The sequence below is a fragment of the Vitis riparia genome, chromosome 13 (genome assembly GCF_004353265.1).
Source record: "Vitis riparia cultivar Riparia Gloire de Montpellier isolate 1030 chromosome 13, EGFV_Vit.rip_1.0, whole genome shotgun sequence".
NCBI classification, from domain to species: domain Eukaryota; kingdom Viridiplantae; phylum Streptophyta; class Magnoliopsida; order Vitales; family Vitaceae; genus Vitis; species Vitis riparia.
This window is the reverse complement of record NC_048443.1, coordinates 17,749,894-17,821,982: the sequence shown is the minus strand read 5'-3', so window position 1 is coordinate 17,821,982 and position 72,089 is coordinate 17,749,894. Positions and strand designations below refer to the sequence as shown.

At 35.6% G+C, this 72,089-nt stretch overlaps 2 protein-coding genes and 1 pseudogene across 2 annotated transcripts; 1 reads left to right on the top strand and 2 right to left on the bottom strand.

The window, feature by feature from the left end:
• Positions 1 to 21,206: 21,206 nt before the first annotated feature.
• On the bottom strand, positions 21,207 to 46,044 carry LOC117928376 (annotated as a pseudogene).
• A 979-nt stretch (positions 46,045 to 47,023) lies between these two features.
• Positions 47,024 to 56,072, top strand: LOC117929260 (pentatricopeptide repeat-containing protein At5g46100-like). Its single transcript, XM_034849530.1, is given in 5 exon segments — positions 47,024 to 47,151; positions 48,149 to 48,585; positions 48,588 to 49,747; positions 55,762 to 55,884; positions 55,984 to 56,072. Coding segments are annotated over 3 exon segments (1,518 nt in total). The 5' UTR covers positions 47,024 to 47,151; positions 48,149 to 48,350; the 3' UTR covers positions 55,984 to 56,072.
• On the bottom strand, positions 55,925 to 57,087 carry LOC117929264 (protein DMP6-like). Its single transcript, XM_034849536.1, has one exon. It carries the CDS (start codon positions 56,777 to 56,779, stop codon positions 56,144 to 56,146), a length of 636 nt encoding a protein of 211 aa, XP_034705427.1. The 5' UTR covers positions 56,780 to 57,087; the 3' UTR covers positions 55,925 to 56,143.
• Positions 57,088 to 72,089: the final 15,002 nt, after the last annotated feature.

The following is a 72,089-nucleotide window of genomic DNA, read 5'->3' as shown; positions in this document are numbered from 1 at the left end:
TCCATTCTTCAAGCCTTCCTACCTACATGTTAACACAAAAAACACAATTCAAACCATATTAGAATGAATTTAACATCAAAAATAGAAATCAAAACATGCATAAATACAAGAAAACACTAAGTTAAACTAAAATCAACTTAAAAGAAAACAAAAAGAGGATGAACTTTTTAGTCTTTGGAGAGACTAAGTTCACCATAAAATTTGATCCTGATTTAGCTTGCCCGGATCCCATATGAAGTTTGCATCCTTCTTTTGAGACTTGGTTTGTATGATTTTGCCATACAAAGCTTGGGGGAAAGGTGGAGGGATGTGATTCTTCATCATTTCTTCCTTGATGACTATCCTCTGTGGTTCTTCATGCTTGATTTGGATGCACTTTTCTTCCCACTCTTCTCTTCTTGGTTATTGCTCTCTTTAACCAAGGTCTTCTTTGACAAAGGTTCTTCATCTTGCCTCACCTTAGGCAAAGGTTGATCAACCTCCTTTCCACTCCTCAATGTGATCACGGCTTTGACCTCCCTCAACTTTGAAGAATCCCCTCTTGGGTTTCAACTTCATGAACACCCTTTGGATTTTGGCTTGGTTGAGAGGGGAACTTTCCTTTCTCATTCACTGTGTTGAGGTTGGTAAGCCTAGAGATGGAGTATTGAATGTTATCTATCCTGATATAGATCATTTTGCATCCCATCCATTCTCTTATTTAGAGAACTCTCAACATTCTCAATCTTTTGATGCAATTGGGAGTTGATTGTCCTTTGTTCAGCCACAAAGTCACTCATGACTTTGCTTAGGTTTGCCATGGCTTGCTCCACTGAAGAGGTTTGTTGAGGTGCTTGAATTTGGGCTTGTGGTTGGTATGGAGGTGGTCTTGGTCTCCAAGAAAAATTTGGATGGTTTCTCCAGCTTGAATTATAGGTGTTTCCATAAGGTGCATTGTTGTTAGGCCTAAATTGCCCCACAACATTGGCTTGATCACCTAACATCTCCCTTACAGCTGGCATGGTTGGACACTCATCTACCACATGATCACATGATTGGCAAATGGTGCATGGCATGGCATGGGCTTGAGTCTCGGAAATGGCTTGAACTTCATGCATCTTTTTCAACTCAAGTTCTTCCAACCTCCTTGCTATTGTTGCCACTTTAGCTTTCATGTCCATGTCTTCACTTAACATGTACATTCCACCCTTTGGATTGATAGGAGCTTTCATCCTTCCCAATTCCTTTGAGTTGGGCTCATCCCATCCTCTTGTTACCTCAGATACATAACTTAAAAAATCCATGGCTTCTTCCGGATTCTTACTCATAAAATCTCCCCCACACATGGTTTCAAGAATTTGCTTCATGGAGGAAGACATTCCATCATAGAAATGCTCACAAGAGCCATGTATCAAAGCCATGATGAGGACAAGCATTGATAGCCTCCATATACCTTTCCCAACATTCATGGAATTTCTCATTTTCTTTAGCAGAAAAGTTTGAGATTTGCCTCTTCAACCCATTGGTTCTATGGGTGGGGAAAAATTTCTTCAAAAACTCGGCCTGAAGATCAACCCAATTCCTTATGCTCCTTGGCCTTAAAGAGTTAAGCCATATTTTGCCTTGTCCTTCAAAGTGAAAGGGAATAGCTTGAGTCTCATCAAGTCTATTGAAGCTCCTCCCTCTTTAAAGGTATTGCACACCTCCTCAAACTCCTTGATGTGGGCATATGGATTCTCACTCTCCATTCCATGGAAATTTGGTAGAAGGGGCACAATATGGGGCCTTATAATCAGCTGCTCAAGAGGAGGTATTATGCATGAGGGGTGCACTCATCCTTGGTGGGTGCATCCTATCCCTCATGGATAGATATGCATTTGATTACCCCCCCCCCCCCTTGACCTTGTTGAGAATTCTGATCCTCTTGTGGAGGGTCCATGATGTTTACACAGATATTCAACTCTGTGTCTTGAGGATTCTCAATCCTTACTAATCTTCCCTCTTGGTCCCGAATCCAATAGGGCATGCACAAATCTCTACTTATCTGAAAACAAAACAAAAACAACTAAAACAAAAGAAAACTAGAAGAAAGTTAAGGTTAGAAAGAAAACAAAAGAAATTCTAAAATTAAAAGAAAAAAAATGAAGTTAGTGAAAAAGGAATTCACCAAACTTGTGATGAAAATCACAAGTAGCCTCTAAAAGGTTGTATCACTGTATTGTGGCACCATCCCTGGCAACGGCACCATTTTGATTCACGCATGGAATGCCCAGTCGGGTCATTTAATCAAAAACATTTATAAAACCTATGACCTCATACTAGTGTAGCAAAGCTACTATAGTATAGTGGCTCTAGGGTCGAACTCTGGGATGGGTTTTCATTCTACCAGTGATATACTCATGATTAGAAATTAAATTTAATGATTTCCTTTATCAAAAACTTAAAGCTTAAAAAGAAAATAAAATTTGTTTTGAAAGTATTTGAAACTAAATTAACATAAACTAATTAAAAATGGAAGAAAGAAAGTTTCTCGGAGCTAAGGATTGCTAGGATCAAGTTTAAAATGCAAAGTGGAAAATTCCGGATTTTTCTCCTCGCATTGGGGATTTAACCTATAGTTATTTCCCGAACCGGTGTAGGTTTAACAATGAAGATTTAATCCATAAAAATCAATAGAAATGGTAGTCAAGGTCCATTAATGGCTTTAGACACTATATAGGTCTTCACCTTGAACCACTTTCCAATGGCTCGTACATGATAACTAATGGACTAATATGGATCTAGCAATAAGCATCCATAAAGACCTGAAGCTTACCATGTATTGGCCATTCAAAGTGATTCTAAGGGATTTAAAGCAAAACTTTAGATTAAAAAGCCATTTATGAACTTCAACTACCTGAATTTAATGCACGAGCGTTTTCCACCTTTTCATCTGGACTTTTCACCTAGCTTCCTTCACTCCAAGAAACCAAGAGTTTAGCCTCTCATCCTCTGAGAAAACATCCTCAGAGGTTGTTTGGCTTCCAAGAAAGAGAAAATAGTAACGAGAAAATAGAAAATAAGAGTGCTCTGTATATTGCTAAGTGTTCAGCTCAACACCGTGTTACATGTCTTCAAGAGGTGATTTCCACCCCTTATATAGTTTTTACAAAAGCAAAGCTTTTCATTGGCTTGCTACAAGGAGAAGAAAGGAAATTACATCAAAAGAACTTAAGAAAAATATCTAAAGTGAAGTCGGAAAACAGGGAGGGGTGTGCGAATTTCGCACACCTCAGAAGGAATTTCGCACAGGTATGCGAATTTCGCATACCTTCAGAAGGTATGCGAAATTTTCGCATACCTGGAGCAGTTCTCTTCCGAAAGTCATAACTTCCTCGTTTCAGCTCCAAATCGTGCACGGTTTGAAGCGTTGGATTCTTGACTTCTTGAGCTTCGAAACGGTATATAGCATGTAAAAAATGGACTTCGGAAGTGCTCCAAAAGTGCCAAAGAACACTGCAGCTGCTCACTTCAGATTTCCTCCTTGCTTCTCTTTTGATTTCTTTGCTTCTCTTTGCTTTTCCTCTTTGGTTGGCTTGTCTTAATGATCCAAAAAGATGTCAAAACACTAAAACTAGCCACAAATATGATTAGAAAGTCATTGCTAGGTCCTTAACATGCCAATTGGAATAAAGGTGAAGAATTACTACACAAAAGTGCTTAAACATTATGACTTAAAGGTGTAAAATGGCACTTTTGGGTAGTAATCACCACTGTTCGCCCCTTGTTGATAGAGTCGAGATCTGCTCCTGCATACTGTTGTTTGATTGATGATATGGAGATAGACGATGGTCTGCCCTGGTACCATGACATATATCACTTTCTGAGACTTGGCGTATATCCTGAGGCTGCCACGGCCAAGGATAGGAGGCATTGAGACAGTTAGCCGCAGATTCGTGATTTGTGGTGAGACATTATATAGACGATCAGCTGATGGGATGCTATTATTGTGTTTGGACCGTGCCTCTGCCGATCGAGTGATGAGAGAGGTTCATGCGGGAGTTTGCGGACCACATATGGGAGGGCATATGTTGGCCCGTAAGATCATGAGGACTGGTTACTTCTGGTTGACCATGGAGACGGATTGCTGCCAGTTTGTTCAGAGATGTCCCGAGTGTCAGATACACGGAGATCTCATTCACGTGCCGCCCTCCGAGTTGCATGCACTTACTTCGCCATGGCCATTTTCCGTATGGGGTATTGACATCATCGGGAAGATTTCGCCGAAGTCTTCCAGTGGTCATGAGTTCATCCTGGTCGCCATCGATTACTTCACCAAGTGGGTGGAGGCTGCCTCATATGCGAGATTGACATCGGCTGGAGTCGCTGGTTTCATCAGATCACACATCATCTGTCGCTATGGGGTCCCTCATGAGTTGATTTCAGATAGAGGGGTACATTTCAGAGGAGAGGTTGACACCTTAGTACAGAGATACGGCATTCGGCATCATAGATCGTCTGCGTACAGGCCGCAGACGAACGGGGCAGTAGAGGCCGCGAACAAGAATATCAAGAGGATATTACGGAGGATGGTTGAGACTTCTCGGGATTGGTCAGAGAAGCTCCCATTTGCATTGTGGGCTTATCGGACCTCTTTTCGCACCTCTACAGGCGCCACACCATACTCATTGGTATATGGCATGGAGGCGGTGCTACCCGTTGAGATTGAGATGGGTTCGTTGAGGGTAGCACTAGAGCAGCAGATTCCCGAGACAGATTGGGCTCAGGCTCGATTTGACCAGCTCAATCTCCTAGATGAGAGGAGATTGAGGGCAGCAGACCATGTTCGTGCATATCAGAGGAAGATGGCCCGCGCTTTCAAAAAGCGGGTCAAGCCCAGGCCACTACATGTAGGTGACTTAGTCTTGAAAGTCATCAGGGGATTGATCAGAGATCCTAGAGGGAAGTTCAGACCCAACAGGAGCGGACCTTATTTCATTAGGGAGTTGACCCCAGAGGGCGCTGCATGGCTGATGGATTTAGACGGAAACCGATTCTCAGAACCAACCAATGTGGATCAGCTAAAGAGGTACTATGTTTGAGACCATGGTCGCAGGATGGGTGGCCATTATTTCGGTTAGCCATTACCTTGTTATTCCTTTATGATACATAGTCCGTTGCTAGCCCATTGAGCCTCACCTGCGTATTATAGCCTTTCTTTCTTATCACCTGGCTCACATTTTCACATCGGGACAGGGGCCCTTTAATGTATGCATGCATTGTTTGGGAGTTTCATGAGCCTTGGACCTAGGGGCATGTTTTTCTCATCATCTTTTTCCTATCACTGCGCTTCTGCATTTTCATCTCATCTTATTGGTTGTGTTATTCATCTTTTCTTCCTTATCCTATCTACTATCTGTTTGTCTCATATTCTCTCCACCCTGAGTGGTGAGCCTCCTCAGTTCATCACATGGAGGATAGTCACATCATTTCCACCATCTATCTCGCGGACACTGGTTTAGAGATCCTTAGTTTGAGAAGGTCATCTTGTCAGAGAGAGTTTGTTTGTTACCTTATCACTTGGGAGTGTGTCCATTTGTTATTGATATCATCTTTGGGGTTCATTTGTTCATGTGCAGGGTACGCGTGTTTGTATATATGTAAAAAAAAAAAACAAAAAAAAAAAAAAAAAAAAAAAAAAAAAACAAAAAACAAAAAACAAAAAATGATGAAAAGAAAAGAAAAAATATAATAAGCACATGTGTGTATGTGCATAGTGTTCTCGGTCATTGAGTATGTATATTGATGTCTGGGGGTCATTTTTATCGAGTATGTTCGTTATTGGGAGTTCGTATGTGAGCTCTCTGAGATCCCATGTTGTTTGTATTGCTTCGTCATATCTATTTGTGAGAGAGATGAGTGACCTTCTCCTAAGGACTCCGAGTCATTGTCCTTTCCATCATTACATTCATTATTGATGTGACTTCACTTCATGTTTGATCTGAGTTGATCACCACTTTTCTTCACATATTCATTGTTTCGCTGTCGTTTTTCTATCGTCGCTTGTGATTCATCTCATTCCCTTCACATCTTATTCCCTCCTTACAGCGACCCATCTCGGGTTCGATACTCATTTCGCATCATCATTACACATACCACTATCAGTTCATGTTGCTTCATTTGTCTCCTTATCGACATCATATTCACGCTAGGCATCCTCAGGACCATGGCTCATGGGGTTCACTATACATGTTGCATTTCATATATGAGGGCATGAGTTTTTATCATTGGGTATTTGAGCCTAGTTTCCTTTCGTTTCTATCACCCTATCACCTTGGCCTACGTTACGTCCCGTGTCTTAAGACCACCCTGAGGCCATGGGATCAGATGTCGTCTTCAGCAGCCTCTACTTGGACAGGTGATTGAGATTTGGTTGATATTTAGATATCGTCATGCTTCTTCTTCTGGGGATCGCCTCTTTGATGTGCAGGTCTGATTCAGTTGTGTTCGGATTACCGGGATCGCGAGTTTGACGATGATGGATTTGCTGTCACCTGATTTTTGACCTATCATACCTCTGGTGCCACACTGAGGCATATCCCATTTCATTTAGAGGTTCATGGATTCTCACGGACTTGCATGATCATCACTTACTGGATGCTCACTGAGACGTAGACATGATCGTCACCTTACAGAGCCCCTGAGATCCACCCAGCCAGGTCTGCACTTCTCGACACTTGGATGCCATCATGCCTCTCCATCCGGGAGGTACATCTTGGATATGTGTGCATGATTCAGTTATGGATTCGGACGTCCAGTGTTACATGTTCGATGATAGATGATTTCTTGTCGCTCGATTTTTGACCTGTCGAGCATCTGATGCCCATACTGGGGCATATTTTCTGTTTCGGATGAGATTTACGAGCTTTCACGGGGGTCACATGCGCAATGATAGATGATTTCATGTCGCTCGGTTTCTGACCTATCGAGCATCTGATGCCCATACTGGGGCATATTTTCCGTTTCGGATGAGATTTACGAGCTTTCATAGGGGTCACATGCGCAATGATAGATGATTTCATGTCACTCGGTTTCTGACCTGTCGAGCATCTGATGCCCATACTGGGGCATATTTTTCGTTTCGGATGAGATTTACGGATCTTCACGGAGGTCACATGTGCGATGATGGATGATTTCACGACATTTGTTCTTCGGACCTGTCGCGCACCTGATGCCATACTGGGGCATATTCCGTTTCGGAGGATCTTTATGGATCTTCGCAGAGGTCACATGTTCGAGGATAGATGATTCCATGTTATCTGATCTCCGACCTATCATACATTTCGATGCCGTACAGGGGCATATTTCGGTTCGGATGAGATTTACAGATCATGAGGGAGTTGCATGCTTATCCTTATTTGCGAGATGTATGCAGAGATGACGATTTGTTCGCTATCCTCACGATGAGTCCTTGGTGGAGCCTATCGAGAACCATCTAGCCAGGCCCGCGCTTTTAGATGTTCAGGTGTCGTCATGCTTCCTTCCGAGGGATACCTCTTCGATATGTGGGTTTGATTCAGTTGCAGGCAGAGATGGTCTGAGCTCATCTGATTTTTTCTGCATGTTACATTCTCGATGCCACACTGAGGCATATTCCCCATCTTGATCGAGATTTATAGATCCCCACTGGTTTACATGATCATCCACGGTTATGAGATACACGCCAGGTCGATGTTTGATTTCATTTTGTCCGGATACTCCGAGGAGCCTCTTTTGAGTCATTCAGCCAGGTTCGTACCCTTTGATATAGTCGTGATTTCTGGATGGAGTTGTCTCTGGTGCCTGGATTTCCCGCGTCATCATTTTAGTGGGGTACATATCAGATCTGTTACGCGTCCCATTGGTGTTATTCTCGGGTCATCAGGACAGATCGGGCACATCTGATGCCATACTGGGCATATTGCCCTCATTAGCCCTGGAGGCGATCGTTCTCTCACATATCCGTTACAGTTTCCATCACTCGGCCGAGATATGTTGTATTCGCCTCACTGATCATTATTCCTGAGCTCTTCATCGATATGAGCTTTTAGCGGAGCGTCGTTCGAGACTCGTAGAGTCCCTTTCAGCCGTTTCCGGCGGTTTGAGATTTGCAGCGGCATGCCACACTGGGGCATACCCCCGTCTTTGAGTTCATTAGCTGTTTTGCAGATCTTTCTCACTACTTGATCTATTTCTTGATCTTTGCGAGTCGTCACACTGGGGCATACCCCCTTTAGTGCTTTTCTACTGGGGCATACCCCCTCCCTTCGGGTTTACCGTGTCTCGTGTTGATTTCATGGTTATCGGACCCATTTGTTGATCTTTATGAGTTATTACCTAGGGCATCCCCCTACCATCAGCTTGTTTAGGGCATCCCCCTACTGTATTTTCGTTTGGGGCATCCCCCCACTGTCATTTACGTTTGGGGCAACCCCCCACTGTCATTTACGTTTGGGGCATCCCCCACTGTCCTTTACGTTTGGGCAACCCCCCACTGTCATTTACGTTTGGGGCATCCCCCACTGTCATTTACGTTTGGGGCATCCCCCCACTGTCATTTACGTTTGGGGCAACCCCCCACTGTCATTTACGTTTGGGGCATCCCCCCACTGTCATTTACGTTTGGGGCATCCCCCACTGTCATTTACGTTTGGGGCATCCCCCCACTGTCATTTACGTTTGGGGCATCCCCCCACTGTCATTTGCGTTTGGGGCATCCCCCCACTGTCATTTACGTTTGGGGCATCCCCCCACTGTCATTTACGTTTGGGGCATCCCCCCACTGTCATTTACGTTTGGGGCAACCCCCCACTGTCATTTACGTTTGGGGCATCCCCCCACTGTCATTTACGTTTGGGGCATCCCCCCACTGTCATTTACGTTTGGGGCATCCCCCCACTGTCATTTACGTTTGGGGCATCCCCCCACTGTCCTTTACGTTTGGGGCAACCCCCCACTGTCATTTCGTTTAGGCATTCCCCTACCGTCATCTTGTTTAGGGCATCCCCCTATTTTCAGTTTGTTTAGAGCATTCTCCTACCGTCAGTTTGCTTAGGGCATCTCCCTTTGTTTTAGATTTGTCACCACCGTAGGTCTTCACTTATGGGCCTTATAATTTAGTGTTTAGAGTTAGTTTTTTTTTTGTTTGGCTTCCAGAGCTATTATTTCCTTTCAGTTTAGCGTTTAGGGTCAGTCTTGTCACTCAGAGTCACATCTCCGGGCATGGATATTCACTAGCATTGCGCATGTTGCCTTCATGGATTGGCGTTTATCCTCGTTTTCCTCACCTTGTCACCCCATGCTTATCGCCTATTCGTCATTGTCCTTTCATATCTCCCTTCTCACCGCTTATGACGATGTCCTTTGAGTTCATGATACGTATTTCTGTCATGTTATTGAGCACCCTACATTTGTCATTTTTCATATAGTTCACTTAGGATAGTCTCCTTCTGGCACATTCTTTCCTGTACTTCCAGAGTGGTTCGACCATTACTCATCCTTGATATGGTCTTTCGAGTCACTTTTGGAGACGTCTTAGGGAAAGCCTGGGTCCTCAGTGTGGCTTCAGAGACATTTTGAGACATCGCTTTCTCTCAGGTTTAGGCTCGTGTTTGTCTGTTAGTTTGAGTGAGTTCGTGTTTCACTAGTGTTCCTATGGGGGTCTCCTTGGTTCTTCGATAGAGTTCACTTCATTCCACTCACTATTCACACTTTCCTTTCACTTCAGTGTTCATGTTCCTCACACTCGTGAACTCTACCGAAGAGGGGCATATTTGTAGACCCCCTTTGGTGGTGAAGACCCGGGGGTTTTGTTTTTGAATTTTCATTATATTATTAGAGGGGGTAGGGGACCCCCCAGTAGGGAGATGGGATGTGTAGCAGGTCAAGATAGCAGGGGCCATGCTGGTGATTAGAGGGCCATGCTGTTGAGGTGAGAAATAGTGGAGCTGGTAATGGCTTCCGGGGGAAGATAGAAACAGGAAAGAAAAAGGGGATAAGGAGAGAGGGGAGTTTTGGGGGGATGCTAGGGGGAGAGATATTTGGAAGGAGAGGGAAGCAGCAAACTGTGAGAGGGGTGACAGGCCAGCTGCAGGATTTTTTGAGAGGAGAGACATTTTCTGGAGGGAGTTTTTTTTTTTCTTCTAAGAGTAGGGCGTATTTTGAGGGCCATCTTTGGGAGGATATCTTGAGAGCAGAGTTTGAGAAAACCAGGGAGCAAACAAGGAAGTAAGTTTTCCTTTTCTTTCTCTTCATCCACTTTTATCAAGACCTGCTGCTACTGACCTCTGGATGATGCATTGTTTTTTTTTTATTCTTCATAGTTGTTATTCCCTCTATTGCTTCTGTTTGTGCTCAAAATTGATTTTAATCCCATTTTATCTGCTCTATGACATTTTAATGGAAATAAACTTTTTTAAGCCACCCATCTACAAGCCCACCAACTAGGAAATGAAGTATGGTCCTTAATACTTCATCCTATTTCTCTTCTCTCATTGCTCTGTTTTCTTGCTATTTTCTCTCTGTTCTTGGTATATGGGCTTTCTTGGGTACGAAGCTGTAATGGGAAGGCGTCATCAGGGTCAGGGTTATTTGCTAAAGGGGTGTTGTTATTATTGAGGTAATGTAGCCTATCATCTCAGAGAAGAGATCATTTCATCCCAGATTTAGCACAAGTTATCCCAGATTTAATGATCTTATTGTTGAAGCATTTCACTCTTCTGACAATCTGATACTATGGACCTTGGAGTTTTTGTGGAAATTATTCAGGAGTACATCCTAAGAACATCTGACTTTGCACTGGGAAGGCCAAATGAAGGGAATGTGAGAGTATCTTCAGGAGATCTTTGAGTCTCATCAATCTGTTACTATATGGCAATAAATCTTCCTGGAGGGTTGCCAAGTTATCTATGAGAGCTTCAACTGTTTTTAATGAGTCAATTCTGAGAGGGAGCATTTGAACGGAATTTCAACAATGGAGGGACTGTGGAAATGGGAAAGAGCTTTGCCAAAAATTACCGATCCCAATATCTTCCCAACTCGCTTGTAAACCTCTCTCATGTCATTGCCACTACTCCTTCCCACATTTGGCCACCACCTTTAACCCATTCTTTTCATCATATATATACCGTATATCCACCACTTTTAACCCATTCTTTTCATCATATATACCGTATATCCATCACTACACCAAACCCATTATATATCATCCTTGCATGACCATGCCTGGCCATGCGTGGCTGCATCACGTTCATCCCGTGCTCATGTTCATCTTGTGACCACATGATTCATCCCTATTCAAGCCCGTTGTCATGCCCATCATCTCCCATTCATCTTCCACCCTACCCCTATCACCACTTTTCATTACTCTCATATACCCGTCCACTACCTTCTCTTTACACACCATGCATATACCCATTCTCATCCCATCACCTTTCCTCTCTCTAGTTTCCTACACCCGTTTCTCACCAAACCTCACCACTTAATTCTCCAACTTCATATTTATATTCACCTATACAATCATACCCATTTTCTAACTCCATTATCTGCCATACCCACGTCACATGCTCCCCTATTTCCTTATCTTCCATGTCCACGGAACCCATTCCTCATAAACTTCCACCATAGATTCCATGGATCCCATGTCCACATCCTCCTACACCCTCCAACGGAAGTGGGTGAGTGTTGCCTTGCCGGGGATATCTTTTATGGTGTTGGGTGAAGCAAGTCGTATACTGGATACGGGATTTGAATCAGAGGTCCTTTTTATATCAAGTCGGATATGATTTGTTCGCCAAATGGCAACGTGTAATGCAGCACAAACCATATTGGTTCATCAACTAGCTTAAGAATCTGTGGATCCCCACCCATCTAAGGTGGTGATGAATTCGAATGATTTAGCTTCCGCCCATGATGTCATGTAGATATCTAAGGTCTATGATGATTGTTCAAGTGATGATTGTTTGCTCACTTTGCTGGGAAACTACCATGAGTCCCAAAGTGATGAATGTTTGCTAGCTGAGTAACACGTTGCATGGCCATTTTGGCATGCAAGCTGCCAACACCACTCACCATTTTGTCTACCTATTTATTTATTCCACCACTCATCATTTTATCTACCTATTTGTTTATTCTACCACTCACCATTTTATCTACCTATTTATTTATTCTTTCATGTCTTAATATTAAAGTTCAATTATCCGTAATTCCTATTTCCTAATTCAATTTATAATTTCCAAGATCCTTTTTTTTCATTCACTTAATCTTTGTCATTTCCAACATTACTATTATTTTTATTTATTTTCCAAATTCCGCTATTTTTTTTTTTTTAATTAAATATTTTTAAAAAAAAAATTCCGTTTTCCAAATTTAATTTTCATTCCATCCTTAAACTAATTTTTCGGGTTTCCGGTTTTCGAAATTTAACTTTCCGGCATTCCATCCTTAAAATAATTTTTCAAGTTTTCGGTTTTCAAGATTTAATTTTATAACATTCCATCCTCAAAATAATTTTTCGAGTTTCCAATTTTCATATTTATTTATTTAATCATTATTATTATTATTATCTTATTTATTTATTCTAAAAAAAATTCAATTTTAAGTAATTCTTTAAAATTTTCGGCTTTCAAATTTAATTTCTAAATTCCAATATTCACATTAATCTATTTAATTATTATTATTCTGATTATTTATTCTAAAACTCCATTTTAAATCAAAATTCTTTAAAACTTCTGATTTTTGAATTAAATTCCCAATCCCAAAAATTCCCATATTCCCATTAATTTATTTAATCATTAGAATTTTATTCATTTATTTTAAAACTCCATTTAAAATCAATTCTTTAAAACTTCTGATTTCCGAATTAAATTCCTAATCCCGAAAAATTCTCATATTCACATTAATTTATCACTAATAGTTTATTTATTCATTCTAAAATTCTATTTTAAACATTTCTTTAAAATTTCCGACTTCCGAATTTAATTTCCAATTTCAAAAAATTCCAATATTCTCATTTATTCAATCATTATTTTCGTCATTATATTATTATTCCATTTATTTATTTATTTATTTTAAAATTCCATTTTTAAATAGTTTTTTTCAAAGTTCCAATTTCTGAACTTAATTTCCGATTTCCAAAATTCTAATTTCTTTCAAATTTAATATCCAAAATTCCAATTCTTAAATCTAATTCTCAAGACTCCAATCTTCAAAATAATTTTCGAGACTCCAATTTTCAAATGAATTTCAAAAATCAAATTTTCCCATTGAACTGTTTTATTTCCACTCGGGTTCTCAAATAGACCTTCTATTCTTCTTGGTTTTTATATAAGCATTAATGTGATTCTCGCAATTCCAAGATAATGGAATTTGTGAGACTAATTCATGCAAAAATAAATCGGGCTTTGGTGGGCCCCCCACATATGTGATTTCATGACTAATTGATTGATTGATTTATTTATTTATTTACCATGCATGATATTGGTGCTTCTTTATCTGGTTGGGTGATATGAGTGATATACTTCACGTTCATTACTATGCACTAACCCCATTTTGTGATAGCGCGTTGTTGTTTGCTGATCAGGTACACATCCACTTCCACTTCGATTATCCTCTATTGCATATTCTGATACTCATATGTGCATGATTGATTCGAGTATTCATCGATTTTCACATTGATTGCCATGTCAGCTTCATTCTATTAGTAGAGACCCGACTTTAGGGACTTAGAGGGGTGCTACGGTCTCTGCCGTACCTTCCCAATAAGTAACCTGACCCCCGAACCCGATCCGATTTTTCGTAGACCAACCTTTTCCAAAACAAGGAGTCACACTTAGGGTTTTTCTTTCTTATTTTGTTTACCCTTTAAAAAAAATAAAACAAAAATAAGTGGCGACTCCAAGTCATTTTCAAATAATCAATAAAAATCAAATTTTCAAATAAAAAAAATCGAGCTCGCCATTTGAGTGGGGAACGCATTGAGCCGAAATGCGGGGTCCACAGGTACGAAAAATATGGGGAATGATACAAAAAATGTAAGGATTTCTACGTTCTTCGTACCCTCCCTCACTATGTACCCTTTCCAATTTTTTAATTTTTTACTTTTAAAATTCTTTTGGTCATGATTTTCATCAATTTTAAGTGTAATTAATATGAATAAATAATATTATTGATATTTGAAGTGGAGAAAAAAATTAAATTCAAATAAATTCAAATTTGGAGGGTATGAAAAATGTGAGGAATAGTACAAAGAATGTGATTTCTCACATTCTTTGTGTCTTTTCTCACATTATCACATTCTTCATACTTTCTTCAATTTTGAAGCTTTTCATTTTCAAAATTTATTTTGTTTATAATTTCCATCAATTCTAACTGTAATTAATATAAATAAACACTATAATTTCTATTTGGAGTGGATAAAAAATTCTTAAAATTAAAACAAATGAAAAATTTAGAGGTACGAAGAATGTGGGGAATGATACTAAGGAATAAACACTATTATTCCTCACATTACCCTCTCCAATTTTATAGTTTTTTACTTTTATATTTTTTTTGTTCATAATTCCAATCAATTTTAAGTGTAATTAGTATGAATAAGCACTATTATTGCTATCTGAAGCGGTGAAAAAAATTCTTCAAATTAAAACAACTGCAAATTTGGAGAATAGGAAGAATGTTGAGAAGGAATCCTCACATTCTTCGAAACCTCCAAATTTTCCATTTGTTTTAATCTTATGAATTTTTTTCTCCATTTCAAATAGCAATAATATTATTTATTCATACTAATTACATTTGGAATTGATAGGTACAAAGAATGTGAGGAAAAATAGATTATTCCTCATATTCTTCTTATCCTCCAAAATTTCCCATTGTTTTAATTTTAAGAATTTTTTTCTCCATTTTAAATGGCAATAATAATGTGTATTCATACTAATTACACTTATAATTGATGAAAATTATGAACAATAATTCTTCGTACCCTCCCAATTTTCAACAATTCTAATTGAAATTAGCATGAATAAACAATACAATTGGTATTTGAAGTTGAAAACAAATTCTTAAAATTAAGTGAGGAGGGTATGGATTTTACTATTTTTTATTTTTTATTTTTTTCCATCATATTTTTTTTCATAAATTCTAAGTGAAATAATTATGAATCAACAATCTCATTGTTATTTGAAGTGCTAAAAAAAATCCATAAATATTAAATAAATTTTGAAGGGTATTTGTATTTGCATTTTCCTATTATGTTGAAACATTATCCAATATGATTTGGATGTAAATAATTTAAATTAATAATAACCTTTATATAAATAAAACAATTAATTGAAATTTACTTTCAAAGATAATATTTGTTATAAATAGTTAAAACACATGTAGAATTATTAACTTAAAAAACTGAAATTTATGTTCAAATGCGTGACAAAAATTGAAAAATGGAGGATAGAAGGGACAGACCAACCAACAACCTGTTCCACCCCCAAATCCATTTTCCATTTAGATGGTCTTAATTGGAAGCTTTTTGATCCAATAACCAATTTTGGAGGTAGGATGAGAGCTTCCTAACGCAACTAGTCCACAAATCCCATGTGACATAATAAGAGTATCCTATCCCACGACCCCATCATGTAACACAACTCTAATAGGCTCATTATTTCATATGATATAACGAGTACATCTTATGTTACAATCCTACTATGTGACATGAAAAGGAAGATTAGTGTAAAATCAAGAAAAGTTTCTAACATTATATATATTTTATAAGCTCATTCTAGCTAATTGGACCACCATAATGAATAGGTATATAACCGAAAACAACTATTGAGAATAAAATCATAACTATAACTAGATCATTTCCACTTACAAAAGTTTTTTATATAATCTTGAAAATTTTGTTTAACCAATGGGGTGATAATATAGATTTTTTAGTTTAAAATAAAAACATAAATTATAGTTCTTAATATTGCATAATTATTATTAAAAAAATCAAGCATAATGTTCTAAGTGAATGAATTATCATAACACTCCACCTGAATTGTTAAGGTTTCACAATCTTAGATCCTAATTATTATAATATATTTAACACATAAATAAAAATGAAAATAAAATGTGAAGGAAGAAGATGAAGCATATCAGTTAATAAAAACTCAAATTCATTAATGAGAATGAATTTTTTATTGAAAAAATTATATCCAATGGACAAGATCTAGAGAGCATTATTAAAAGGGAGAATTGTGCTTTACACCCACATGGACTTGAAAATTGGCCCAAGATCCTCGTATCCCTTATATTTGAGCTCAAGACCTAATGGATGAGTGAAAATTGAGTTGAAGAACATTACCTTCTAAAATTTCTTGAAATCTCTTTGGCTGTCAAAAAAGGAGAAAAAAAAACTGACTTCCCACTTTTCTCTCATTCTTTCTTGCCCCTACTTTCTTCATTCACCTTACCTTTCTCTCATATAATTGGTGGGACCATGTAAATTAATTCCTAACTAGGGATCCACCAATTATTTTTCTCCCTAAAACCATGCCTAATAAATTGAATATTGGAAATCAATGGTTAAAAATTATTATTACTACATTTTTTAAACACCTTAAAAAATATTATTATTCTTTTTTTTTTTTAATCTAATATATATTTATATACAAGCTATTTTTTTATATAAACATCTTTAATGTTGTAGACAATTATTTGAATATTTTCTTTATTTTATGGACAATGTGAGTTACAAGGAAAATAAAGAAGTGACTCAAAATCGATTAAAATCTTTCACAAATGGTAGCCTTATACACATTTATACACTTAGTACATTTTTCTCGTACAGTTAGTGTAACACCATTGTACAATGACACTATATATCACTTTTAGTTATGTGCCTACATGGGTATGCTAACTATATTTCTAATGGTTTGACTGATAAAATAGTCAATGAATTAGGGTTAATTTTTTTTCCTCAAACATTATTACTAAGGAAAGTACTGGAATTTCCATATGGGAATTAAATAAAGTGCATGATATGAGTATACAATCTGTGTGTGACAAGGGAAATGAAGAAGTGATTAAAATTTTTCACAAATGGTAGCCTTGTACACCCTTGTGCACTTAGTACATTTCCTTTGTACAGTTAGTGTAACACCATTATACAATGACGCAATATATATCTTTTAAGTTATGTGTCCATATTGGTATGCTGACCATATTTTTAATGGTTTAGCTAAAAAAAAAAAAGGATGAATTAGGGTTAAATTTTTTTCCCAAACATCATTATTGGGGAAAGTATCGAAATTTCCACGTGAGAGTTAAATAAAGTACACGACATGAGTATGTAATCCGTGGGTGACAAGGAAAATAAAGTAATGGTTCAGAATCGATTGAAATCTTTTACAAATGGTAATTTTTTACACCCCTTATACACTTAGTACATTTACATTGTACAGTTGGTAAATACCTTTATACAGTAGTACAAATTTCATATCCCCATAGTGAATGTGTGCCCATATGTGCATTAAACATGATTTCAATAATTTGATTAAGAAAATGGAGAAAAACTTAAATCAGATTTTTTTGTAAACATATTATATTTTTTATTTTTTTTATTAAAATAATTAATAAATAAAATAAAAAAGAATAATCAATAAATAAAATTTAATTCTTTTTATTATTTTCATATAAAAAATAGTATTAAACAATGTATTCAATTTTCCTTTTTATAAATATTTTTTATTTTTTAATTAAAAGTATTTTAAAAAAGAGACAATATAGAAAATAAAAATTATTTTTTAAAAACAAAAAAAAAAAAAAACTAGAAAAATATTTTAAAACCAAATTCAAATATAATCTATATAATTTTTAACTACTTGTTTTCATTTTAAATGAGTAAATATATCATTTAACCCTTTTATATGATAAAAATCCAATCTATTGTACTATGTATCGATACAATCCATTTGTAAATATGAAAACATTTTAGTTGAATATTTAAAATAAAAACTTTCTATCCATCTTCTTTCTCTCTTTTTATTTTTTTTTATTTTAATAAATTTTTAATTAATTCAAATCATTAAAAAAAAATCTTAATAAACAAATTTGTAACATTTCATATAACTTATTACCAAAAGGCTATATTAAAAAATTATTAAAATAAGGAAGGAAGAAGATTAAAAAAAATTAAACTTTTTATTTTATAATAGTAAAAAAATAAACTTTAAAATACTTTTTAGTATAAAAGAAAAAAAAGTAAATATATTTATTTAAAATTGTGTTTTAATCATTAAATTATTTACTTCTAAAATGTAAAAGATAATTTTTATTTATTTAAATTAATTTTTTTGAAAGCATTTTCCAAAATAATTTTTGAATCATTAATTTAAAAATAGAAAATAATGCTGATTTTTTTAATTATTTTTAAAAGAGTTTTAAAAAACAATGAAAATTAAAAAAAAATATTAAAAAATTGGAGAATTTTATAAAAATGACATGTAAAGAGTCATAATATAAAGACAAAAAAAAAATGGGTATAAAGCACAATTCTCGTGTGTTAAAAGTTAAAACACATCCAGCTCTCATCTCTATAAAATACCCCTGTTTCTAAGAAAAAATAAAATAAAATAAAATAAAATTTAAATGTAAAAGACCAAATTACCCTCTTCTTCAACTTCCAGCCATCACTCCTCCCAAACCCTAATCTCATTCTTCTCCTCATTCCCTCCGTTTTTTTCTTTTTTGTTTTTTTTTTTCCTTCCCGTCCTTTCCATCTTCATCCTTCATTTTTTTCTTTTTTTAAAGCGGTCTCCCCCTAATTTTATTTTCTTTCCAATGTTCGAAAAAAAAAAAAAGGAAAAAGGAAAATTTGAGGAAGAAGACGAAGGGAAAAAAAGCAAGGAATGAAGGAAGAAACGGAAGGAAATGGGAGGGAAAAGAAAAAAAAAAAAAAAAGAGTTAGGAGTTTTGGAGAAATGGGTGTGACGATGAAAACCATTTGATCAATTGATCAAACAAAAAATACCCTCCAAATCAATCACTGGTACGGCTATCAAAATCGTGAGCACATGTAGGTTCAAGATCCAAGTGGTACTATCAGGGCTCTTAGTTATTGTTCCCTACCCACCAAAATTTTAACTTCTGATTCCGGCAAACGGACAACACATACAAAGAGACCCACCAACAGAGTGGTTCAACATATAAGACTGATTCTCAATGTACATTTATGATTACGGGTAATTAGGAATTACAGGTAACCGCAAGTGCGATGCATGTCCAATTGTGGGGGATGAATTGATAGTTTAGATTTTCCAGTACGCCCACCGTCCTTAAGATTTCACACTAACAAAGGCCTTTGTAGTGTAGTATGTTTTGGTTTTGCCCCTTGGCCGTAATTTTCTCTTTCTGAATCATATCACATTTCCATTTTCAAAAGTGTATTCAGTCAAGGCTTTAATCTACTCATCATCTCGTGTCACTAAAAGGGAAGTAAAGACAAATTATTTTAATAATTTTGATTTTATTGATTAAATAAATAAATAAATACCACTTTATATAAAGGTAAGATAGGTATTAGGTAATAAGTGAAGCAAGGGGATTGTACTTTGAAAGAATGCAAATGACAGCTAATTAACAGAGGTGAAGTCCCTGCCCGCCTAAATCTCAATTCTCAAACAAGGAAATGTAAGCTTAAAACAACCAGAGGGGCTCCTGAAATCAAGCTAAAACTGGACAAGTAGACAAAAAATGGCCCTGGAATTAAGCTAAGTCTCACAAAAAGTGAGCATAAACTTTCTTCTGTATCATCATGTCCTTCAACTTTTCTGCCTTAACTGGCACCCTCTACTAATTTTCTTCCACCTCTTCCCCAATAATGCGCCCTGTAATCTTACTCAGAACAACATTCAAAAACGATGTCTAATTAGTCACAATCCACAGGTGCCACTGTTTTTGCAAAACGAAAAAAGCACATGAAAACACCCATCATTTTCATAGACGCAAGCAGGAAAAATGTGAATCAACAGTTTGGCACAGTGAAGGAGGAATTTACAAGAGGCCAGTAGAGTTGAAAGGTCTATATATATATATGTGTATATATATTTTTATATACTTGTATATATATACACCCAGAATCACTTTGGGAAAACTGTGGGTGCTTGCCATCATCACCTCTCGGGCAAGTCTGGTGCCTGCCATCATCACCTTACTGGGCTGTGTCCCGTGCTCACAGCCCCACACATGCATGATTATTGTGGCAGTTGCGGTAAGCTTTATCCTCCTCTTCCTCACCTTTCCCCCTTCCCCCTCTCAGTAGCAGCAGGCGGCAGGCGGCAGGCAGCAGGCGGCAACCCCACACTCGTCTCTTCTGTTTTCTCCCAAATATCTTCCCTCTTATTTTGCTTTTCACCACTCTACACACATGCGACTTTTCTGTCCAAAGCCTTAACAATCTTATAAAGCTACTTCTTCTATTCAAAAGCTACAGATAAACAACCTTTCTATGATCCGTTAAAGTCCTGCATATTTGTGTTCTTTTACAAGGAAAGGCAGACAAGGTGGCTTTCTCAATGGGTGTTTCTTTTTTTCAGTTGGAAGAAGATTTGCCTATTTGGGCGTCAGTTTTCTTTTCCATATAAACATCAATGAATGTGGTTCACCGGCAAAGCCACTAACAATATCTCTCTTTAACAAGCTTTGCCTTCTCTTCGCTTCTTTTCTGTTGAAGGTTACAAGGCTTTCACAATAACTTCTGTTTCTTCAAACTTCCACAATTTTCTCTCCTCTCTTTTATTGGAAAGGATATGCATACATTTATTTGTCCATGTATAGAAGATTTTTAGTACTAATGTGATACCTTAATCTCCTCATAGCAATCGAAGGTTACCTATTTGAGATCATTTGTATATGTTGTCTTTAATTTCAGGGGCAATAGAAGGGAATGAGTATGGAGAAGCTCAACTCCGAGCTGTACTTGCAGAACTGCTACATAATCCAAGAAAATGAGAGGCTAAGAAAGAAAGCTCAGCAGCTCAACCAGGAAAATCAGGCTCTGCTGGCAGAGATGAAGGAGAAACTCCCCAAGACAAGCTCCAGTTCGAACCCAAATCGAGATCCCAGCCATGGCTCAAGTTCCACTTCCACCTCAAATCCTAGTCGATCAAGCAAACCCTGATCATATGAACACAATGGCATCACTAAGGTCCCCACCCTCCCTTGTACAAAACCATATGGGCAGAGTATCAGTGGCATCTTTTCTTCGCAATACTTATTACGAAACCAAATATGCATCTCTTAAAAAAATTTATTCGTGGGGGCAAAATAAAGTTTTTGACCTTTGGAAGATGAATTGAATATGATGTTCTAGCTTATTCATATCCATTGTGTCTCCCTTTCCCTCATAACATAAACCAGACAAATAAATAATAATCTCAAATGCTGTTAAAACTATAACTCACTAATCCACATTCAGCTTCCTGTCTACACTTGAGAATGTTTGGTAAAATGCCTTGAAATGCTTGTAAGCAATGTCAATATCTTCCTTCCCACATACCTCTCTCACACTGCAATATAAGAGAAGGAAAATTAAGTATCACTGTATATCAGCACCAAGAACAGACAAAATAAATGTAGTTCAAGCAGCACAGTGAAATGGAAGCAGCAAAAAGAACAACTAAAAGAACAATTTGCTTTCTCTCCAGCAAGGGACTTAACAAGAAGAGAAATTTCCAGTCTGATCCTGTTGGGTAGGAGAACAACTGAATTATGGAAAATTAGGTAGTACATTAAATAGAACCGCAAAATTAGTCCATGTTCTTGATATGGTTGCATCACTGTCAAGCATGTAAATCATCGCACATTTATCAGATATCAAACAACTGAATGTCTGCTCTGTTGTGCCCTGTTGTTTGAAACCACTAATAAGTTCTTGTAGAGATGAACAATTCTGCCCAAGAGTTTAAAATGTTTGCTTATCTAATTATTTTCTCAAAACTATAAGCCTTTAGGGGTGAACTTTTACTTGACTGAACTTGAATCCATTGTTGTTCTTGGCACTAGTGAAATTTCTTAACAGATGAAATAACTTCTCTTTAGTTATTTTAATGGAGCAAATTTTCTGAATTTTGATGAAACTCTCTAGACAAACCATCGGACCCAATAGAGATGCTTTCTAATAAACTTTAAATTTCTGAATTTTACTGATCTTTTATCTGATTAATTGTGGCTACAGCAGTGACTACATAACCTGTGACAAACGTAGCTACTTCACTTGCTGCATGTGATTGGCAACTAACAGGAACACTTCTTCTCCCTCTATTTTCATGGTTCAAGCAATAATATCATTGATGGTGGACATATGACAACAGCCATTTTCCATTTGTTAAACCATTATCAGCATAACATTATAATGTCAGATTAAAATATATAGGAAGGAAAGCAGAGAAAAAACAGTGCATCTTCTTCATCGAGATTCTACAGAGATCGTATTCCAACTAAAGAATTTCCAAGGAGGAAACACAAGGAAGAACCTAATCCAGACAATGTACTGGAATTCGGGATCATATTCTTATTGTGATACAGAAAACCGATCTAAAACTAGCAACAAGGAGATTTACTGCCCTGAGATGTTCTTAATTATTAACTGGATTGAGAAAGCAAAGATCATGACAAAAGAAAACAGGAAAAAAAAATCCCAAATTTCAACATATGGCTACTCAGGTGTAAGAGAAATAACAGATTTTCTTGCATAAATCTAAGAGCCCTGCAGAATTGTGGAATATAACTGACTACTAAGATACAAATTGACAATTCAATTTTATCTGTTTGCAGGTGATAGACATGGTGTAAAATTAAGACATCACAAGTATAAAATCAGATTCATAGTGCTAACTCTGAATAAGCTCAACTTCAGTAAGAGGAATACATTGAGCAATGGAGAGTTTGTGAGGTAACCAACACAAATGATGGAAACAGTGGTCTCATAGCTGTAACCAAAACAAATGAACAGATTTAGAAGATGCCTTTACACCCTAGGTGTAACGACCCGCACCCAACCATGTAGATATTGTCCGCTTTGGGCCCAAGAGGGCCCTCACGGCTTTAAAACGCGTCTACTTGGTTAAGAGGAGTCTCTATATATATAGCGCCAGGAACTTGCTCCCTATCCGATGTGGGACATCACAAATACCCCCCCATGCAAACACAACGTCCTCGTTGTGTCCCATGGGATTGCGGGGCCAAACAGACAAACACCCCTTATGGAGCCAAACAAACCCCACACCGGGTCGGGGATCGGCTCTGATACCATTTGTAACGACCCGCACCCAACCATGTAGATATTGTCCGCTTTGGGCCCAAGAGGGCCCTCACGGCTTTAAAACGCGTCTACTTGGTTAAGAGGAGTCTCTACATATATAGCGCCAGGAACTTGCTCCCCTATCCGATGTGGGACATCACACTAGGGATCTGAATCACAGAAAGATATTCATTGAAGAATATTCCTTACAGTTACAATGGGGATGTTTCAATCTTATATATAATTATGACATGTGTGTGAAAATAACATATCTATGGAGAAGCAAACCAGGCTGCTGACTTTTTTGGGCTAGAATTGGCCACTATTTCAGTCGTCCAATTTTTTAACAGTTAAGTTTTGAGGGAGTCTGGCCAAAATTTCTAGAGAGGATGGTATATTTAGATTTTAAGGTTGCTTCTGCAATTGTGCTTTACACCGTTGTCCATAAACTAAAAAGCATTTCAAATGGCATGGCATCTTAAGTTGAGGTCAGATAGGTTATGCATTCTGTTGTCAAACTCACGGAAAGATCGATAGGTGCTTAAGGTGTACTCCATCAAATGGGTGGCCCATGCTATCAACTACTCAAATTTCAGCTGAATCACTAAACTTGTTCCATTATGCAAACAGTAAGGAGCTCTAATAAGTCTGTCATTTATCAAACTAAAAACTTCGTTCCATTTAAACATGTATATAAATCAAAGGAACTTCAAATATAACACTAATCTTTGAAGGCTATTGAGATCAGAAAGTTCTATGTGCAATTATGATTGGCATTGAAAAATGTGTAAAGTTACACTTCTGAGATTTCAGATTTAATTGGATAATAGTTATGTTGTATTTTAAATTTATAAACTATCATTCAACTTTTGTCTTAGGTTAGGTTTATTGCAGTTACAATAAAACTTCTTTGACCTCTTTACATAAATCCTCTTCACAGTTCTTTGTGATCTATTACCATCAGCAGGTGGATGGACTGTTGATGCTCTTTAAAAGTGAGAGTTGTACAGGAAGAATAAATCTTATAATTATTACTACCAGAAAATTTAAAAGCCCTACTTTACAATTGTTTCCATTCTCTTAAAAGTGAGCAATTTAGATCAGATGGTGTGTCATCCCCCTTAAGAAAAGGGAAATCCTAGTGGATAGTGGGTTCCCATATTTTTCCCCATGTACATCAACAGTTTGTTTGTACAAGGAAAGACTGAAAGAGGGTAATTTATAACGAAGTTCTTGTGTTCTTAATGCTCAGATGTAGTAGGATTGACCCCCTATGTAGCCTATTAGTACTAATGGAGTACCTTGTTGAATACAGCTTTATTGTGGGAGACTAGATGTTACACCAGGGAAATGAATGTATGAGCCAAGATCAAAATAAGTATGATACCTGTGCATGGAGAGCTGAGCAATACCACAATCAACAGTGCGGATGCCAACCCCAGAAGCTAGTATGGGACCTATGGTAGATCCACATCCCATATCGTTTCTCACAACAAATTCCTACAGAGAAATGAATGGTAAGTAGATGCAGTTTCTGGTGTCTCAATTTTAAATCTGAAAATGAAGAAAGTGAAACATGTAATCTACCTCTATATATTCTCCATTTGGAAAAAGCATGTCAATTATTTATTATTTATCATCCATAACTTCAAAGAAATATTCTTCTAAAAAAATGATGAAATTTTGATCACTTTCTTCACACAAGGGTGGTGATTCCTGACCCAACCCAATACCTGACTTGAAACCCAAACCATTTACTCAAATCCCAATCTCATCTATATTGATTTTGATGTCTTAAGAAAGACAGATTCAGGTTTGAAAAATCGACTAAAGGGTTGCCAGGTATCCTAGTTCCTTATTAAAGTTATCTCTAATCACATCTAGTTTGTCTATAGCCTACATTTTCATTTTGTTGTATAGTTCATGGACATAACACAACACACTTATATAAAGATTTCCTTGATACGAACATGGTATAAAACCTAAATCCTCTCTCTTCTTCCTTTTTTTCCTCACCTTTATTTATTTTCCCATTGTCATAACCTTAATTTATCATTTCTTTCTGTGGTCCCCTAGTTCATATTTATTTGATTGCAAACAACTATTTTAGGGTCATTATGCATTAGTTTATTTGACTAGCCAGGGAAAGTTTATAAATGTTTTACTTATTCCTTATGCTAATGCATGGTTGTGATGATCCCATTGAATTGAATCACCATAATCTTCATCTAGTTACCAAAGAGGGAGAATTTATAAAACTAAATAAATAGCTAGTAAAAGCCAAAAAAAGAATAAACATATGATAATTTTTCCACTATATCATTTCAAATGGAAATTACCTGAGTTGGAAGGTTATGGATTCTTCCCACTTCTTTGAAAAGAAAAGCAGTAATTCACTGGTAGCATAGCGCTGGTTTGCATTGTGCTTGATAACAAGTCCCTTTTGCAATTCTGGCCGATGGTGTTCTTCATGCTTATCCATAAAATTTGGGTGAACTCCATGAGCCATATCTGCAGAAACTGTACAAAGAGCATAGAAAAAGAAGCCCTTAAAATCCAGCTAATGTAATAGATGATGTAGTAGTTAAAAGGAAAGACAAACTGTCAGAAAAGTAACAAGAACAATCTTATTTTGGGCAATTAACACCATACCGTATTAGGTTAACAACACTGTCATTTTCCATAATCATATATTCCAGTTCTTTGGAGGTCAACATGAGTGACAACTCATGCTGAACACCAGTAGTCCCCTCACCCCATCCCCACCCCCTCCTTTCTGTCTGTATCCTTGTTAACAAGAGTTTAGCAAAATGCAAAAATTATTAGAACCACAAGTGACAAAAGTAAAAACTGTTCTACCAAGGAATAATCATAATTGTGCAGATTCATGGAAATTGTAACTTGCGAATTATATCCAATTAGAAAAGGTGAATAAAGAAAAATAGAGTAACATAAATATTTTGATCAGAAACAATGATTTTGCTGCATTGAAATAGAGTGCCATATTCATAGCAACAAATCAAATCTACAATATCTTACCTTAGACTTCTCATTGAAAACAAAAGTTATGTGCAAGGAATTCCATTAAAAACTCCCTTGATCAGCTAAATTACCTTTATAGGGTGTATTTATGTATTTCCTCCTTACAATTATTGACATGCTTGCTCTTCACATATTTAAAAATTTAGACTGCCTATTCCAGTTGTTGGAAATTTCCTACATGACTCCTGCTCTGCATTTTTGTTTGTCAAAAAACCTCGTCTTTGTAAAAATTAAAATCTCCTCTTTAACTCAATCCACATCTTTGTCTTCCACTCATAAACCTTCAGCTTGCACTAATTCATATCAACTCCCATGACACCGTCATTGAGCTTCTTTGGCTACTGACCAAACCATCTTGACCCCAACCTCTCATTGTAAAACATTTGAGCTGCGTCAGAAACCTTAGATTTGTTTCAAATAACATCTCTCCTGGTTTCCAACTTAATTCGTCTCACCTCCTCACCTGAGGATGAATTCATCTCATTGAACTACTTCTTGGCCACCTAGCAATTTTCCTAGGAAGCATAACTAGTTTTATTGTTGATCTATACAATTCTCAAATTATTTTTTTTGGAAAATATTGGTCAAACAACTCCTGAGATCATATTCTCATGACAGCCTCCTTGAATTGTATTGGCAACATCAGCCTTACCCTCTCCCTCCTTATGGATGTCTTGAAGGTACTAAACATGTCTTTTAATAAGAATATGCTCCATGATTTAATTTATGGGAAATCACCAGAGTCAACTAAAATTCTGCAATCTACTTATCAATAAAGGTAATATAATATATTTTCAAAAAAGACAAATTATAAGGCATTATTTGTATACGTCCTATGTGCTTTGGTGCGTCTTTGTGGCGTTTTTATTTTTTAATGCATTTGGTTTTATTTATCAAGTATATATATATATATATATTCAAAAAAGTGATTGGATTAATAAGAAGGAGCCTCTTATTACTTGAGCAAATAGGACGGTATCCCAGACTTTGGCTATTATTGTGTTGGCATGCATTAGCCCTTAATCTGTCCGTTAACATGGATGGCTAGTACAGGGATACCAAAATGTCTCAAGGTGGTCAAAACAACAAAAATATCTTGGTTTGTGAATTAACCAAAATATCATTAATGTACAGGGTTCTAATAGGACTTATCTTTAAGTCCTTGAGATGTCCCTACATTATTCTACTTCTGCAATGGTGCATAAACTCATAATTAATAGCTTGCTTGTTTTTTCAAAGAGGAAACAGAAAATAATCTGCATTTTTTAATGCATTTATTCTTTCCTCCACATACTAACCGCATGGAAACTAGATTTGCAATCTTCCAAAGAAACTAGGAACTAGATCCTCTAAAGCAACTTCACATTTTAAAGCTATCCAAGATTTTGTTTGAATTTTTCACAGATTCATGCAAAGCTAGAAATGTTCCCAATAACTAGCAGTCATGGTGGGGGGGCAAGAGCCACACCCACCCACTCCAGTGCCACTACCCCTACAGAACCCTAATTAAATTACCTTCATCAACCCCACCTGAAAAGAAATTGCAAATTTTATAGAACCTCATCAGAGAAAAGGTGTTTTCATTTTCTCAAGTCAACCACTGGCACCAATAAAGGATAAAGGAATGTCATCTAAATATGGCTATGTCATTTGCAGTGAAGGCAAAAGAATATACACATAAGGGTGATCTATTTCAAGAAATTATGTCACATGGATAAGATGAATGACAAAAAGAACACAGGTGAATGTGGCAAGAAACGATATGATTTACTGTATTTAACAGAGATGTGGCCCAGGATGAAGCTGCATGGCAAAAAGGATTAGCATTATAGATCCCAATTAATTGGGATTTAAGGCTTTCTTGAGTTGACTGTGGTTTTTATATGTTAAAGTATTTACGTACTTAATTCTATAAACCAAATATATGTGAGTTTATATGCACATAGCGTATTATGTATGTGTTTGTCTCATTCTATAGAGTTTTGATACAATGAACAAACCCAGAAAGTCAAGACAGCCCTTATTTTAGAATTATTTGCATGTTATTGAGCCTTGGTTTTCTACTTGAGTTATGGATGGAAAAAATAAGTTCAACTAACAAGCACAAGGAGAACAAAATAGAGGGTGGGCATACTGCCACCCTACCATTTTGTTATCTATTCCATAAAAAAGAGTTTCTATCATGAATGAATACAAAAAAACATATATGCACTGAATAAGAAAAAAATGGAGTGGAAATAGACATTCTCTAAGATAAACGGACAAAAAATATGAAGAAGAAGAAGATGATTTACTAACAGATCTGGTTAAGCCAAACTTTAAAAGATTCTAACTCAAGCATACCAAGAAAAGATTGACGAATCGCTCGCTCAAAAGCACCCTCACCAACATACTCATGAACTAAGCAACTAATTATACGTCTCATAGCCTGAAACATGGTTGGTGCACCAGCTCCTTGAACTGAATCTGAACCTACCTGCACAACAAGGGTTAGAAACAAAATTTAGAATCTAGCTAACACTGCTGGAAATGCATACAAAAAAATTCCAAAATATACAAATGTGCTGAGAATTTCAAATACACCACCAATTAAAACTGTAAACTGATGTGAGAAGATCAGAGAAAATCAGATTACAATAGTCTATTTTGAAACAACATCATGTTACTTACAAGCTATTATTGCTCATTAGCCACTAATTTCTTTAAATCTTTAAAATATCATAAGCTGAAGTGAAGAAATCCAAGAAAAGAAAGATAGCTTCCATAACATTGAAAATTTTCTAACATTACAAACCGTTTTATTTAGTGCATCCCATGCTTGAAGCATTGAAAGGACATGGACTGAGATTCATTCTAAATTACTTTTGGATTGAGAAGACATATGAGAAAATAAAACAATTAAATCATTGAGCTTCATCCTCATTCTTCACCCACATGATATAATGATATCCATACCTTACAAAATATAATGTGTATATATATCTCCAGACGGGAGAAATAAAGCCATCTTATATAAGCCTGCAAGTTGCTCAAGAAAAATTTACCTCTTCATTATCAAATAATGCAACCATCCGAATGGCATGTTCACTTGACAAATCCCCAGTTGATTGACATGAATCAATAAGTGCTCTCAACGCACAGTAACTAGAAGCAAGATTATCTAATCTTCCAGAAAATATAAACTCGTCGTTTCCACCTCCAAGACAGCTAGGTTGTGTATCACAAACATTCAATTCAATACTCATTATGTCATCAATGCCACAACTCAGCTCATCAGATAGAACCTGAGAATGACATAGTGAAATTTAAGAACAAATGCTAACACCTACAACCATTTTTTACAATCCTTTTGCAGCACACATTATTTTAAATAGTTATCATAAAAAGTAGGTAAACTAATGTTTACATGAAAAAAAAGAAAAAAAAGTAAAACAATAGAAATGCCATCCACCATTTTAACAACAGTATGACAGTACATGCAGCAAATATACACCAAGTAAGACAATGATTTGAATGGTCTAACCGTTTGCATTTTCCCTTTAAGATGTGAAGAAAACTGTATGATTCTGATTACTTATCAACAGGTGTCATTGTATAATAAAAACAAATAAAAACATTTCACTTTGTTCTAAGCAGTAAGCAGCAAATTAAATGAGTGAATTTGTTTTTGCACTAACTGAAATAAATCTATATTTCTCAACATATTATGAAACAATATGGTTTATTTAGTTAATATTGGAGCATGATATACAATGCAGGTCTAAATCCTTAAGAGCTTAAGCTTTTATGAAAATTGGTAACTCAACATACTATCAAAGCTCTAGTCAACTGGAGTTCTTAGGTTCAAGTCCTCCCCCCATCTATTTATCTTGCAGCTACTACTGTTTGTGCCTCCCACATGCAGTATAGGCCACACATGCCTAAAAACTTAAGCTTTTAGAAAAATGGGTAAATCTACCATTATTAATATAATAAACATTCTTCTTCCTGCAGCAGCATTAAAAAGAACCATAGGGTGGCCTAGTTCCAGTACTACCAGCAGACTTATGTCCTCAGCAATCTGCCTATAGAATCACCTTAGAAGATACCTTAGATTTACTCCCTCATGGGCTGTAGAAAAACAAAAAAGATACCTGCATAAGCAGTGGATGATGAGCAGTTTTCGAAGATAATGAGGTACTTTTCTCTTGGACTCTGAAGATGCTTCCTCAAGTTTTGTTGCGAGTAATGGAATTAGGTGAGTCTCAAGATTTGGTTTAAATCCATCCTTGTTCACTGTGCTAAACAACAAAAGAAGGCCGAAAAACAAGTGAGCACACAGATTTGGCAACCAACAGAAACTAACAATATACAATCCATATGTAAAGGCCAGTTTTAAATTCTCAAACATTTCAGTGATTTGAAAACTAAACCAAAATATAAAAGGAATATTCAAAGCTACACACCATCTAACCAACACACTGAAAACATGAAAAAAGAAAAAATAAAATGGAATTTCTTATGTGCACCCCAAAAAACAAATGGATTTTGTCCCAAATAATGAAATAGAATTATGCATGCATTTCCTATGTGCACCCCAAAAAGAAAAAATGGATTTACTTATTTGGAAAATAAAATTTTAATATATGTACTACAACACATACTAAGTTCTTGAAATTCTTCATCTGACTTCTAAATCCAAGAGATGTTCCTTTAAATTATTATTGTTAACATTATAGTTATCTCCATCTAAATGATCTTATTCATGGTCTATTCCTCAATTAATTAACCAAGAAGAAAGTATGCAATTAAAGATAGGTAAATTTCACACAATATGTGCCATTAAGGCATTCAAATCTATCTGTCATATAAAAGTCCATTAACAATTCAAACTTCCATTTATCATAAATACATAATTTTTTATCAATGTTTTGAGAAGTTTTGACTCAAGTGAACACCTGTTCTTTGATTCCACATAGTTGACACTTGAAGATTGGGTGTATTAAAAAGAACCTATAGATTCTTTTCCAGATTCTTTTGCTAATTAAGAAGAATACTCAGTAACCATCTTCCATTTCATATTCCTAGCTCTCAACATGGAATCACTTGCTTTTGTGCAATAAAGACAGATTCATCTTGTAACAACCCGCTCCCAACCGTGTAGATATTGTCCGCTTTGAACCCAAAGGGGCCCTCACGGCTTTAAAACACTTCTACTTGGTTAAGAGGAGCCTCTACATATATAGCGCTAGGAACATTCTCCCCTATCCGATGTGGGACATTACAAACACCCCCTCATGCAGATACAACGTCCTCGTTGTATCCCATGAGATTGTAGGGTCAAACAGACAAACACCCCAGACAAACACCCCTTACGAGGCCAAACAAACCCCCATACCGGGGTCGGGGATCGGCTCTGATACCATTTGTAACAACCCACTCCCAACCGTGTAAATATTGTCTGCTCTGAACTTAAAGGGACCCTCACGGCTTTAAAACACGTCTACTTGGTTAATAGGAGTCTCTACATATATAGCGCCAAGAACATTCTCCCCTATCCAATGTGGACATTACAGATGTAACACCCCAAAATAAACTTTAGGGGCAAAATAGTAAATTAAAAATTAATTAATGAATTAATTAAACTCATTAAAGGTAAAAAAGTCCTTTTACAATTAAAAATCTTAGGTATAAATTATATTTTCTCTTATCTTCTCCATTTAGAAAACTTTATTAACCAAAAATTAGAAAATTGGAGAACGTAGGGCTAAAGGTTTGGAGGTCTAGAGTTTGAAGTTTAGATTTTTCCAGGTAAGATTCTAACCCTAGTTAATATATTATATTCGTTAGTTAGTTTTGAACACATTAGATATTCTTTAGAAAATTTTAATTTAGATTAGGGTTTAGTTTAGTTAATTTATTTTAAGATCAAAAGATTGAAATTATGAATATAGGTTGTTACATTGATGAAAATAGGGAAATTCGAAATTATTTTTTTAGATGAATAGATCTAAACAATGAAATTTTAAAAAATTAAATGAGTAAATAAATCTATGATTATATGTGGCTTAAGGGATTGGAAAATAATAAGAAAAAGAATTGCTTGTTTTCTAGATTTTGGATTTGAGGCACTAAAGAAAGAAAAAAAAATTTAATATGTAATCGTGAGAGTCAAAGAGTGGTAGTGGAATAAATTAAAATAATAATAATGAGTAGAATTGGTGAAGGAGAAAATCCCAAGGACGTGAAGTCTTAGTGGAGAAGAAGACCTTCTTGGTTAGGTTCGAAGGTGAGGCCAGGAGAAAATGGTGTTCGCTTACAGAGCACAGTAGAGGCTCTGTTTACGCCTTAGGATTTGAGAAGGAAGAGGTTGGTTGGATGATAGAACATTTGACGAAGGCCATTGAGATGAAGAATTTCATGGGTTTCAACAAAAAATTCAGAGGAAAAACCAAAATCCATTTAATAGAGGTTTGCTTCAACAATCATGGTAGGTTTATAAGGCTCTCAGAGTTCGCTTCTAACAGAAAGTCAACTTTTCTGGTAATACCTGAGGGAGAGAATGGTAGGGGATGGGAAAATCTAAAGATTGCGTTGTCTTCAATTTTGGTGGTCCCGTCCTCGAGTACAGATGAAAAAGGAAGACAGTGCAGGGAAGAAGGGACTTTTCACAAACATGTGGGTCCTTTGTGTTGGTCCTTCGCAAATGTAGTCAGAGAAGAAGGACCGAGGAGAGGAGGCCTTGTTCTAGTCGGGAGATGGGCAAAAGCTGTGATGTGCGAATGTCATGCTGGTTCTGTTAACTAGGCTGAGGTCGGCCAGGCTTTGGCGAAAAGATTAGGGCATAAAGGTGTGGTGACTATCGTCCCCTTCTCCGGTGGAAAAGGATTATTTTTTGTGGAAACCATAGAGGAAGCTTTACCACTCCACGATTTAAGGTTTATCAGGATTAAGGGTGGGCCTACAGTCTTGTTAAGAAGATGGTTGCCAAAGGAAAATTCAGTAATAAAGGGGAAATTCAGAGAAGGTTGGTTAGAATTACGGGGTTTGTCATTTCATTTATGGTCTGAGGTGCATCTGAAGAAAATTATGGAGCAGTGGGGGACGGTGACAGAGATTGATTGGTGAACGATAAAACTGTTTAATCTTAGCAAGGCAAGGGTGAGAATTGTAATGGAGGAACGATCAATTCTCCCAGCTTTGATCGAGGTATCAGATGGGGGATGGGAGTTCACAATTTCAGTTGTCGTGGCTGGAAAGGAAGACGTTAGGGAAATGGGTGAGTCAACTCGACAGAAGCTTGAACCTCACTCGTGGACAGGTGGCAGAAAAAGGGCTGAGGAGGCTAAATAAACGGCTATAGGTAGGTCTTCTGATGGGCAGTTGGCAGAATGAAGGAAGGAAAAGCTTGTCAAAAGGTTGAATTTGCTCTTGTGGGGACATGTGGCAAGAGAAGACCGATAATGGGGAACAACTAGTCCCAACCATCCCAATCTTCAATTTGAATTCAAATATTCTAAGAACAGGGTATGTCAGGTCAAGGCAGGATGGAGATGTTTGGGTTGGAGGGGACAAAGCCCAATCAAATGTTGAGGATGGGCTTTGGGCCTCCAAACAAGGGAGAAGGGCCCAATCTCCTCTTAAGCCCAGTCCACAGGTTGAAACTGACTTGGGTCGGAAGAGGGGAGTTTCTTTATTTGGCCTGCTTTCGTTGTTGGGTCAAGAAATGGGAGGCAAACAACCCATCTCTGCAAAGGGCTCTTTACGCAGAGATGACCCCTTTGCAAAGGGAAAGGGAAAGGTAGGATATGAGGCTTCTGAAGCTCAAGTGAGGGGTTTCGTGTTGAAGTGTGGTTCAAAGAAGTTGTGGAATGCCCTGTTCCCTCCAAGTTCTGGTTGCCGACAAGGGGTTCGAAGTTGAAGCGAGCCCCTCTAACGCTTGAGAGACCGTCGGCAGCTAGCGATGATCTTCCAAAGGAAGATTCTTTCGAAGTGGGAACACAGTTGGAACGGAGCTTCAGTGCAAGTCCAAGTCGTTCATCGGGGAGTCGAAAAAGGTGTTCAGAGGATTGGGAAGGAACGTCGCCGCCGAGTGGAGACGCGGATCGAAGGTCTATTCTTAAGGCTCTTTTTTTATTAAAGGGAAGGAGAAATTGCCCAACTTCTCTAAAGGTGAAGACAGAGCAGGTTTTAAGGGTTTTGCGGGTTTTCCTCATTGTGGCTCATCAGTCGCGGTTTTTCCTTCTTATCCAGTAACCAAAGAAAAAGGGCTCAACTCTGTGAGATCTTGTGGAATGATGGGAGTGGAAAACCTCGAGGTATCTTCTTATCAACATTCTTAGTCATCTCTGTCTCTTCTTCCCCCTCCCTCTAGCTTGGCTCTTCCACACCTGAGTCCTTTTGTTCCCGTTCTTCCCAATTCAACCATTCAGTCTCAGTTTCCTACGAAACCTCGAGTTATATATGAATTTTTTTCCAAAAAAGATGACGATGGGGCTTTTTGTCTTGGGTCTGTTGGCAATCCTAACCAAGATGTTGCGGTGTCCCAGTTAGCTAGTCTGAACCATTTTTCCAAGAGTTTTAAATCCTTTAAGCCCAATCCTAGCTTGCCTTTTGGGGCCCCAACCTAGTTATAGTTAGCCAAGGTGATGCAGAGCCCCCCCGATGGGTGGGTTCCAAATTGAAGGCCTTTCCCCCAGCAAAATGGCCAAAGTCTGTGAGGTCTTAAGTTCTCTGGACATTAAGGCGTATTCAAGGCGGAAGAACAGATTTTACACAGATAGTTGAGATCTATTGGTGTTGGTTTGGAGGTTTAGGGTCAGTGAGGTGTATTTATGAAAACCGTCAGTTGGAATACTAGGGGTTTGGGTTCTAGGAAAAAAAGAAGGGTGGTTAAGGATTTTTTGAGGCTCGAGAATCCCAATGTAGTGATGATTCAAGAAACAAAAAGAGAGGTGTGCGATAGAAGGTTTGTAGGTAGCGTCTGGTCGGTTAAGAATAAGGAGTGGGCTGCTCTTCCAGAGTGCGGGGCTTCGAGAGGGATTTTGATCATTTAGGACTCAAAGAAATTGAGCAGTGAGGAGGCGGTAATTGAATATTTTTTTGTTTCAGTCAAGTTTTTGTTGGATGGATGCGGACCCTTGTGGTTGTCCGCAGTTTATGGCCTAATCAATCCCTTACTTAGGAAGGATTTTTTGGGTGGAGCTGTTAGACATTTTTTGCCTTTCTTTTCCATTATGGTGTGTGGGTGGTGATTTTAATGTTATAAGGAGAAGTTCAAAAAAATTGGGCGGCTTTAGTTTCACTTCTAGCATGAAGGATTTTGATGGTTTTATAAGTAATTGTGAATTAATTGATCCCCCCTTACGGAATGCCCCTTTCACTTGGTCAAACATGCAAGAGTCACCGGTGTGCAAGAGATTAGATTGGTTTCTTTATTCAAATGAGTGGGAGCTCTTTTTCCCTCAAAGCCTTTAAGAAGTTCTTCCTAGATGGACATCCAATCATTGGCTGATTGTTTTGGATACCAATCCTTTCAAGTGAGGCCCAACACCTTTTAGGTTTGAGAATATGTGGCTGCAACATCCAAGTTTCAAAGAGTGCTTTAGTAGTTGGAGGAGAGAATTTGAAGGCAATGGTTGAGAAGGTCACAGGTTTATGAGGAAGTTACAATTTGTTAAGGCAAAATTGAAAGATTGGAATAAGAATACTTTTGGAATGCTAAAGGAAAGGAAAAAAAGCATCTTGGATGAAATATCTAACATTGATGCCATTGAGAAAGAAGGGGTTCTCTCTTCTGATCTTTCTGTTCAAAGAGTTTTAAGAAAAGGGGAGCTAGAAGAATTAATATTGAGGGAAGAAATTCATTGGAGACAAAAAGCTAAAGATGAAATGGGTTAAAGACGGGGATTGCAATTCAAAGTTTTTTCATAAAGTGGTTAATGGCAGACAAAATAGGAATTTCATCAAGTTTTTGGAGAATGAAAGAGCTTGGTGTTGGATAATTCTGAGAACATCACAGAGGAGATCTTACTGTATTTTAAAAAGCTCTACTTGAGTCCTCCTGAAGAGTCTTGGAGAGTCGAAGGCATAGATTGCTCCCCAATCTCAGGAGAGAGTGTGTCTAGGCTGGATTCCCCTTTCTCCGAAGAAGAGATCTTTAATGTCATTTGTCAATTAGATAGGGATAAGGCGTCAGGGCCTGATTGTTTTACCATTGCAGTGTTTCAGGATTGTTGGATGTGATCAAGGAAGACTTAGTGAGGGTGTTGCAGAGTTTCACAGTAACGGATTATTAATCAAAGCACCAATGCCTCCTTCATAGTTCTTTTGCCCAAAAAAATCCAGACAAAAAAGATTTCAGATTTTAGACCTATTAGCTTGATCACTTGCCTATATAAGTAATAGCCAAAGTTCTATCACGGCGATTAAGAGGAGTACTACACAAAACTATCCACTCTACTCAAGGTGCTTTTGTTCAAGGGAGACAAATTTTGGATGCAGTTCTTATAGCCAATGAGATAGTGGATGAGAAAAGACGATCAGGGGAGGAAGGAGTTGTCTTCAAAATTGACTTTGAAAAGGCTTATGACCATGTGAATTGGGATTTTTTGGATCACATGTTAGAGAAAAAGAGGTTTAGTCCTAAATGGAGGAATTGGATTAGAGGTTGTCTATCTTCAGTCTCTTATGCTATTCTAGTGAATGGAAATGCTAAAGGTGGGTCAAGGCTTCTAGAGGATTAAGGCAAGGTGACCCTTTATCTCATTTTCTGTTCACTATTGTCGCAAATGTGTTGAGTAGAATGATGTGAGAGCTGAGGAAAGAAGTTTGTTGGAGGGTTTCAAGGTAGGTAGGAATAGAACTAGGGTGTCCCATCTGCAATTTGCAGATGACACCATCTTCTTTTATAACTCTTGCGCAGAAGAACTGTAAACTCTTAAGAGTTTATTGTTAGTGTTTGGGCAAATTTCTAGGCTTAAGGTCAATCTTGACAAGAGTAATCTTTTGGCATCAACCCTTGATCATAATCATCTCTCTAGGCTAGCCTTTTGCTTGATTGCAAGGCTTCTGATTGGCCCATACTCTACTTGGGTCTTCCTATGGGAGGGAACCCAATTGCTTGTGGATTTTGGGATCCATTGATGAGAGAATCTCAAAGAGATTAGACGGGTGGCAAAAGGCTTACTTATCTTTCGGAGGTAGGATAACTTTTATCCACTCTTGCCTTTCTCACATTCCTAGCTACTTTCTCTCTCTGTTTAAGATTCCCGCTTCAATGGCTACAAAAATTGAGAGATTGCAAAGGGATTTCCTTTGGTCAGGGGTTGGGAAAGGTAAAAAAGATCATCTTATTAGTTGGGATGTAGTGTGTAAGCCGATGGTAAAAGGGTTTAGGGTTTGGGAAGATTTCTTTAAGGAATCTTGTTCTTTTAGGAAGTGGTTGTGGAGATATCCTAAGGAGAGTACAACTCTGTGGCATCAAGTCATTCTAAGCATTTATGGGACACATACAAATGGTTGGATGCCAACACTTTAGTCAGATGGTCACATCGTTGTCCTTGGAAGGCTATTGCACAAGTCTTTTAGGATTTTTCAAGCATACTCGGTTTGTGGTAGAGATGGGAAAGAATTCGCTTTTGGAAAGATTTGTGGTGGGGGACCAACCTTTGAAATCCCAATATCCAAGACTATTTAGAGTAGTCATAGATAAAAATAGTCCTATTTTTTCAATTCTCGGTTCTGCTCGCCCTTTCTCTTGGAACTTTAATTTCCGTCGTAATCCTTCTGATTCTGAGATAGAAGATCTGGAATGCCTCATACGATCTCTTGATTGTATGCATTTATCCACCTCGGCTTCAGATGCGAGATCCTGGTCTTTATCTTCTTCAGGATTGTTTACAATCAAGTCTTTCTTTATAGCCTTGTCCCAAGTGCCCGATTTATCTCCTTGTTTTCCTACTAAGTTTGTATGGAATTCTCAAGTCCCTTTCAAAGTCAAGTCCTTTGTCTGGTTAGTGGCACACAAGAAGGTAAACACTAATGACTTGCTACAATTGAGAAAACCCTAGAAAGCTCTTAGTCTGTAAGTTGTGCATGAAGCAAGGAGAATCAGCAGATCATCTTTTCCTACATTATTCCTTGTCCATGAGGTTGTGGCATAGATTATTTCAATTAGCCAAGATGGATTGGGTTCCTCCGAGAAGCTTTTCAGACATGATGTCTATCAATTATAAAGGTTTTGCACTTCCAAAAAAGGGATAGTTTTGTGACAAAATGCATGCATTGCTTTAATTTGGGTTGTGTGGCAGGAAAGAAATGATAGGATATTGAGGACAAAGCTAGGAATTCAGAGAATCTATGGGATTCCATTCACTTCCTAGCTTCTCTTTGGGCTTATTGTTCCGCAGTTTTTAAGGGCATTCCCCTTAACGTGTTACAAATAGATTGGCTAGCAGTATGTAGTTCCAAGGGGATGGTCTAGCCAAGAGAGCTTGTTCGTAGTTTTCATAGCGTAGTTTTGTGTTCTTTTTTTGTGTTGTTTAGTTTTATCTTTGGTGGGAGGATTCCTCATCCTTCTTTTGTACTTCTTATTCCTTCAATATATATATATATTTGTTGTTTCTTATCAAAAAAAATAATGAGTAGAATTGGTGGGGTTGTTGGAGTTGTTAAAAGTACATGGGGTACTTTGTTAAGTAAGAGAGGACATTGAGATTAATAAGAATAATGATAATAATGATATTAATAATAATAATAATAATAGTAAAAATTGTGTGATTTGAATGCTTGTAAGTAACTTACAGCAGGGCTATTTGGATGTTACAGGGTATCAAAAAAATATAGTAATAATAATAGTAATTGTTTTTAATAAAAGTTTAATTTAGTTTAAGTATACAAAAGAAATAAATGGTTGAATAAGATTTGGAAGAAATATGAGTTTATAAAAAATTTGGAAATTCATTAAATTATATTATATTGTTTAAGAAGTTGAAAATAATATTGGGTAGTAATAATATTAGCATGAAAAATTAATTAGGATCCCTAATACTAAATAAAATATTTTTAGGATTGTCAAATTTTTACCTTTAGATAATTGTGTATGATATTATATTAGGTGAGGAGTAAATTCGTCAAGCTAAATACTCCAAGTTTTTTAGCACTTCTTCAAGATAAGGGAATTTAATGTAGATTTTTATAAAAGAAAATAATTTCTTTTTTATATTGTATTTTGAATTGTGTAAAAATATTATTTTTATCTTTTCGCATGGATCAAATATGTGTTTTGTAAGGAAAGTTTATTGAGAATTTTCTTTGTTTATGAAAAATGAAAAATTGAGGAGATATGATATTTTGTTTGTAAGTTTGAATTAATGAAATAAAGTGTTTGACTCTGGATTATATGACCCTAGTCAACGGGTTATAATTGTTGACATTTTTGGCCCTAATCAACGGGTTATAATAGTTGATATTATATGGCCTTAGTCAACGGGTTATAATAGTTGACCTTATGGCCCTAGTCAATGGGTTATAATTGTTGACATTTGGTTTTGTTCACCTTAACTAGAACAAATTTGAAACTAGTTACTCATTTGTGAAGCCCCACCTAATTGGGCACCATTTGTTATTTGATAACCGGAGCAAAGGTATTTTGAATACATTCGATTTGGTTTTGATGAGAAATTGTTTTGAAATGGATATGAGAAAGTTTTGTTGAAAAGTTTGAATATATTAGTATTTTGAACTCAAAAGTTTTTATAAAAATAAGTATATGTTATATCTCCTATTTGCAAGCATGATTGAAAATGTTTGATCCATGAAACTGTATTAATATTCCTTATTGAGCTTTAAGCCCATGCCCCTTTGTTGATAATTTTTCAGGTATTCTTAGTTCGGGCGAGGAGTGATGGCTAAGCTGAGGAATTTTTCTTTGTTAGGATTTTGGTTCAAACTTTATTTTGGACATTATTTAGATGTTAAAATTTAATTCCTCATTTAAATTATTTGAATTTGGAGTTATTTGGACAATAACACTTTGGTTGATGTGTTAGTTTTTTTTAAAAAGTTGATACTTGGAGATTTTAGAATTTTGTCCTACTACTCTGAACAGGAATTTGGTAATTGGTGAATTTCCAGTTACAATATGAATGTTTGTGTCGTTTTCACTTTGAGCCTTTGGACTTGAAGTATGAAATGACCGTCATACCCTTGGAGTGGGTTTTGGGCGTGATGCATCTAGGCCAAACAACATATTGATGCCACAACAATCCAAAAGATGGCATCCAGAATTAATCATGAAGACTTACCCAAGGAGGTGGTTTTAGCAGCTATGCAACTACTCGACATAGGTAGACAAATTGGGGAAGTTACTGTGTATTGTGAACTATGCCACCCCATCTTAGGTAAAGTGAAAAAAGGCAGCTCCTCTTTGAGGGAGGCCTAAAGTTCAGACACACTAACTTGAGATTGGAGGCTTCAGATCTAAAGTTCCAAAATGACAACTCCGTAATCTAGATACCAAGACATGGTTACATGCATGTATTTGTGAATTTTCTAGATTAAACCTATAGCATCACTATAATATAGACCATATAATGCTTTTTAATTATTCAAAGACAGTCCAATATAAACCAAAACTTATGTAACATTTAATTCATTGAATATAATTAAAAATATCATGTCTTTAAAGGAACAAGCAACAAACCGGTCAAGGTGAATGGCCAACGTTGGTACTCGCAAAAGAGGTCTTTTTACTTTGACAAGCTTGTGCAAGAAAGAACCATCACTGCCCTTCACTATGACCCTTCCAGCAACACTCAAGTCTCTATCAAACCAAGTGTGCCACAGCCCACCTCCATAAGTCTGCACATTGACCATAAGATAACCAGATTTTGAAGCTGCAGACTTTGGCTTTAGTTTTAGACATGGGCTATCTGTGTGTGCAGCAATCACGTGAAAACCATTACCAACACTGTACCTGAAAAACTAACAAAATCCTTTCATTAACGATACCACAAAGTAAAGTTAATCAAAGAAAAAGAACAAAGTGAACTTCAAAGTTGTAGGCTATCACAAACTAGAAAGAACAGTGATAAGAAAGCATCCAGAACAAGAAACAATAGAAGCAGATGGAATTATTAAAGAAGGGGATAGCAAAGAAAAAAATGACAAATATTTTATGAAAGTGAGAGCCACTTATAAAGATGGAGAACAGAAAACCAGTAGTAAATACAACTAGTTCTGTTAGTGGGTCTCTTGAAAGTTTGCTCTCTAGGTTGCTTCAGTACATTTAGTGTCATACTCCATAACCTCAAGATCCTCCTCAAGTGCTGAGAGTTCAAAGTGTTAATTTACACTCACTTTTCTCCAATGGCAAAGGCAACCAAACTAGACATGTTCCGCGTGAATAAGTAGCGCCCACCAGGCCTTAGGTCCCATTCATCATTCTCATTTAACAACTGGAAACCAGCAGCAATTAATTGTCGTTTTGCTTCAGCTGTACAGAAAATTAGAGTTTGAATCAGAACAAAACATTGTTATATACCTTATCAACCATAAAAATCAATTTAAAGGACATTTCACATTTTCCTCCAACAAGATCAATGCATCATGTCACCTCAAAAGAACTAACAGGTATTCTCATATAAGAGTTAATAGGCACATCAATCAAATGCATTACAATTTGAAAGACGGCTGAAAGACAAGTTCCCTATCAGAACTTCTTCCTATTGTGCTACTCGCATCAAGTGTTGACAGAGGTATATAGAAACATCAAACTGATGATATTTCAATGGGAAAAAGAATTGTGAAACTGCCACTAGCCAGTTGGTCCAGTTCATAACCACGCATGTAGCATATTTTCCTAACAACTAACATCCCTATCATCAGAGCCTAAAATTCTAGAATTGCATATCCTAATTATAACTTAATAGAGCATGATTATGTCAGTTTCATGGATGTTAGTAAACATACAATAGTTCCAGTAAATGGTAGTTAGGCAAACCATTCTTTATGGTACAAAGTGTCACCTAGTCAAGAAATAGAATCCACGTCAGTAAGATTATAAGAGGGATGCTAAAACTAGAAATGAGATAACTTTTTATAACTAATAGGTAGCATCAAAATGTGAAATAAAGGCATTTTTCCATTTGCACATCCAATTGGTTTTGTTGAACTTGAAGTTTGAGCAAAATATTTCATCCAAACACCAACCAGATGGACAAATTCCAATTGTCATTCCAAATATTTAAAACACCTTAAAAAAAATCCCATTATTGTAGTTTGCAAAAACTAGACAGAGAGAGTAGACCAAAAAATTAAGAAGCCAAATTAGCATATTCACCAATGTCACTTTAAACCAACCAAATCCCAATGATGGATAGCAACAATGCAAAAATTGAATTAATGGTTATTCCAACTTCTAATCGCTTAGCCTCTCCCACCAATTTTCCCACAAGATAGGAGAGGAATCACCCAGATTTCTTTCTTGGATTGTATGAAGGTTTTGGTGGCTATTTATCATTTTTCCTAGCATAAAACATTAATTTATAAAGCACACAAAACTATCATGCAATTAAGAAGCAAGCTTGCCAAGAATAGAGTTCAAACCCAAATAGAAATATTTAATTTCTAAGCATCTCAATTGAATTTTATCAAAAAAATGAAGTGGGTGCTTGGTTAATTGACTCAAAGAAGTACTATGACTTACTAAGTTAATTTAAATCATTAAGCATGTCAATGATGTTTGGAAAAATATTTGAATAATATTCCTTAAAATCAAACTAATTTATCAACATGTTTACTTTATTGTGATGGAATGGATTCGAAGGGAGTCATTTCCTTTCTAGTCATTCAATCTATTCACTTCAATTTAGAATTTAAAAAACAGGTAAGTTGGTCCCACAAATTTGGAGGAAGCCTATTCTTCAACTTTGAGGAATGGTTTTCATTATCACCATGACCCCCACCCCAAAAAAATAAAAAAAAATAAAATGGAAATCCCATTCTCCTTTGCCTCCCATACATTTGGGCAAGAAGGCACTCTCATTAGAACACACAACCATATTGAACACAAAACTCATTCTCATATATTTTGTCTTCAAACCTTTGGACTGATGAAAAAGAAAGCACCACTAGGTTATGGCTTATTATATGTGAATTACTCTTTGGATTTATCATCTGTTTTTGCAAATTCATTAGAGAGCTTGAATTCCATCTTCAATGCAAAATATACATGGTCAAAATATTATAAATATATTTCATCAAGAAGAATGGTATCTTTTAGATAGACAAAATATTAAAATTTTAAGACATTGGGAATTTTGACCATAGACAAGGAAACTTGTATCAATGATTAAGGGTTGATCAAACACATCTTTAATTTTCAAATAAAACCATAACCCTTGACTGACCAAAAAAATCCATGCATTATATATACCTTAGCTTATTATTGACCCATCTTATAATATTCTTGCTGTATGATTTCCAAAAATTAACTTGAAAGAGAAGTTACTAAAAAATAACATTAAGATATCTCCTTCAATATCCCTTTGTATAAGAACATTATAGCAAATATATACATTTCACTCCAATTTCCTGACCATTAGTAAACAACTCAATGGAAATTAGTTTCATTCCCTAACAATTTGGTAAACACTTCAATTGAATTCCTAATTATGGTCCTAATTCCTTCCATTCTAATTCCTTTCACCTTTGTGATAGAAATACCATTAAATTAATAAGTTAAAAAAATCACCTTTTTTTAATCCAAAATAGTTTCAAGTTCTCATAACATGAAACTCTCAAATTCTCATCAGCTTTTCCAAATTCAACAGTTTCGGGAAAAAAAAAATTCAGATTGGTTTTACCAATTGCCCTCAAGACTTAAAACCAAATATCAAATAATAAATTTTAAGTTAACAAACTCAAGAAAACTCATATTAAAGTCATCTTAATTAATTAAGTTAAGATTTCAGTTTTACCAAACACTATGTAAGACTTCAATTGACAGCAAAAAATCTTGTTTGATCAATAAATCAAAGAGCTCAATCAAAGGAGCAGCAATTCCTCATACTATGCACAGGCTTATTCATGCTCATGTCCCAGACAAGTAAATAAGATACAAGGACATAACTAGACCACCTATATTCTAATTTCATAACCACTTTCCATGCCTAAAATATCGTGTTGACATTGGCTCATAATATTTAATAACAGATGTAAGTTGGACTTGTTTTAACAGTATCAAACTGATAATTCAAGTGCTGATAATGCAACAAAACCTAACTTTTTTATTGAATAAGCCAACACTAGATTTCCTGTGACACTTATCATGGTTACGATCAAGACACATTTCTATCCTGCAAAATATTTAAAAATCTATCAGCGTCAAGCAATTCAAGTCAACTATTTTGCTTTCAGATAAAATGCTACTTAATGAAATTACTGCTACTTAATGAAATTATTGCCACTTTGAATTTGGTTGTCATGTAACTAGGTAGAGAGGGACACTTCATACGCTGATTTCTTTTATTTAACTTCAAAATGGATTTAAACCACTAAAAGAAATACAACTTAAATAACTCAGTTTCGCATGTTTTATATCATGTAGATTCAAGTTTAAACAAAAAATTATTGTAATTGTTTGAACTAAGAAAAAGAATAGAAATTAAAATTTTCAATCCCATATTTTTGTTACTATTTGGGACCAGGAAGACAAAGCGTCCACTCAAATGCTCCTAATACAAATATATATAGTTAACATTAGGTGAATTTCTCATAAAAATTAGAACAGCATAAGATACATGATCAACAACTTTATTTCCTCCCCCTCCCCCCCAAGTTGTGTCAGCAACCATATAAAGGAATACTGAAAACAAGAATGTCCTCAACACATTTTTAGAAGATAATAGAAAATCAAATTAAATCAGAACAAAATTCACATGTTCAAAAGTGAATTTTGCACTACCTGTAGCATGAAATTGAGTCCAAGACTCATTGAGGTAATCCAGAAGATCCCCAACTATGGACGGCGATCCTGCCCCCGAAGAACTCTGTTTTCATAGTGCAAATGTTAGAATAAACAACTACTCTGTTTGGAAGTCAAGAAAACGTAGGAAAAGAGAAGGAAAATGTAGTTTTGGATCAGATTTCTCATGTTATGACACCCAAGCCACTCAGTTATCTAGCTTCATTTCTTGGAAAACAAAAGATTCACTCCTTTTCAATTCTATGCCTTCTTCGGTTTTCTATCCATCAAAAGTGACTAGCATAGTCCCAAAAAGTTAAGATATTCACCGTTTGGTTGAGTAGAAAATGCAGGAAAACAAAACAAACCAGAAGTCAAAATATTGGGTTTTCCACTGTTTCGAGCACGATAAAACTGAAAACTCCACTAATTCGCAAAGTTGAATTGATTTGTTTTTGCCCCTTTTTTCTTTTTTTTTTTAATCTTTTTTCGATTTTGAGAAATGACCAAAAAGAAAGGAAAAAGTTCAAAACTTTCTCCAACTGTCTTCGATTTTCCTCGCTTTCACGGGAACCAAGGAAAAGATAACAAGGGTATGAAAAGAGAGAATGAGGTAGAGAACCTGGAGAGGTTGATCTGAAATGGAGCAGAGTAATGGGGTGAGGGAAAATTTGCGGAGAGTGTAGAGTGGAAATTGGGAAGAAGGAGGGCGAGTGAGAAAGTTTTGATAAAAGTAGCGAAGGTTTGATGATCGGAAAAGCGTGGTGGTGGTGGTGGTGGAGGTGCAGCCGAGTTATCGCCGCCATTGCTTGTGGCCCTCAGTCTCAGTCTCAGCTGAGAAGTCTCATTGGTCCTAATATGCATTCCATTTCAAGTATGGTATCTATCCCTATTTTATCAAATACACCCCTCTCATCTCTGCACCATCATCTTTTCTAAGGAATGTAACAAGGAAAAAATAAAAAATAAAAATAAAAAATAAATAAATGTGGGTTTGGACACTCTTCTTATTTTTTATTTTTAAAAATAAAAGATATAGTGTTTTTTAATTTAAATTTCTATATAAAAATACAACCTAATATATATATATCTAAAATGACAACTCAAAATTATAAATATTAAAAATATGATATAGTTAAAAAAAATAATAAGTAAATAAAATTTTATATATTTTATTATAAAGATTAAAAATATTTTATAATTACAACATTAATAAGGGTAAAATTAAACTTTAATTTACATCTATATTATATTCATATTATAATAAAAAACTATTTAATTAAATTAATTAAGATTAAAAATAATTAAAACTTAAAAATTAATGCAAGTAAAACATATTTTAAAATAATATATGTATGAATTTAAAATTTTAAATAGATGTTAACAAATTTGCATTAATAAGTTGAACGAGTCATAAATGTGTTAACGAACTATATTTATATTAAATTAGTTGTATTTAGGTTGAATAAATTTTTAATATGTTTATTTAGACGAACATGATTCAACACTACTCATTTCCACTCATAAGATTTATTTTATATATTTTAAAATTTTTAATAATTTAAGATAATAATTTTTAAAAAAAAATTAATATCTACTTTAAAATAATTTCTAAAATCATTACATTTATTGACTAGTGTTAAGTTTAGTCAATTAGTAAGTTTTGATGATACGAGTTCGAACGTTTAATTTGAAGGCGTATTGTGTATTACCAAAACATGGCGGTTACAGCCCAATAGTTCAAATATTGGGCCGGCGCAAGCTCAGCTTAGCGCAATATTGACTGAACTCATGTTGCACGCCGCTTTAGGGTTTGCTTGCAGTAGCGTTAACACAAAAGTATTCGATCATTCCTTCTCCGAACGCTGCGTTTTGGTCGATCTCTGATTTCAAGGTATTGTTCCAATGCATATTCCCAGTCCAATCAATAGAGTTATAGATTAGATACATTCCTTTCGATGTTGAGAAAATGAAAGAAAATTTTGAATCCTAAATTTTTCACTATCTAGGGCTTGAAAATACAGAAAATTGTACTTTACCTACAACAATTATGGCTATGTGGGTTAGTTGATATGAGGTTTTTTTTTGGCAGCAAAGAAAGTCTGAGAAATGACATGGTAATCGAAATGTGGTTTTATTTTATTTTATTTTATTATCATTTTCTTGGTAATCCAAACAGAAGGTCGGATTTCACTCTGTGTGCTTTATAAACTGGAAATGCTATTGCTGGAATTTTTGAATTTTAGGGTTCTCTTTGAACAGCCGTGGAGCTATTGCTAATTTGGATTACAACTCAGACTGAAATTGTGTTAAATTAAGGGTGTTTGCTGTTTGGGAATGTGTTCTCGTATAAAAATAGTTTTAGGTTTGATACACAGAAAATATGAAAAAAGTAATTAAAACTTTGAATTGTAAAATTTTCACCAACAATGATTCAGGAATACAGGAAAATGGCACTATATTTAAATTTCAATGCCTTTTTCTCTTTTCTTTTTCTATTTCTTGGAAGCTAAAGATGAGTTATAATGTTGGCATTGTTTTAGGTGTTTTTGGGAATGTTGCAGAAGAGTGAGTTATAATGGCTGGTTCCTTTCGGAAGTTAGAAACTTCTAGTCAAGAAATAAAATATTGATGTCAATGCTCATATCAGGGTTCTGAAAATGGGGAGATGATGTTCAAATATTAAAATATGTTTAGAAAAATGGTAGAAGAACGGGTAGATTTATAGATAAAGATTTTGGGAAATTCATATCAACGCTTGTAGTTCCTGGAGATTGGAGATATTGGTACTTGTGCAGATATTTAGAAATGTTATTCTAATGGAATTATGAGATGCCAGATTTTATGCAATTAATTCTAGAAAGTAACATTATTGTCAGTAATTCTTGCAGGACCATGGCTTCTTTTACGGAGAAAATGTTAATTTGTGCTGTAGTAGAGTTTGATTTCAACTGGAAATTAATCACTTCAGGAGCTACTTGCTTTCCTATTAACTGATGGACACTCACTGGAGAACGCCTTTTAGATGTGAATTGCACAAAAGTGATTATTTTTATCATTATTTTGCTCAGAAGTTGTCTTGTAAAGTTAAAAATGGGCAGCAAGACGGTTATCAAATGGTCAAAGCAAATCAAATCAGCCCAAGTTGCGCAATTGATAAAAGCAGAAAGGGATATACAGAAAGCTATTGTCATATTTGATTCCGCAACAGCAGAGTATACTAATGGGTTCCGGCATAGTCACCAAACATTCAGTCTTATGATCTCTAGATTAGTGTCTGCAAATCATTTCAGATTAGCTGAGGAACTTCTTTGTAGAATGAAGGAAGAAAATGCAATATTACAGAGGACATATTCCTTTCCATTTGCAGAGCCTATGGTCGGGTTCATAAGCCACTGGATGCTGTCCGGGTTTTTCGCAAAATGAAGGAGTATGAGTGTGAGCCCAGCCAAAAATCATATATTACAGTCTTTGCTATTCTTGTTGGTGAAAACCAGTTAAAACTGGCTTTGAGATTTTACAGATATATGAGAGAAATGGGTATTCCACCTAGTGTTGCTTCCCTAAATGTTTTGATCAAAGCCCTCTGCAAAAATAGTGGAACAATGGATGCTGCTCTTCGGATATTTAGGGAGATGCCCAATCGAGGATGTCCTCCAGATTCATATACGTACGGTACTTTAATTAATGGGTTGTGTAGATTGGGAAAGATTGGTGAAGCAAAGGAGTTGTTTAAAGAGATGGAGACAAAAGCTTGTTCACCGACTGTTGTTACCTATACTTCTCTCATACATGGTTTATGCCAGTCTAAAGATTTGGATTCAGCTATTAGGTTGCTTGAAGAGATGGCAAGCAAGGGCATTAAACCCAACGTTTTTACTTACAGTTCTTTAATGGATGGTCATTGCAAGAGTGGGTGTTCATCACGAGCTCTGGAGTTATTGGACATGATGGTTAGCAGACGCCATTTGCCCAACATGATTACATACAGTACTTTAGTCCATGGACTTTGTAAAGAAGGAAAGCTTCAAGAAGCTGTGGAGATTCTTGACAGGATGAAGCTCCAAGGCTTGAGACCGGATGCAGGATTGTATGGGAAGATCATAAGTGGCTTCTGTGATATTTGCAAATTCCATGAGGCTGCAAACTTCCTTGATGAAATGGTCCTTGGGGGGATCTCCCCAAACCGACTAACTTGGAGCCTTCATGTTAGAATTCATAATATAGTGGTCCAAGGGCTTTGTACTGAGCATCCAAATCGAGCTTTTCAGTTATATCTAAGCATGCGGACAAGGGGCATTTCAATTGATGCCAAAACTTTTGATTCTCTTGTGAATTATTTCTGTAACAAAGGTGATCTGCACAAAGCTGCTCACCTTGTTGATGAGATGGTGCTTGACGGGTGCATTCCTGATGAGGTAACATGGAATGCTGTGGTAGGTGCATTTTGGGATCGAAGGAAGGTGCGGGAAGCTGCTGAACTTGTACAGGTTGAGCTGATGGGTACCTTTCTTAACCAGGAATAGAAATATCAAATTGAGTTTTACGAATAAGTAAATAGAATTCGTGGTGGCTCATTATTTTCTAATACAAGATTTCACTTCGCTTTACTCCTCTGATGTGTACATTCACTGGTTCTTGCTGTTATGGATGTACATTGTGTATGAAATGTGCATTTTAAACTGCATTGGACTTGCATGCAATTTCTAAATATCCATGTTGAAAAGGGACAATCATGGGCTGGCATATAACTGCAAGGTCTGTTGCATTGTAACTTCTAGCTTTTTTGGCATAATTGTAATTTTTTTTTCTTTCCTATCATTGTTAAAAATTTATAGGCATGCATTTTTCAGAAATAATCTATAGCATAGTTTACAGAAAGGGTCTTAAAATAATCAGCAAGAGGGTTTGTAATGGACAAAACCTTAAAGTTCTACTCACAGTTGAAAACAAATGGAGGATACTAGTCAAATGAAATCCTATAAACAACCAATAATAACTAAATTTTGTATTAATTCCTTTCTGAACTTGATTATATATTTACATTTTCAAGCTGTGTTTCTTTTCAAACCTGAGAAGCTCAATGTGATCTATCTAATGGTAAAAATAAGTTCTGCTTTGCAATTTAACTTAATTGACTTGAAGCTTGATGAGGGTTTTTTCCTCGTTGATTTGCCTTGCTTTACTTAGGTTATCAGTATGGCAGGTAGTAATCCTTATAGTAGAACAGACTTTATGGTTTTTCCTGTGGAGTGGTGGAAACTGTGAGTTCTTTCTGTGGAAGCACCACAAATGCTTGCATCAGATCATCCATAGTATTTAGTTAATCTTAATGATTTTCTCTCAGTTTATGGGGGAGTCTTATAGTTGTCCAAGAAGTGATTGATGTCCATGTTCTCTTTTGATTACCTAATCTAGACAGATGTTGCATTTATGATTACTAATATCCTAGGCTTCTACAAAAGCCCTGAAATGCTAGTACCATGGATTGTGATGAACTTGGGATGTACCTAAGATGTAATTTGATGGTTCCTTTTCTACCGTCAGGCTGAGTTAAGAAGTTGGGTCCACAGTGGTTATGTTGATCATGGGTGTGCTCTATTTGATCATTTGTCTATGGAACTCTCTCTGGTATGGGGTTATTTTATTCCAAAAATCAACATTGGTGGTCCTTGAGGCTTGGCTCAAGTGGAAAAGGGTAAGGGGTTGGGTGGGAATGTGGGAGTTTCCAGATTTGAGCCTTAATAGGGACAAAATGTTCAGTATCCCAACAAAAAAAAACACAAAAATTACTGGTTCCTTTTCTCTTACAAGATCAACGTTAGTCTCTTACTAGGGTCAAGTTGCTGAATATGATTCATGTTCCTAGGATGGGATACCAGCATTGCACTGGTGTTAGTAATTGTATGCATTTCTTTTTTCCTGAATGTTATGGTATCTATTTGATTCTTGCCATTCAATCCCTGTTTTAAACCTTTACTTTTGACTTATTTGAGGGCTTCTCCTGCACTTTGTCTGATCTGGATTCAAGCTGAAAAGTAGGATGCTGTATAATGACTGAAGACTATTCTGTGAAGACTGAAGCAGTTTTGTTACCTATTTGGGCATTAAAGAATGGAGACTTAGCTAATTTGAATTGGAAAAGGAAATGATTCTGCTTAAGTAAAGAGAAACAGGAGAAAAAAATTATTTTCTTATTTCTTCTAAGGTCTTGATACAAGGCTATATATTGAACAAAACTTTTGACTCCAGAACCTAAACAAGGAAACAAATTAATCCTAGCAAAATGTTAGAATCTATATGATATTGGACAACTAAACTGTATTACATGGTCCATATCCTAATCCCAATTCTTCCAACACTCCCCTTCAAGTTTTTGCAAAGATGTGCATTCCTAGCTTGTCAATCATTTGTTGAAATGCTTAACGTGGGATTCCTTTAGTGAAAACATCAGCCAGCTGATTCATAGTACATATATATGGTGTGCACACTCGACCACTATCCAACTTTTCCTTTATAAAATGTCTGTCAACCTCCACATGCTTGGTTCAGTTGTGATAGACTTGGTTGTGAGCTATGTTGATGGCAAGATCCCTAGATATGATCTTAATCCAAAGAATTTCACAAATACCCTGTGTCATAGCTCGAAATTCTGCTTCAGCACTTGAACAAGGTAGTACTAATTGTTTCTTACTTCTCCTAGTGATAAGATTACCTCCTAAGAAAGTACAATATCCAATAGTTGATTGTCTATCCACAGTGGATCCGACCTAATCTACATCTGTGTAGGCTTCCAACTTCAACTTTTTACCCTTCTTAAATAAGACACCCTTGCCAAGAGCTACCTTCATATATCTCAAAATCCATGATGTACAACTTCTAAGTTGGGTTTAAGTGGAGTATGCATGAATTGACTTACCATGCTTACGGCATATGTAATGTTTGGTCTTGTGTATGACAAGTAAATTAGTTTTGCCACTATTTGTTGGTAGTTGTCTCGATCAATTGGTTGGCCTTTAAATTTCTCTCCTAATCTATGATTTTTGTTCAATAGGTGTAAGCATACATGTCTCCTTGAGTAAATCTTGTATGTACTTCCATTGAGAAATCAATAATCCTTGGTTTGATCTAGCCACCTCAATTTCAAGGTGAGAAAATAAAGGCTAATCTTAATAGAGAGAACACCCAAGAGGGGGAGGGGGGTGAATTGGAGTTTAAAAAATTCTTTTTCAAACACAATAAATTTAAGCATAAGAAGCACAAATATAAATAGATAAGGTTAGATAAAGCAAACTAAAATTTTATAGTGGTTCGACGCTTCCTTGCCTACATCCACTCTCCTCAAGCTCCTAATCGAGTGAAGGTTTACTATACTTGAAATTTCAACCAAACTTCTAATCACTTTTACATTTGGATTCCAGCTCCAATGGGCTCTTACACAATCTCTTCACGTCTTTACTCACTTGAAGGTTTTAACACTCAAATAATAAGTTTGAATCTCTCAACCTAGCTCAACAATGGCTTAAATACAACTCAAGGCTACGATGAATCACAAAGGTGTACTAAAGAATATGCAAATGGAGATTTAATGCACCAAGAGAAGAATGAAAGCTTTTAAGGCAAGAACAAGTAGGTAAACCAATAAATGTAGGTGTTCTCTTGTTCATAAATGAAGGGAGCTCTCAGTTTATAGGTTTCTAATCTCGGGAACCAAAATACCAAAAAGCAACCTTGACCGATTGAGTTGGGGGTCGACTGGTTCACTAGCTGTTGGAGCATTTAATGCTTGACAGATAGTCGTTACCCTCAACTGGACCTTGATCGGACATCGATCAGGAAGGCATATCCCTTGACCGGGAATGAAAGGCTACCAGAAGAGAAAAAAGGTTGTTTGCATCTCTTAGTTAGACCTTGACCAGGAAAGAGTAACTTGTCGACTAGTATCCTAGTCGATTGAGCCAGTTGGCCAGTGTCTCGACCAGTTCACCATTTTTAGCCTGAAAACCTATCTTTTTCTAGTCTTTTTGCTTCTAATACTTAGGCAAGGTCTTTAGGTAAATTAATATGTCAATTTTGAAACGTTTACCTAAGGTTCTTTTGATAAAACTTGGATTTAGATGGAAATGTTACTTTAATGCATAAACCGAGTTTTTTAAATATGCCTGAAAAGATATGAAATTTTTGAGATTTTCCATGCAATTTCCAGCACATTTCTCTAGTACGTCTTGGCTTATGGCAATAATCACACCATAATTTATCCTTGTCCACCATCCTCTTGCCTTCTCCCTTATATTTTCCAGTGATAGAAGGGGGTTTAGAGGTTGCCAAAGGTTAATTTTCAAGTATAGTATTGCTAGAATTTCCAACCATCAGTTCCTTACAACTCTCCTCCCCTTGAACATGGGCAAACGCTACGTCCATGGATGGAAATGGTTCTCTGCCCAATACTTGACCACTGACCTGATCAAACTCTGGATTAAGACCTACCAAAAATTGGAATACTCTCTCCCTTTTCATTATTTCTTTTCATTTCTTTGTATTAGTGGCTAATTCCATCTCCAGGTTCTGGTATAAATCTAGTTTTAGGCCACAATCCTTTGAGAGCATTGTAGTACTCTGTAACAGTTGAGGACCCTTGCTTGGTGTTAAAAATATGTCGTTTCACCTCAAATATTTGAGAAGAAACACCTACCTTGGAGTATGTTTTTGACACTGCTTCCCAAATGTCTTCAGCAGTAGTTAGGAACAAATAGGTCTTACTGATTTCAGGTTGCATTGAGTGGGGCAACCATGACATCACCATGGAATCCTCTGCATCCCAAACTTCATATTCCAGGCCATCCTCTGCTGGTGGTTTTGCAGTCCCCATCACATACTTCACCTTTCCCTTGCTCTTCAAGGATATCTTCACTGATTGTGACCGCTCCATGAAGTTTCTCCCCTTCAACTTGGAAGTGGCGATTTGAAGGGTTGGATTTTCATTGTTGATGGATAATGTATTGATTTTCATTGTCTCTTGTATATCCTTTTCGACAGTTTTTTGTTTCAGCTATAAGAGGCTGAGTGTATCTTTCTTGTATTTCATGGGCTGCTATTTGAGGGCCTCTTTTTAATACAATTACTCTTCTTACTTATCAAAAAAAAATAAAATGACTTAGATGTTTCAGACATGAAGGATAAAGGTAGATTAATTAACAGTGTGAAATAGGTTTTAAAAAAAAAAAACCCTTCACAAACAGTGCTGAAAGTGACAGCAACAAAGGCTGTTAGGGTGAGATGTGATGGCAATGAAGGTCACCAGAAGAATAATTAAAAAAAACTTTGCAGAAACCCTCGATGGGCTCTGATACCATGCTGAAGTTAGAGAGAAACAGGAGAGAAAAAAATTATTTTCTTATTTCTTCTAAGGTCTTGATAGAAGACTATATATTGAACAGAGCTTTGGACACTAGAATCTAAACAAGAAAACAAACTAATCCTAGCAAAATTTTAGGATCTACATGAAATTCTACAACTATACAATACTTGACTATGGACCTATTTTACATGGTCAACAACCTAATCCCAATTCTTATAATACTGTGAGTTTTAGTTTCAATGCTAATCAATCATACCATCAAGTTATTTTCTATTCACTCACGCAACACCTAGATGTACCATATCAAACTTCCTCCTTATTCTTTGCTTTCTATATTTCTATTTGTGGTTATTATTGTTTTCACTACATGCATGTCACAAACTCTGCACTAGTTTAAGTTCATTTCCTTTTGATTGATTTTGTGGGAAAGTTCAGTAGAGCATCGGAAGATGGGACCAGATAATACAAATGATCTAATCTGGAAAGTGCAAGAAACAGATTCAAGCCTGTACTTCCCTCCCAGAGTGGGCACTTAAGATTCAGTAATTCATGTGCATTCATCTTGGTCAAGTTCTTTGCATCTTTCTTATGTGACAAATTTCATTGAGGGCTGGTTAAGAGCAGCAGAGCTATATTTAGAAAATGCTGCAAACTCCTGAAAGGAAAATTCCACAGCTTCAGAGCACAATGGTCTAGAATCCTCTGGACCAATTTGTCCACCGTACTTGGATCAAGAAAGTATTCTGTTGGATAATAAGATACTCTGCATTTTTGGGTATGTTTTAAACTGTAAAGCTATCAGTCGATAGTTGTCCATCTTATTGAACATATGTAAACTGATTGAACCTTACATAATCAAATAATTTGTGAATAAAGTCATTAATTTTATGATTGATTTAATTTTTTTCTAGGATTTTGAAATTATGCTTAATATTTCAACATATGCTCCTGTCTGTTGCTTGACCCTTGCTCAAAATTTATCCCTTTTTTCCCCTAATATATTGCCGAAATTCAAGCCAACTTGTTTAACACCACATTTCCTTGTGTGTGTGTGTCTATTTCTTCCAATTCCAAACCAGTTCCTTGTAGTTATTTCTTGCACTGAATTGTCTCTGAAACCTATCATATAAGTTTGAATTTTCACAGGGAGAGCCTTGGACTACATGCATGATATTTCTGAATGCGAAGTCCTTCATACGAGCCGCTCCAATTAAAGCTGTATTTCAGACAGTTTTATTGATGGCCCGAAGAACTTTCTGTTTTGCATAGGTGGGCAACATGCCTTCAGAAAAGTAGTTACACAATCAGATTTCTAATATAATTTTTTTATACATACATATTTTTTGAATAACAATCTTCTGTGTGCAGATTTTTACAGAGAACTTCTGGAAACTACAGCTGCGTCAAAGAGGCTTTACTGTCAGTCAAATTTTCCTAAGAGTACGCAAAGGAAATAGTTAGAATAAATAGAGCATACGACTGTGAGAAGATTGAAATATGAACAAATGAGGAAAACAAAGAGGAAATGTTAGTTCGCAGAGAGGGGGAAGCCAATTCCATGGCGCTGGGTGGGGAACACAACAAACAACATACTGCAGATGACTCCAATCCCAACTGGGAGTGCTGCGAGGAGCTCCTTGGTTTCATCTGATGGTGTTGGGTAGAAGCACTGCACCACATTCTCATCAAACAGTGTAATGGCTGCAAAGACTAGTATTGACATGAAGGCATGCATGAAATCGATAAACCTCAAACGATATTTTGCCGCAAGTTCAGGTGTGATGGTAGCTGATCCATCAATAACCCACAAGCCCCGGAATGTGGCCAACCCATAACAAACATTTCTGTCCTTGTCCCTGATGCTGTCAGTGAAGCACGCTAGAAAACACGACACCCCACAAAGGGCTACGAGAGCTGCAGTCATGAATCGGCTGACAGGATCACAGTCCCCTTGGTTTGAAAAAATGGGTGACAGAATCTGGAAAGCAAGAACAGTTCCAGTGGGCAAAAGATTGGCTAAATGAGCTGTGCTCTGGAATGTCTGGCTAATGGCCTTCTGTATCAGAGTCTTCTCTTCCGCTCGGGGCATGGCCATGTCTTGCAGGAGAGGGACTTTCTGGCCATTAGGAATCTGGAATTCCTCATCTTCAACCTTGATTTCCATGTAGAAACCCTTCTCTTCTGATCTGTACCGGTATAGTCTGACAAAGGTGGTTGTGAGTTGAGATGGAAGTGTTGTGTATATAAGCAGGTGGAAGAAGTAGATGTATTTGAGTAAGGGGCAAGAGAAGGAAGGGAGGGGGACTAGTGATGCCTTGCAAGAAACTAGAACCCATAACTGAACCTGAAATCAAGGAAAAGCAGCAGCTGTAGCTAGAAATGTGGAGGGGATGCTCTTGGCTCTAGATTTGGTGCTGACAAAGTGGTTAGGAGTGAGCAGTCACCTGATGCCTGTTGGATGGATGTGGATAATGCTTTTTGGGAGGTTTCCTTAAGCAAGATTAAGAAAGCCTGTAAAAGGTTTTTCTCCACCAGGCACCAGGGGTGGTCTTTTGTCTGCTATTGTTTCACGCAAAATAAATGAGAGGAGTGGGGTTTTGGGCGAAGAAACCTTTGCTTTTAAGTTTCACACTCTGTGCCTTTGTTTTGTTTGCAAAACATGTTTTCTGGCATAAAATCTTTCTTTTATGTTACCAAATTTAGGAGCTTCTTCAAAAAAATCTCATAGTCTCATGCCTTACACGTCATGACTTCGCGATATGCTGGAGACATTTATTGAAGTAATTATTAATTTAATAGTAATAGATTAAATTATGATAACAATAAAATAAATTATTATTTCTAATTTTATTAAATTTGATAAATTTAGTATTTATATATGGACAAGTGAAATGAAGTTTTATAATATGTGTATGTTATATTATTTTGTCAATTTTAAAATTATTATTTTTTATTTACATTATTTTGATATTTAGAATTTTGCAAATGTGCACAAATATTTATATTTATTTGAGAAGTTTTATATGTTTATTAATTGAGGAGATAGTATATTTGATTAATTAAAATCACTAAGGTCATGTTTGGTTCATTGGATATGATGAGTGGGAATGAGCATCCCATTCATTTTCTCATCCATTCTTAATTCAATCCTTATTAAAAATAAAAATAATTTTATAATTACAAATAAATTCTTTTAAAAATAAATAGTTTTTAGTAATATATGAATAGTAAAATTATAATAACATCAAAAGTATATTATAAAATATGGATACTAACCACCTTATAAAATCATAATTAATTTATTTTGTTAAAAAATAAATAACAATAGTTCAAAATTAATAACTTTAAAAACATGTAAAGTTTACTTTTTTTAAGGTATAAGTGAGTCAAACTTTTCATTATATGCATATATTTAATACTAAATTAGGAATAGATTATTTTTAAAAAATTATTTAATAAATTATTCTTGAAAATTAGAATATTCATTAAAGAACTTAAAACGTTAATTATATCTTACTTAATTTGAAATCTATTGCCTAGTGAGAAAATTTAGAAAATATAATTGTGTATAGAAGAAACAGTAAATCTATTGTAAAATAAGGGTAAATGCAATACAAATAAAAGTAAAGACAAATATATATTACTTTAATAATATATAATGGAAAGGAAGAAATCATGGAAGAATTAAGAGAGTTGAGAGAATGAGAGAAGGCTTCTTTTCTCAAGATGATTTCTACAAGGGATGGGAAACCCTTTTATAGGCTTTCCAAATGACCTTCCATTACTTATCTTTAATTCCACAATTAATGTGGTGGTCATTCACCACCCATTTACAACACTCTCCTTTGGATGACCATCATATTAAAAGAATGTGCCTCATTAAAACCTTACTCGTAAAAAACCTGTAGGAAAAACCTAGCAAATAAAAAAAAAAGTACAATATTCTTATAATTCTTTAAGGTGTTCTTGGTATGTTAGGATTGCCTCGTTAAAAACCTTGCCAGTCAAACTCAGTGGGATAGAACTTGGACAAAGGGAAAAATAGTACAATACACTAACATCCCTCTTGAATGTTGAGATTTACAGTAACTTTGTGAATAAATCTACTAGATTATCACTTGAGCATATTTATTGAACATCAATTTCACCACTCTTCTAGAGTTCATGCGTATAAAAGAATTTTGATAAAATGTGTTTAGCTCTATCTCCTTTAATATAGCTTCCTTTTATCTATGCAATACATCCAGCATTATCTTCAAATAATATTGTCCAGTTGTCTTTGATGGAGGAGAGTTCACATGATTCTCAAACATGTTGGATCATAGATTGTAGCCATATACATTCACGACTTGCTTCATGAATTGCAAGTATTTATAAATGATTTGACCATGTGGCCACCATGGTTTGTTTGATAGATCTCCATGAAATAGCAATACCATTTCAATTAAACACATACTTTGTTTGTGACCTATCTTTATGTGGATATGAAAGGTATCTTGCAACTCCATATCCAAGCAATTGTTGTTTTGATTCCCTTAAGTAAAATATACCTATATCAATAGTTTCATAAGGATAGTGCAATATATGTTTGATACCATTCTATTGTCTTCAAGTTGGAGCATAACTATCTCTTGCTAATAAATTGATAGAAAATGAAATCTCTGGATGTGTCCAATTGGAAAAATACATAAGTGCACCAATAGGACTAAGATATGGTACTTTAGGACCAAGTAATTCTTTTCTTTTTTTGCAAGGACAAAATTAGTATTTTTTTCACGTTAAGTGATTGAATAACCATTGGAGAATTTAAAGGATGCGCTTTATCCATATAAAAACACTTCAAAATTTTCTTTATATATATTGATTGATGTACTAAAACTCCATTCATAAAATGCTTGATCTATAGGTCAAGACAAAATTTTGTTTTTCCAAAATTTTTAATCTCAATTTCATTTTTCAAGTAATTTGTTGTCCTTGTGAGCTCTCTAGGAGTCCCAACGAGATTTAAGTCATCAACATATACTACAATAATTAAAAATCTGGTTTGTAATTTCTTAATAAAAATGCATGGACATATAAGGTTATTCACATACTCTTTTTTTAGCAAGTACTCACTAAGGCAATTATACCACATGTGTTTGGATTGCTTTAATTGATACAAGGATCATTGTAACTTGATTGAGTACATGTTATGAGGTTTTGTACCATTTGCTTCAGGCAATTTAAATTTTTTAGGGATTTGCATGTATATATCATTATCTATGGATCCATATAAATATGTTGTAATAACATCCATGAAATGTGTATCCAATCCTTTTGAGATTGCTAAAGTAATTAAGAAATGAAATGTGATTGCATTCGTGACAGGAGAGTATGTTTTCTCATAATTAATACCAAGTCTTTGTGAAAAACCTTATGCTATTAATAACACTTTATATCTTATGATCTCATTATTCTCATTCTTTCATACAAATACTCATTTGTACCCAATAGACTTTACATCTTCAGGTGTTTAGACTACAGGTCCAAAAACTTATTATTTGTTAATGAGTTTAACTCTGCCTGCATAACTTCTTTCCATTTTGGCCAATCATGTCTATGTCGACATTCTTCCACATTTCACGGTTCGGGATCTTCATTATTTCTTATGATATCAAAGGCCATTTGGAAACCAAAAATATTGTTAATAATAATATTATTTTGATCCCATTTTTCTCTCATGTGTATGAAACTTGCTGAGATCTCACAATTTTCAATTTTTTGTGCTTCTTTAGGGGCTACTTGTTCAATATGTGCCTTTTTAGGGGCTTTCTACTTTATTTGTGCCCTTCATGGGCTATAGATTTATCAATTTTAAACTGATCAGTTATTTTGACGGCTTATTCTAGAGTACCAAGTTTTCCTTGTGTTATCTTCTTCCGGGGAGTTACATCCTTTGAGCCGACAAGTTTACCATGCTTTAGGCATATCTTAAATTAATTTGTTAACTATCCTATAGGGACATCAATTCATGTTGGAGTATTTGCAGTCAAGATATGTGACTTTGTTACTTTCTTTATATCAATGAATGCATCTAGTAATTGGTTTGCAAGATTTTACAAATGAATGATCCTTTGAACTTCTAATTCACATTGATTTGTATGAGAATCAAGATGGGATATAGTAGATGTGTTCCAAGTAATTTCTCGTCATTATTTCAGAATCAGCTTTTCTCCCCCTAATGGTAAGAAAACACTCTCATTAAAATGACAATCCGCAAAGGAGGCTATAAAAACATCGCCTGTCAAAAGTTTAAGATATCTTATAATAGATGAAGAATCAAAACCTACATAAATCCTAAGTCTTCATTGGGGACCCATTTTAGTGCATTGTATAGGTGCAATTGGTACATATATTGCACAACCAAAGATTCGTAAGTGAGATATTTGGTTGTTTTTCAAGTATGAGTTGTGAATGAGAGTATTCATGGTAAGTTGTAGGTCGAATATAGACTAGAGCTACAACATGCATAATAGCATATCCCCATGCAAAAGTGGGTAATTTAGTTTTCATTAGTAATGGTTGAGCTATTAATTGGAGACGTTTGATATGTGCAAGAAGTCTAGCAAAGACAACATTACATGTAGAAATGAGACAAACATGTGACCACATAGTAGAGACATATATTAAGATCACAAAATAACAAAATGGTAAACATGGTGGATGGATAGGCCCACATATGTCCCCATGTATTCTTTCTAAAAAGATTGGTGACTCAAATATGATTTTAGTAAAAGATGGTCTAACTATCAATTTACCTCGTGAGCAGGCAGCGCATGAGTATTCATTAAGGAAAAAATCTTTCGGTTCTTTAGTGGATGCCCATGTGAGTGTTCTATTATTCGACGCATCATTAAAGACCCTAGGTGACTTGGCCTATCATGCCAAAGGATAAAAACTTTAAGGTCGTTGAACTTTTGGTTCATGACAACATATGATTTAATAGGCTTTATAGTTGTATGATTCAACCCAGAGAAGAAAGTTGGGAGTTTTTCCACTATAAGCTTTTAGCCAGATATAATAGAGGTCATGTACATTCATAGCTTCAATATGATATGCATTTTGTGGATATATTTAAAATAGAGCAAATTTCTTCTAGATTTGCTAGAATATAAAGCATCATTTACATGGAATTTAGTTTCATTTGGTAGCATTACGTTTTCTTTTTTGAAGCCTTCAACCAAGTTTGTAGTATTAGATATGGTACTTCTATTAGCTTCTATTAATGTCAATTCGAGGATATCATTGTCAATTTATATATTTTTTTTATGAAAATAAAAAATTATTTTAAACCATTTTCAAGGATATCATTGTCAATTTATATATTTTTTTCCATTCTCATTCACATTGTCGCTTAACATTGAAACGAAAACAAGTAATCATTCCAACCTTATATTTGTAGATGCATTCAAATACAAGAATTAAAATTATCAAATTAATTCAATTTCAAGGAAAAATAGGAATGAAAACAAAATATTCATTTTGATGTAAAATAAGGTTGTTGGGTTACCTTCTGAAATACCCAAGATATCTAAAGTAGTTGTTTCACTGACCAATTTTTTCACCTCAAGTCATGAATGGAACTACAAATACGATAACCATTCCTTTTTCACAATACAAGAGCTTTGACCTTCATTTTCACGGAGAAAACAAAAAAAAATAAAAAATAAAATTCAAGAGAAAAAACTTTGGTTTCTTCAAAAAGAAGAATGTATTCTTTCTTTTGTTTTCAGGGAGAGAAGAAAACGTATTCTTCTCTTTTTGTTTTGTTTTTTTTTCTTTTTTAAGGAGAGATAGTTCTCTCAAATTTTTTTTTTTAATAGTAGCAGTTTCTATGTATGTTAGTTTTAAAACTCCTAGAAACTGATCTCCTATTTTCTCATTTATTGGGTTGGGTTAGCCCACTTAGGCACCCAATCCCAACTCCAACACATTCATAATCTTCATTCCCATGTGCCAAACATGGCCTAAATGTTAAGAGCTTTCCCTCTCGTTTTTAACTTGGAAAAAACACAAAAATGTCCCATGTTGTGTCATTCTTTAAAAATGCCTTGGAAGGAAAAGCCCAAAAAGGGGACCATTGGTTTCTATTATAATTGGCCAATTCACATGGTTGATTAGTTTGACTAGCTAAGTCACTGGTGAAAGAGTTTACCTAAATAAAAAAGAGGTGTGGACGATTCAATTGGCATTTTTAAAGCATTGGTAATTAGCTAATTTACTATTTACTAGAATTAGATTGTTTGGGTTCTATTTCATTTAGAAAGTTTGAGGAGAAGTTCAAAGGAAAAAAAATTTAATAAAGGGGAAAAGTATAAGAAGACCCAAAAAAACAAGGAATTGAAGAAGAATAACAATTAAGTTTAAATTGAATAATTTTGTTTTTCATGTTTGTTTAATTTAATTATTTTTTATCATTCCTCTTTTGCATAGAGAAAATGAATTTGAAAATGTTTTAATTGTTAAAATGATTTTTATCATATCTGATTCTTTGTACTTTTTAGAGAATATATATTGTACAATTTACATGCATTATATATTCGATCCAAGTATATGAACATTGCAACATGAATCAAATATGAAAAAACTTAGGATCATCTACTTACCTCCAACCATTGTTTTGAATTTTTGTAATTGGTGCAAGTCTTGATTTTTCAAACTCTTATCTCTCTTTTTTAGATGGTGTATTTTTTAAGATAAAAATAGCAGAGCGTGAGAGGAGTTCAAGACCAAGAACGATATTTAAACAAAAAAAAAAATTGTGGCTTCCCATCAAACCAAGTTTTTTTTTATTTGCCACCACTATAAGCAGTTTGTGCAACATGCTCCTTAACTGTAGGAAAGTGAGATGGCTGGTGGAGGACGTGGTCAAGGTGTTGGACCACTTCAGAGTTGTGAACATGTGTGTGAACGTGTAGCAGATAACATTCTCCCACTTGGTCCACACCTTTAACCTAATGTCCTGTATTAGTCCATAAATTATCTGCATTAAGTAACAAATACATGAATCATGGTGATAAGTCCTCTATATAACGAGTGTTACCTTCCATGTATTACAATGTACTCATTTCTTAACATTATACTTTATGTGGCAATATTACTTAATGAATAAACCCTATGTTCATTCTTGGTCCAATGAAGTTGAATTTTCTCAAAATTAAATAAAGGTGCGCATCAATATGAGAAAACATCATAATAAGAGTTTGTGCAGCAGAAACTACATAAGGCAACTAAGTCCCATGTTCACTACATGATCCTTGAATTTCAACAATGACATGCCCTTAGTTAAAGGATCAGTGATCATCAATTTAGTGCTAATGTGCTCAATAACCACTTTCTTTTCTTTAACACGTTCTCTTATGGCTAGATAGTTAATGTCGATGTGCTTGCTTCGACTTCCACTTTTATTGTTCTTTTCCATAAAGATTTCAGTTGAATTGTTGCAATATATATTCAATGGCCTAGATATTGAATCCATAATTTTAAGCCCGGAAATGAAACTTTTAAGTCATACACCATGTGAAGTAGCCTCAAAATAAGATATGAACTCAACTTCCATAGTAAAAGTAGCAATCTAGGTCTGCTTAACGCTCCTCCAAGATATAGCTCCACCATCTAATATAAAAATGTATCCAAATGTTGATTTATGTGAATCAACACAACTAGCAAAGTCTGAATATGAGTAGCCAACAACCTCTAAATTGTTTGTCCATCTATACATAAGCTTGTAATCTTTGGTTCCTTGAAGATATCTCATCACTTTCGTTGCAGCTTTCCAGTGGTCCAAACCTGGGTTACTCTGATATTCTCCTAACATTGCAACAGCAAATGCAATGTTAGGCCTTGTGCAGACCTGAGCATACATCAAACTTTTGACTGCAGAAGCATATGGAATGTTCTTCATTTGTTCCCTCTCAAGATCGTTTTTCGAGCATTGGTTTAGATTGAACCTATCACCCTTCACTATAGAGGAAACACTAGGTGAACAATCCTTCATCCGAAATCTCTCTAAAACTTTATTGATATAGGTTTCCTGGGATAGACCTAAGACACCTTGAAATCTGTCTCTATGGATCTTAATGCCAATGACATAAGATGTCTCACCCATGCCCTTCATATAAAATTTTTTAGAGATGAATTGTTTCACCTCATGAAGTAAACCTTTATCATTGGTTGCAAGTAAGATGTCATCCACGTATAAAACAAGAGAACAAACTTTACTCCCATTGACCTTAAGGTATATGCATTGATCCATAACATTTTCTACAAAACCAAATGAAGAAATTATGTTATGGAATTTTAAATATCATTGGTGGGATGCTTGTTTTAAACCGTATATGGATTTCTTAAGCTTGCAAACCAATTGCACACCATTACTAGAGGGGAATCCTTAAGGTAAACCTCATCCTCTAGCTCTCCATTAAGAAATGAAGTTTTCACATCCATTTGTTGCAATTGCAAATCAAAGTGGGCTACTAATGCCAATATAATACGTAAGGAATCTTTCTTAGATACAGGAGAAAAGGTTTTTGTGTAATCAATTCCTTCTTTATGAGTGAACCCCTTTGCAACAAGTTTGGCCTTATATCTCTCAATGTTGCCTAATGAGTCTTTCTTTGTCTTAAAAACTCATTTACAACCAATGGATTTTGCACCATTAGGCAACTCAACAAGGTCCCAAACATCGTTGCACCTCATGTAACTCATCTCATCCTTCATGGCATTGTACCACAATTCTGATTCTTTGCAACTCATGGCTTGTGAAAAAAATTCGGGATCATTTTCAGCTCATATATTGTAGTCAGATTCTTGTAGATACACTACATAATCACTAGGAATTGTTGACCTCTTAGTTTGAGTAGACCTTCTTAAGGTTGCGCCAATATCTTCTGAGGAAGTATGAGATTCAACTTGTTGTTCAAAAGTGTTAGGCAACTCCTGATCAATTTGATTTACTGGAATGTTGTCAACAGGTTGTGGAATTTCAATGACTGGTTGAACTTTAACGATTATTCGTTCTACACCCGTTTGAACTTGAAGGGTGTTATGAACAACAAACAATCTATCACTTGAAGTGGAAGGTTGAGACTCTGTATGACCAAGATCAGAAACTATGTTTCTAAATTGATCACTCCCACTAACCAAGCAATATTCAAGAAATTTAGCATTTCTTGATTCCACAATCCTAGTGCTGTGAGATGGATAGTAAAATTTATACTCCTTAGACTTTTCAGCATATCCAATGAAATACCCATTAATAGTCCTTGGGTCCAGTTTCTTCTCTTATGGATTATAAATTCTCACTTCAGACAAGCATCTCCAAACATGCATATGTCGCAAACTCAGTTTCCAATCTTTCCATAACTCAAATGGCATCTTTAGGATAGCCTTGGTTGGAACTCGGTTTAATATATATACTGTTGTCTTAAGTGCTTCAATCCATAAGAATTTAGAAAGTTTTGAGCTGCTAAGCATACTCCTCACCATGTCTAATAAAGTTCGGTTTCTTCTTTCTGCTACACCATTTTGGTCTGGAGAACCAGGCATGGTGTATTGGGCAACAATCACATGCTCTTAAAGAAACTTCGCAAATGGCTCAGGTGCTTATCCATTTTCCAAGTATCTACCATAATATTCTCCACCTCTATCTAATCTCACGATCTTAATTTGTTTACCACATTATTTATCTACTTCTGCCTTGAAAACCTTAAAGGCATCTAATGCTTCATTTTTTTTTTCTTTTTTTATGAAGTATGTAGAGATACATGTATCGTGAGAAATCATCTATGAAAGAGATGCAGTATTTCTGACCATGAGATTACATGTCAAGACTACATATATTAGTACGTATGATCTCTAATATGACAGAACTCCTAGTAGCATCTCTTTTTGACTTGTTGGTCTGCATTCCCTTAATGCACTCCACACAAGTCTCAAAGTCAATAAAATCTAGAGTACTAAGTACCCCATCATTTACCAACCTTTTGATTCTATCTATGGAGATATGACCTAATCTCCGATGCCACAATGTAAAGGAATCCTCATTAACAACTCATCTTTTAATGCTAGTTTGGACATGTAATGAATTATAAGTGGTATCATTTTTTAAGAATATGCAATAAAGACCATCAAACAAAATACCATTCCCAACACAATTAGATTTATAAATCAAACTGAAAGATGTTTTTGAAAAATGGAAAGAATATCTAAACGGTACAAGTCTAGAAACTGAAATAAAGTTTCGTGAGAAACTTGGTACATAAAAGGTCCTTTGCAATTCCAAAATAAAACCACCATTTGAAGTTAAATAACACGTCTCTATTGCTTCCACATGCGAGCCCATCTTGTTTCCAGATAAAATGAATTGCTCACTTCTCACTGGCTTCCTTAGGTTTTGCATACCTTGCAAGGAATTTGAAATGTGGATTGTAGATCTAGAATCAATCCACCATGCGTTGGTATTTACATTAATCATATTAGATTCATAACAAACAAATGAGGTAGGGTTACCTTTCTTCTCAAGCCATTTATGGAATTTCAGACATTTCTTCTTTACGTGTTCTTTCTTTTTACAAAAAAAAACACTTTTCGTCTTTCTTAATGTCAGATTGGGAGGAATTTGTTGCTTCCCTTTCTGACTGGCTTGAGATTTTCCTTTCTTTCCTTTCTTTTGTGTCACCAACATGACACTTTCTTCTTGTTCCATTAATAACCTTCCTTCCTCTTGAACACACATGGTCATCAATTCATTGATAGACCACTTATCCTGATGTGTGCTGTAAGAGATGTTGAAAGGTCCATATTGAGGCGGAAGAGTGTTAAGGATAAAGTGCACGAAGAAGTATTCAGACATTTCTACCTCAAGCTTCTTCAATTGAGCCACTATGTCCCTCATCTCCATGATGTGTTCGCGTACACCTCTTATACTGGTAAGCTTCAGGGATGTGAACTTCATAATTCGGGTGCTTGCCAAAGCTTTATCTGAAGTGGCGAATTGCTCGTCAATAGCTTTTAACAATTTGCGGACATTCTCATGTTGCTCGATTGAACCACGTATAGCAACACTAATTTTTGTCTTAATGTACATCACGCTGAGGCGATTATATTTTTCCCAGCGTTCATACAATAGAATTTCATCAAATGTATTGGTATCAATGATCTTATGTGGTTTATCTTTCCTTATGGCATAGTTTATGTCCATGCACCCTAAATGAAGAAGAATTCTCTCATTCCATATCTTAAAGTTATCTTCCCTGAGTTCAGGAACCTCATAATGAATATTAGATATGTTAGGTAAAACTGCACAAAAAGATTACAAGCTTATTAAAATTTGAGGCTTTAATTTAAATTCATGTTTTACTAATGTAGAACACACTTAAAAATTGAATCTAATTTCATTAAAAAATTTATGTGGGCTAAATCTTTAATTCAATCAGATTCATTATCTTTATGATAGATTTTATCAAACTATTTTACTGAATTTACAAAATTTATTAAGACTATAGTTAGATATTTTCTATCTATAAGCTTTATGATAAACTTATTAAATTAATTCTTCCTAACTCCTGTGAGTAAATTAGGAAAAATTAGTTTTAATATTTTATTCTAATTAATTATATAAACATAATGAAATCCCTATGGGGTAAAATCGTCATATTTATATAATTCATTACAATTAATGTCCATAATGCGATCCTTATTTACTTAATATATAATTTTATAAAATTAAGGATGTTGTGACTATTCCTTAATTGTTTAAAATTATATGGTTCACTAGATATTAAAACTATATGACATAAATTTAATATATCTAACACAAATTTAGGCAAAAATTGCATGCAATTAAAGCTACAATTTTAATTTATCTAACTCAAATTTAGGCTACATTTTTACACATACAAACATATAAATTAGAATAAAATAATTTAATTTGCATGTATAAAAACACATAATAATTTAAAATTAATTTAAAAGATTTCAGATTGTGATTGGGTGCCTAAACCCAACAAAAGTAATTACAACCGGGCCATAAGGGCCTAAACTGGCCCAAATTTAACATTTATCATGGCCCAACACTTAAAGCCCCTTAATTTTGTAAAAATGGGCCACTCCTCATCCATTAAGCCTAATGGGCCCAATAGCCACTTATGTCAAGGCCTAAAATCTTAGTGGAACCCAATCTCTCTCTAGGTTCAACAAATTCATAACACCTGCACCGAACCCACCATCTTAATTTTCCGCCACCCCGTGGACTGCTTCATCACCGGTAGTGACGTGCTCACCGCCACCCATGTGGACTGCACCATCATCGATTGCAATCCAAACCTAGGAGTCGTCTACATCACACGGGAACAACCATCACCGGTGCTTCCACGCGCAGTGGCATCACCAACTAGAAAGAGCCTCACGCGGTGCTTCCACGCGCGACAACCTTCCTTCGAACCGGCACTACCGCTAGGTGCATGGGTTCTGCACCCACGCATAGGTAGGCGGAGATTGAAAGCTCCTGTTAAACGATGCCTCTCCTCACGGTAGCACCGTGCTCGGCCTCAAAACAGCCTACAACTTAATGATGCAGTCTTGGCAACGCTCCGGGAAGGTTTTGGGTGACTCACAGTCACAATCAGCTCGATTTTTTGGGTTTTCCTTGACCTTGGTCGGCGTTACAGCTGGTGCAGAGAGCATCGGTTTTAGCACGACATTTTACGGCAGCCTGCAACACTAGCAACTAGCCTCTATACTCTCCGGGCATATCAACATGGCCAACCACGACGGCGTCAACAACCATCACAAATGGGAAAAGTGGTTACGTCGAAGTGCAGCCCCGACTCCACCATCCTACGCCTCAACGCCCAGCTTCTTTAAGAGTTCATGAGCCCCTCGATAGATGTAGAGGGAAAAATAATAGAAAACTTAGACACTTCAAAGAAAATGAAGCTTGCTTTGGGGATGAAGAACAGGACCGGTATATAAACTTGGACCCATGTCATTACTCTCAATAAGAAAATGAATATATATAAAGTTTGGTTAAAAGAGAAACTAAAAACACTATGTCTTTTGAAAATCACTCAATCACCAACCAAATATAGCTGAAACGGGCTTGTCGAGACTCCATCAAATGGGTTCTAAATATTTGTTTTGTTATCTATTATTTTTCTAGTCAACAAGAAAGGTATTTCAATTTATGGAGTGTTTTAAGAGATCATAAATACCAAATGTAGCAAAGTATCTCATGCAAAAAAAAACACCAAAGCAGAGGTAAGATTTGTGTTGCTCTGATACCAAATGTAGGATTTATATGCATTATATATTCGATCCAAGTATATGAACATTGCAACATGAATCAAATCTGAAAAGACTTAGGATCGTCTACTTACTTCCAGCCATTGTTTTGAATTTCTGTAATTGGTGCAAGTCTCGATTTTCCAAACTCTAATCTCTCTTTTTTAGATAGTGTATTTCTGAAGATATAAACAACACAACGAAAGAGGAGTTCAGGACCAATACCGATATTTAAAAAAAAAAAAAAAAAATTTGTGGCTTCCCATCAAACCCCCTTTTTTTTTTTTTTTTTTTTTTCTTTTTTCTGATTTGCCACCACTATGAGCAATTTGTGCAACATGCTCCTTAACTATAGGGATGTGAGATGGCTGGTGGAGGATGTGGTCAAAGTGTTGGACCACTTCAAAGTTGTGAACGTGTAGCATATAATATATATATATATATATATATATATATATATATATCTTGACCAAAATTGATTTTGGAAAGTCTTTCAAAATTTACCTTAAGGTGAAGGTATGTGCTACTACCAAATTTTGAATTTCAATTCCATGTTTGAACTTTAAGTTATGACATCCAACCTTTTTTCTTATGTTTGCTAACTCTCCCATTGTAACCTTTATTTCTCATCTCTCATGCTATAAATTGCTTCATTTTTTTTTTGTTAAAGCTCTCTCATCATGCTTCACACTCTTAGAGTTTCTTTTAAGCATATTTAGTCCCTTCTCTACTATGGCTAAAAATTCCTTTAACTTGCATCCTTTTTATCCTTTAAACATGAGATTTAGCTCAAGATATATTTTAGATCCATAGCTCGGGTATTAGCAATAATTCAAGTTAAGTTGGGTTTGTTGAGCTTTTATATTGCATAATTCATTCCCTATATGTGCCATTAGAGCATAAATTATGGTTTTATTTAGTAGTGCATTACAATTTCTAATGGATTGCTTAATTTTGATGAACCGACTTGAATAATTTATCATCTTACAAAAAAATCCATGAATTGAATTTTCTACGCAATTGTTAATACACCCAAATCATGTATAATGTAAGTGACACAAACGTGAATGCTCAAATAATTAATTAATATAATCAAAGATATAAAAGAGACTAAAAATCATAATAAATACATGTATTAATGAAATATTATTATGTTACATCATGTCAAGCTTTCAAAAGCTCTATCCTAACAACTCTCACTAGCCTTCAAAACATGTCAAGTATACATTTGATACCTATGTTATCCCTATGACCATCAAAGACTTTGTTAGATAATATCTTCGCAAAAGGATCCACCAAGTTCTCCACATAAGGTATCTTCTCAAAGCCAACACCTCCTCTCTCAACTATCTAATGTATCAAATGGTACTTTCTCTCTATGTTTACCCTTCCGGTTTTTTTTTGGTTCTTTAAATTGTGTCACCATCCCACTATTGTCACAAAACAAGATGATGGGAAATACAACCATGGGAATAACCCTAAGTCCATTAAGGAACTTCCTAAACCAAACAACTTCCTTTGCTACTTCAAAAGCAACAACATACTTGACTTCCTTAGTGGAGTAAAAAAATACAAAAGTGCTTCACACTTTTCTAACTAACAACCTGACCACCTAAAATGAATACAACCTAAAAGTAGACTTATGAGAGTTCCTATGGGATTGAAAGTTTGAATTCATTCACCTGAGGGGTACTAACTCATCACAATGAGACACTAACACATAATCTTTCGTTCTCTTAAGACACTTGAATATAAGCATAACTATTGTCCAATGTTCTTATCTCTAATTGGAATGATATTTACTCACCATCCTTACAACCAAGCAAATATCCAATCTAATATAGTATCACATTTGTAAGGTTACTCACTATAGAGATATACACTACTACCTTTATGTGATCTTTCTTCTCAGATGTCTTAGGACATTGATCCTAAAAAAGAGCAACTCCATATGTGAAATGTAGTAGGTAGACCTTTCTTGGAGTCTTACATTGTCAATGTAGGTCGCTTGGGACAATTCAAACTTTATATTCTTGTGGTCTCTAAGGAACTTAATCCTAAAAGTATGTTACACTTATCCTAAATCTTTCATCTGGAATTAAGTAGGTAATTGGATCTTGATTGATGATGACGGTAACTTTACATTATTCCCA

Coding starts and splice junctions, on each gene's coding strand:
- LOC117929264 (XM_034849536.1), bottom strand. CDS start 56,779: ATGGAAATCAAGGTTGAAGATGAGGAATTCCAGATTCCTAATGGCCAG.